The sequence below is a fragment of the Neomonachus schauinslandi genome, chromosome 5, assembly GCF_002201575.2.
Source record: "Neomonachus schauinslandi chromosome 5, ASM220157v2, whole genome shotgun sequence".
Lineage (NCBI taxonomy): Eukaryota > Metazoa > Chordata > Mammalia > Carnivora > Phocidae > Neomonachus > Neomonachus schauinslandi.
In genome coordinates this window covers 131,971,486-132,041,816 of record NC_058407.1, presented here as the reverse complement: position 1 = coordinate 132,041,816, position 70,331 = coordinate 131,971,486, and the positions used below count along the sequence as shown (strand labels likewise).

Genomic DNA, 70,331 nt, shown 5'->3' with positions numbered 1-70,331 from the left:
ACATTTTGGGAATCTTTTTTGCAATGACTTTCCTGGACTGCTGTTTGTGGTTGTTTTGAAGTGGTGGGGTTGGGGGAATGTGCCCTGGGGGCCCACCCTCTCGTTCTCTAATGAGGAGACCATGGATTTGCTTTCAAGCAGGAGAATCATGTTTACCGGCTACGAGGGCTCCAAAAATAGATGCTTACCCCAAGACAGGTGGCAGTGGCATGCGGAGAAGCAATTTAAAAATCTCTGTAGCTCTTGACTGTCACCTTATCTTGAGTGACTTGTCGCATTGTTTGGTGATCTAGAAATGAGAAAGAATACTAAATCCTTTAACGTAAAAAAAGAAATCCACCTGCCTGATTCCCTCCTCTTCCCCTCCACCCCTTGTTTATGTTTTCTTTCTTGCTCCTCCAACGAATGAAATGCAGAAAATACACATTTAAATGGGACTAGAAGCTTTCAGCCACAAAAATTCCTGCGGCTATTGATGATGGGAATGGGAAGATTAGGAACAGAAGTGGGGTATGGGGGGCACCATGCGTGGGGTGGGGTGAATGGAGTGTAAGGAGATGGTGGTCTCGAAGCTGGGGGGGGGGGGGGGGGGACAGAGGGGTAAGAACTTTCTGGAAAGAGGGGATGACCAATACGATTTCCATTAATCCAGGAGTCGGGACAGGCAGGGCACACCTCATGTCCTTCCTTGGCCCCCAAAAGATTACTTGGGTGCAGGAAGAAAATATGACAACTTCCCTTTCTGTTTATTTTAGTGCATCCTTTTTAATTTCTAATTTTTGCTTAAGTTTTATGATCGATACGGTATAACAGCACAGAAGCACATGTTTATGATTGACAACTAAAGAAACGCCTTTTTGGGAAGTAATAGTGTGTGGTCAAAGTTTGGCTGCTGCTCCTCAAAGAAATGATGACACAGCCTGGGGACGACGGGGAGGGGGTGCTTGAATGCGTGAGACTCATTGTTGATGTTATTACAGTGCAAACTTGTATTCACTGGGCTGGAGCCCCAAATTCTGCATTTGGAACTGACGCAGAAGGAGTGAGATGGTGTTTTCCTCTTCTTGCCGCAGTGTTGTTGCACCTGGTGTCTCAGACCTAGAGGGAAACCTGAAGCCACAGGGCGGTCAGGAACAGATGCTCTGGCATTTTCTTTCCTGGAATGCCTAGCCCTTACTCTTGCCGCGGCGAGGAAGTCCCGCACGCCCGCTGGATCAACCGCCGGCATCGGTTCCCATAAGGGATGTGTCACTGTCACATGTCTTGTGATGTTAATTTGCTTCTCAGTCCAGATGGTGTCTGTGGCCCACTTCACAGAGAGGGAAGGTGCTGGGTGCAGCCGGGTGGAAAGCCGATGGCTGGGGAGTGTGGAGAAGGAGATGCGCGGGCAGGTGCCCTGCTGTCCCTGCCCTCTGTTCTGTACCCGGCGGACTGCGGTACTTTCCTTAGCTTTCCTTGCCCTCCTCTGGGGCGCTGCTGACACAGGGGCACCACACCTCCTGCTTCGGATGTGAACCAACATTTGCCAAGCACATTTCAACCCTGCAGCTTCCAAGTGACAGGTCCGCGAGGCCACTCTTCTCTTTCACCACCTTGCAGATAAGGAAACTGAGGCCCCGAATAGTTAAGTCACGTGTCTGAGATCATAGGGCTTGTAAGCCGTGCGGCAGGGCACGTTCTGCCCGCTGCGTGCTCAGTGTTCTTTCTGTTCGAATAAAGTAAAAACCTCTGTCCTGGGAGCCAGGAGAGTTCAGAGGCTTGAGTTTTTGAGGACTGGACTTCTCATTTATTCATTTATTCATCGAGCAATATGATGTGTATGGTACCATGTGGTCAGGATTCAGAGATGAACAAAATACTCCGTGGCCTTAAGGAGCGAGAGAAGCGAAGATGCATTCACCAGATTATTGAGTGCTGTGATGGGGTCAGAGTCCCCTGGCCCACAGAGGGGGTGGCAGAGAAGGTTACCTGGCAGCAGTGTCCTGAAGGGTGAATAATCCTAGCAAGATACAGAAGGGGAGGATGCTACCAGCAGGGAAATCAGTATGCTGACATCAGAAAGTTTTCCTCAATATGACCCAAATAGAAATGATAATAATTAATACATTTGAAACTTAATAGAGATAATCCTAATGACATGCTTGTTAATTGCTGTGTCTTCTTGCCAGACCAGCTGCTTTAATCATTATGAAATGTCCCTCTTGAACCCCACAAATATTCTTTGTTTTGAAATTACTTTGCTCTTCATAGAGCGACTTCCTTTTCTGTTGATTAGTGTTTGCGTGGTGTATTTTACTCTTAAGTATCCACGTCTTTAGAGTGGGTCTCTTAGAGTTGGGCTTGCTTTTTCTTTTTATCCAATGTGACTGTGTCTTTTGATTAGTGTTTAGACCATTTACACTAAATGTAATTATCAGCCGTCTTCAAGCACAAGAACCAAAAGCTCCTTGTCCCTCATTCCTCTCAGGGGAGCAAAGATGGGGGACAGGAAGGGTTGTTCTTCCCAGCCTGTTCTGAGCCAGAGTCTGGATTTGGGTTTGGCCTGCTTGCTCTAAAGGAGATTTCCTCAGTCACGGGTCCCAGGATCAGTGGCCTTCTGGGTGTGGGCCTCAAGGGGCTCAGGTTTGGAGTGCTAGCTTGAGAAAGCAATGGCTGGTAGGTGTAGCCCGTTTAGAAACCACTCTCCCCGCCCTCACACCCACATCCTGCCATGCAAAGCATCCAGCTTTTCCCCTTGTGTCCCTTTCTGGCCTGAAAAAAGCTCACTGGCCTCATGATGATACCTTATAATGCCAAAGAGCTTACTGATTTGCAAAAGGGGTTTACTTCTGTAGGGCACACTAACTCAGTGTAAATCTTACGGTGCTCTGGGCTGTTGTGAGCAGCCCCCCCACGGCAGAAGAAAAATCCCTTCAAAAGCAGAATTTCTAAGTCCTTATCTCAAGCTTACAGTGTAACGGCCAGGGGTGATGTGACACGTCCTATAGCGAAGGGGACTGGCCCTCGTGTGGGAAGGGATGTCCACCTCTGTGTCTGTACCATCCAGATGGAGGGCCGTTCTCCAGGTAAACATCCAGATACCCTGTTGATGCACCCTGTCAGTGCCCAGTAATCTTGCAGTCCTACCACTAAGTTCTCAGATCCCTAACGGGACCAGGTCAGTGGGACCCAGCTCCTTCCTGGTTGGGAGGGAGCCACAAGAGGCCCAATTCCCAGTGCCTTAAATTGGAGCTGAAGACCCAGGGTCTGAGGGCCAGGGACACCTGGTAGGGTATGGGTCACTTCTTGAGGTGTGGTTTTCCTGAGGCACAGATGGATTCTTCGGGGTCATCCTGGTGGACGTTGGGAAGCAGGATGGAAATGTCCAATGAGGCACTGGGGACTGGAGCAACTTACAGCTTTGCCCAAGGCCAGAGGGCTTGACGGAGGGGAAGGAACAGAACTAGGGCTTCCCCTGTGGTGCTAGAACCCATCTGCCCTGTCCGTCCCTGGAGGAGGGCCTCTACTAATCCTCCGTGTCTTCCCCCTGTGAAGCCTCATTAAGGCTCAGATTATAATCCATTAGGCATCACCCGCTCGAGTCATTCAGGTCTTCCCGGTAGCCCCTCACACCGCGCCTCTGCCGCACTGCTCTTCTCTCTGGCCCCTGACCCCATAAACCCCCACTTGTCCACCTCAGAGCTCACCTCACACCCCTTCCTGCACGAAGCCTTCCTTTACGTCTTGTGGCAGGATTGAGCGTTTTTCTCGGCGCTTCCACCAGGCCCTTACGCACTTCATAGTGGAAGCTCTGTCATCGCTGTCCTTTCCTGTGCTTCCTCCCCCCCCCCCCCTGCATCCACCAGCAGCGCCCGCCCCCAAGGGGCGGAGGTGGTCCTCTGTAACCCTTCTGGTCCCAGCACCGGGCATGACTTCCCCAACCGGGGGGAGGGCTGGCTAAGAAGGCTGTCCGTACTGTCGGCTTTTGTGTGTCTTGTCAACCTGTATTTTCCCACCCATACTCTAGAGGGGTGGTGCCTCGTGCTGGGTTAGACACGGAGACGAATATTCCAGCTCTGAAGAGCTTAGCGTGTGGGTGGGAGCCCACACAGCAGATACCCAGTCCCATGCACAGGCTCGGGTCACCAGTCTTTGATGCAACGTGGGAAATCCAAGCGGATGGCCACAGCAAGAGGGAGATGCGAATAGTCATGCAGGACGGGTAGGAATTAGACAGGAGGAGGAGGGATTTCGGGTGGAGTGCTCGAGAAAAGCAGAAGTGTCCGGGAGGAGGGGCTGTTTGGGGGAAGAAGCAGGTCAGATGACCAGAGTGCAGAGAGGTTGCTTGAGAACCCGCAGTAGAGAATCTGCCACGAAGCCTGAGGGTTTGGAAGCGGTCCTAGAGGAAGCAGGGAGACAGTGATGGTTTCTGAGCAGGGGAAGAACAGAACCGAAGCATTGTGCTGGAAAACGAGTGTGTCGGTGGTGCGCTCGCTGGATTGGAATGCGAGAGGCTGGCGGAAGGGGTTGGGAATGGTGACCTGGGGTCTGGGTGAGGCTCTTCGGGTTTGATCGGAGTGGAGACAGTAGCAACAAGGAGAATACCGATCACGTATGTGAGCAGCACACGGAAGGTAGGACTCGGTGATGAATAAGCCCTGAAAGGACTCGAACCGGCAAGTTGTACAAAAGGAGGGATCAGTGCTGACCAGGTGGGCCTCACTCCAAAGCCCGTACGTTGTCTGCAAACCTCTGGGAGCCTCAGTTTCCTTGTGTGTAAAATGAGGGGATGAGATCCCTGTGACTCATTCTGATTTCATGCTAGACCTGGTCTCAAAGCACAGACCTGCTGTGTTCGTCATTTCGCCGACCCAGGCCTGTTTCCCAGAAGAACCTAGACTTCCCTGACCTCTTCCTGTCTGGCCACATAACCTGCTTTTTCAGTCCAGCGTAGGGACCCTCCGGAGAGCCACAGTGACCGCAGCAGTGGTCTGGCCCCGTCCCGCGGCCAGTGTGTTCTGGGAGTGGGGGTCCTCTTCACCTCCTCCTGCTACCGGAGGGTCTGCAGTCCGGGGCCGAGGAAGCCAAGGCCTCAGGCCCAGTTGTCAGGGGGATTTTTGTCTCTGGAGCCAGGCTTGCTGACACGGGACTGCCAAGCAGGGGCTAAAGCTGGGCAGGCTGGGGTGAGCCTTCATTTCATGGCCCCCTGGGCTGTGAGCGGCTCCTGAGGCGAGAGGAAGGGCGGCGGCCGAGCCTGCACTTGGCACTTGCTCAGGTGGCTAGCGGGCTCCTCGGCTGCACCCACTCAGTATCCCTCTTCCGCAGCCTTTGTGGGTGGTGCCCCGACGCGCGGTCCTCGTGTGTCCTCATGGACCACTTCTGTTTCGTTTCTTTTCAGTTGAGATGGATTGGCCCCAGCATCTCCACCAAACACCAGATTCACCTCTTTGGTTTCCATGCACGAGGGAAAGATCTCCTTTTAGTAGGGAGAAGTATGAAGTTGCTGTTCAGGTGGTGATACGTTACCGACAAATAGGGACATTTCATCTCCGTCTTGCTACGTGCCCTCCTTGTTCTTGGCAGTTTTGGGCATTTTAGGGACAGAATGCTAGGGATAACTGTAAAAATCCCACTATATTGAGCACTCAACGATGTGCCAAGATCGTTCTAGGTGTTTGCATGCATTCACTCACTCACACAGATGGGAGAAGGTCCTGATCTTACAGCCAGCATGGCTGGGGCCTGGAGAGGAACTGAGGAGCCCAGAATGACAGGCAGTCCCTGCTAGAGCCAGAACCCGACCAGGGAGTCTGGCTCCTCGGCCCTTATATGTATAGATCCACCAAAGTCACCGTGGGGAAAGGAGAACCACAAACCAAGCAAACCAAAAATAGCTAAACACGGAAACAGTTATACATTTTACGTTTATTCATAAAAGAAGATATATCCAAATGGCCAATAAGTAATGAAAAGCCACTGTACCTCCTTAATTATCTAGGAAATACAAATTAAAGCTACAGTGAGATACTGTCTACCTCTCTTATACTACTCCGTGCCAGAGTGGAGTAAAAGGAACTCTCACGTGGAGGGAAAATTGGTGTAATCACTTTGGAAAACCACTTGGCAGTAGTCCCTGGATGGAGGCAGGCACTATGACCCAGCAAGTCCACTGACCCAGCAATGCCATTGGCACAGTCCCCACAAAAATGCCTTCATGTGCGCACTGAGACATGTACAAGGATGTTGGCAGCAGCATCACTTGTGATAGCCCCAAAGGGGAAACAATTCAATGTACCATCAATGTGGATAAATACATTGTAGTATATCTGTGCAATGGAATGTATAGAACCATGGTAGCCAAGGAACCTTGGCGGTAAGAGGCAACATGAAAGAGCTTATGAGCAAAATGTTGAGTGAATAAAGCCAGACACAATAGAATACATACTGCCCTATTCCACTATACAGAGACAAACCATACAAACTAATCCGTGTTGCTGTAACTAATCCGGGGGCTGGCGGGGGGGGTGGTTGGACTGGCAAGGGGCTCGGGGGGCTTCTGAGGCTCTGGTAAATGACCTAGTTCTTGAGCTGAGCACTGCTTACTCAGGTGTGTTTGTTTTGAGCATTCATGGAACTTTGCGTGTTTATAGGTCTGTTATACTTCAGTAATATGTTTATTTAAAACATGACTTGGGTGACAGGAAGTCTGGGCCCTAGTCCTCACTCCTGTTAACTTTTGAGGGCCTCAAGCAAATAAACCTCTGTCTGGATCCGCTTTCTGCAAAATCGATGGCTTGGACCGGACCCCGGTTTGCAAATGTCATAGCCCAGAACCATCTCTGCAGACAAAGCCTTGCCTGAAATCTAAATATGAAACAGATCACGGGGGTTGGGATGACATTGGGAATGACAACAGCCGAGGAGCTGTGGCTGCCGTCTGGGTGGGGCTTGAGGAGGCAGGCAGGAGCACCCCGATTGCATGCTCTGGGAGGGCTGCTGGGCTGCCTTTCCTGCACTGGGAGGTGACTCAAGGCTTCTAGCACTCAGCCTATGTGGATCTACTTCAGCACTTTATTGTTCTGTGACGGCTTCCTATATGACAGATTTCCTAACTCTGCTGTAAACTCTAACAGGGTTGACTGACTCTTTGGTTTTCCTCCTAGTGGCTGGAGAAATTCAGAAGCTACCCGATGACTGAAATGTAGCCATTCACATTTTAGTATGAATTCCTCTTATCAGATGTTCCCCCCTCCTACACATCATAGAGTTCAGTGAACTGGAGTTAGTGGAAGTTTTTGATGCAGGGATGGGGTGGGGATGGTGAGAGGGAGACGGAGTAAGATGGGAGTAAGATGAGAGTAAGATGGGCAAGAGGAAGGGAGTGGGAAGGAAAAGTAGCCGGATGGGAGGGCAGTGCACAAGTGGAGCAGCATTGAATCCTAATGCCACTTTCTGGGAGAAGCAGGGCCTCCTAAATCACAGGCGCAGCCCCTTCCCCAGGATCTCCACAGGCCAGCTGTCTACACCCAGCTTGCTCTAAAGTGCAGCGGGACTGGCCCGAGAAGCAAGCTCCTGTCTGGTGGGCTGGAAATGGTAGTGCCGCAGGTCCCCTGCTCGGCACCCCCAGGCCCCCTTGGCACCTCTGCTTGGCTTCTGCCACAACAGGCTGGGACTAGGGAGCCTTGATTGTGGGGCCAGTGAAGGAAGGAGGTGAGGCCCCTTGTGCTCTCACTGTCTCAGCTGGACCGGGCCCAAATGTGGGTGAAGTTTGTCATCCAGTCTGGGTCCGGGGCCAGGAGGGCAGAGGGCCGAGTCCCTGCCAGGCGGCATACCGCATTTACCAATGCCCCGGGGGCCCTGCTTGCTCGGCAGTGGGGTCAGCCAGAGTGGCTCTCTGTCCCCATGAATCCATCCTGGGAACTTCAGGCTTAGGAAGCGGCCGTCGCCGAGCCCTGCAGGTTTTCGAGCCCCAGAGCCCCGAGCGCAGGTGTGTACCTGCGCATGCGCCCAGCGCCGTCCCAGCTGCCCCGGTCGGTAAGTGCCACACTTGCCGTGCTCATCGGGGACTTCCAGCCTGTCTCCTTGTGTGCTGCGGGAAGCACTGGGTGCCATAAGTGACCTCCCAGGGGACTTTTTAATCCTATGATAGCGAGCAGGAAGTCCTTTTCTCTGGAAACTACCTAGTAGTTGAGTATCCTAAGGGTTTATCTAGCTTCTTTGAGAAGGCCAAGCCAGTTCTTCATTCTCATAAGCAAAACAAACAAAAAAAGAGTTTTCAAGGCTGCTGAATGGCTGGTCATAAGCCGCATAGAAAAAAAAAATTGCAGATGCGGCAGGAACACCAACTCCAAAGTGTTCACTTGTTCTAGACTTGATTTCTTTTTTTTTTTTTTTGCTCAGAAATCTCTCCAAAATACCTCCAAACTCCACTATGATTTTATTTGCTGATTGCTTCCCATGCATCTTTCCCTTGCTTCCTCAGCAAGGTATAAAATCTTTGCAGTCAGGCGCCATATATGGCTCCCTCTTCCTGCAGCACCAGCCCGAGGCTCGGTGCATGCTGGTGCTGTGGCTAGGCGTGGTGCAACTGGAGCCTTTATTCAGCTAGCCACTAGACTCACCTGAGAAGCTTTTAAGAAATTGCACAGCCAGAACCCCACCCAGCAGTTCTGATCTCATTGGTCTAGCATGGGCTTTGCAGACTGGGTATTTTTTTAAAAGTTCTCTGGATGATTCTTACACATCACAGATGTTGAAAACCAGCGACCTGTTTCGTGGTTCAGACTAATCAGTGTTGTGTGTTCACTCTCTGCCACTCTCCCTCAATTATCCAGCATATCAGCCTGGCATCTCAGTTTATTGAAACCCAACACATAAAAAACCTGATTTAAATAGCCAGGAGGCCAAGTTCTGGCTTTGCATGCGGACTCCAGTGGAAGAAATATTTAGGTGACCAGACTGGGCCCCAGAGGGCTTCCTGGTGAAGTTGTGTCACATCTCCTATCTGCCCACAAGGCCTTCGAGCTCCTTCAGCGCATCCTCATTTGGCCCCCTCGTTGCTTTGGGAGGATTATAGAAACAGCGGCTGGGTTAGTGGGTAATCCATTTAGAAGGCATCCCATGATGGGCTGTTTCTGCAGGTAGCTAAGCTCATCCACTTTACACGGATGCCGTAGCATCCAGAGCCCACGTGTCCTGATCTTGGCTCCATATCTGGGGGTGCACGCTGTGGGGAGCCTCTGGCCCCTCTTTGCTGCGTAATACGTGTGTGATACCTAGTTTGAACCATGAATAACTGATTATCGTCTCCTGCTTGTGAGGCTCATCATTTTAGGTGGAGACATCCAACTTGTACAATGTCTTGAGGGTCCCAGAGGTCACGACATGATACGGGGCCGAGCGGTTCAGTTTTCTCGTTCGTACGGAAAGCGCTGAGCTGGTCCAAGTGGCCCTCTAATGAGGGCATGTAGCATCTCAGGGGCAACACACAGGGGTCTCTCAGTGATGGGACCCGGTGGAAGAACTGACTCTGCCCAGTTTCCAAAAGAAGACCTTCTTTCTTCTGGAAGAAACCAGCAGGAGCTCTTTCAGTATTCTGTGTCATCCCATTGAACACCTGCAGCCGTGTCAAAACTGCCTGTGCCTAGGCACAGCCATGCTCTGTCCCTGGCTGACCCTGGCGGTCCCCGGTCAACCCTGGCTGTCCCTGGCTGACCCAGGAATTTCTCCTTTCCATACCTTTGCCCCAACTTCTGGTGTGGGCCTCCCGAGTTCTCTTTCACAACTGTCCCCTCACCAAAAAAAAAAAAAAAAAGGGATCAGAAGAAGATACCCTCATTTATACTTGTTAACTGCTATTTGGTTAGTTGAGGGGCTGTGCTCCCGGGCAGCCCCCTCCTCTGGAATGACATGGGGGCTCCCGGGGGCCCCTCCTGCCTGAGGTTTCCTGGCAGACCTTCTTCTTTTCTTGCCCCCTTTCACCAGATGTATATATGCATTGCCCCCAAAAAAGGTTGCATTTCTGGAGGCCAGTAGGGTACAGATCTCATCTGCATTGGAATCCCTGTTATGTGACCTGGTTTAAGAGTTTTACCTCTCTCAGCCTGTGTGTCCTTCTCTGAAAAATACTGACACTTACTTACCAGCAAGTTGTTGGGAAAATGTTTGCAAAATTTGAACACAGGGTCTGGCCCAGAATCAGCGCTCAGTAGATGGTGGCTGTTTTAATAATGACTGCTGTTAGGATTATAAAGTAGTTACTATAATATTACCGTATTTTAATTACTATAAAATATACAGGAAGGCACACACACAAAACAAGAACAAAAGTTGCCTCTATTTCAGCCACCTGGATGTATCCTTTTTTTTTTTTTAAAGATTTTATTTATTTATTTGAGAGAGAGAGAATGAGATACAGAGAGCATGAGAGGGAGGAGGGTCAGAGGGAGAAGCAGACTCCCCGCCGAGCAGGGAGCCCGATGCGGGACTCGATCCCGGGACTCCAGGATCATGACCTGAGCTGAAGGCAGTCGCTTAACCGACTGAGCCACCCAGGCGCCCTGGATGTATCATTTTTGAGGTGTAGTAACACCCAATAAATTTTAGAAAATTGAGATTCCACTAGCATTACTTTTATGTGTAATTTCCTTGTCACCATGGTTTGCTGTTAGGAGTACACCTTCTGGATGGTGCCTTAGAGTTCTCAAAGAATTCGGTCACATTGACAATGCCACCATTTGTGTCCTGTGCCATCTGTGTGTACCGGCTTTTATCTTATTCCCTGGTGATGAGTTTCTGGTGACTCACGTTAGCACTGTGCCATCGGATAGGGTCCTCTTCATCTACGATGGCACTTTGACCTTGATTTAAGCGCACCGAAGGACGCCCCTGTAGACGGTGCTCTGCCTCTCCATCCCCTGAGAGTTCTCTCTCATTTGGAGTGAGGGCAGCCTTCCTCACACATCTTTGCCAGTCCAGCCTCATGCTTCTGCCTTGTTTGGGGTGTCTTTCCAACTCTTGGGGCGGCGATCTGGGGCATCCCTGGGCCAGGAGGACACTGAGTGACTCTGCCCAGTTTCCAAAAAACCAAAGCGAAGGGAGAACGCCTTCAGAAGGCAGACTATGATCCCTCCAGAAGAGACCAGTCCCTTGAAGCAGACATAAGCCAGGAAAGGCCATTCCCAAGCCGGCCCAGAGGCCAGTGCCCACTGCCCACCTCGTGCAAGGCCTTGGTGGTGGGTGCCTGACATGCTGTTCCTTCAGCTTCCTCCTTCTGCGGAAGGCCTGGATAAAAGTTAAAAGTCAAGCAGCATGGGAGGGGGTATGCTCTAAGCCATTTAGCAATCATAGGATCTAACTGGAATGGGGGGCAAATTCTTTTCTGAAAGCAAGTTTACTAAGGGTGGAGAGAACAGACCACAAAAACTATTCATTGATGGGGTGAGGAGGGTGTTGGAGGATCTCGTTTGTCTTCCGTCCGGTGTGGCTGGATCAGTACTCAGTCTGAAGGCGACTCCGTGGGGTTCTGAACTCACCTGTTCACAGTGATGTCGTCTTGCTGACTCTCCTGCAAGAGCAGGAGCCCTGGCCGAATTTTCTGGGGTGGCCCCAGTGAGGCTACTGGTGGCTTACCTTGCTTTCAGGGAGACAAGGTGGCCAAAATCAAAAGTTTTTGGTGGTGTTTTTTATGATATATAATAGAGAAATGATTTTAAGTAGAACTACTCTCGATTATATTATTAACGTTTTAATTACGAAGTTCATATTAGTAAAATTTTGATGAAATTCATGATACATTCACCAGTTAGGAATGCTTTTGGCTGTATAACTAACAGATTACCTGACCAACAGTAGCTTAAACCAGAGGAATGTCATTTATTCTTTACCATAAAGCACTGGTCACACTTTCTTACCCCATGCACAAAAATAAACTCAAAATGGATGAAAGACCTAAATGTGAGACAGGAATCCATCAAAATCCTAGAGGAGAACACAGGCAGCAACCTCTGTGACCTTGGCCGCAGCAACTTCTTGTTAGACACGTCTCTTGAGGCAAGGGAAACAAAAGCAAAATGAACTGTTGGGACTTCATCAGGATAAAAAGCTTCTGCACAGTGAAGGAAACAGTCGACAAAACTAAAAGGCAACCTGTGGAATGGGAGAAAATATTTGCAAATGTCTTATCAGATAAAGGGCTAGTATCCAAAATCTATGAAGAACTTATCAAATTCAGCACCCCAAAACCGAAAAATCCAGTCAAGAAATGGGCAGAAAACATTAACAGACACTTCTCCAAAGAAGACATTGACATGGCCAACAGACACATGAAAAGGTGCTCAACATCGCTCGGCATCAGGGAAATCCAAATCAAAACCTCAATGAGATACCACTTCACACCAGTCAGAATGGCTAAAATTAACAAGTCAGGAAACGACAGATGTTGGCGAGGATGCGGAGAAAGGGGAACCCTGCTACACTGTTGGTGGGAATGCAAGCTGGTGCAGCCACTCTGGAAAACAGTATGGAGGTTCCTCAAAAAGTTGAAAATAGAGCTACTGTACGATCCAGCAATTGCACTACTGGGTATTTACTCCAAATATACAAATGTGAAAAGAAGGGGCACCTGCACCCCAATGTTTATAGCAGCAATGTCCACAATAGCTAAACTATGGAAAGAGCTGAGATGTCCATTGACAGATGAATGGATAAAGATGTGGTGTATTTATACAATGGAATATTATGCAGCCATCAAAAAATGAAATCGTGCCATTTGCAATGATGTGGCTGGAACTAGAGCATATTAGGCTAAGTGAAATAAGTCAGTCAGAGAAAGACAAATACCATACGATTCCACTCATACGTGGAATGTAAGAAACTAAACGGATGAACATAGGGGAAGGGAAGGAAAAATAAGAGGAAAACAGGAAGACAAACCATAAGAAACTTAAAAAAAATTTTTTTTGTTATGTTAATCCCCATACATTACATCATTAGTTTTAGATGTAGTGTTCCATGATTCATTGTTTGTGCATAACACCCAGTGCTCCATGCAGAATGTGCCCTCCTCAATACCCATCACCAAGCTAACCAAGTTTGTTTTTCAGAGTCCATCGTCTCTCATGGTTCCTCTCCCCCTCCGATTTCCCCCCCTTCATTCTTCCCCTCCTGCTACATTCTTCTTCTTCTTCTTCTTCTTTTTTTCTTTCTTAACATATATTACATTATTTGAAGAAACTCTTAATCATAGGAAACAAACTGAGAGTTGCTGGAGGGGAGGTGGGTGGGGGGATGGGGTAACTGGGTGATGGGCATTAAGGAGGGCACTTGATGGAATGAGCACTGGGTGTTATATGCAACTGACGAATCACTGAATTCTACCTCTGAAACGAATACTACAGTATGTGTCAATTGAACTCAAATAAAAAATTTAAAAATACATTCTGGTTCAATGGGTTATCCAAATAAAAAAAAGGAAATAAAATTATATCACTACTTATATCATACACAAAGTAAATTCCAGTTGGATAAGCCTTCGGTGGGCTCCTTGCTGGGTGTGGAGTCTACTTAAAAATTTTTTGGGGGGGTCTTGATTTAGCTCTATTTTTAGAATGCGATCCACCGGGAGAAGGAAGAAGTGTCAGGGAAACAGAGAAGGGCAAGGATGCCCGTTGGGATGTGGCAATCCCAACGTTGCACGCACCACACCACGCAAGCAGGCCTTGCGACATAGCGCCAGTTTCTTCACCGCGGGCTCCCCTCGGCGCGTCCCCGTGGTGCACTTCGCCTACTCAGCAGAGGGTGGTCTGCTGGCCAGTTTCTGTTCTCACCAGAGTCCAGGGGCAGGAACCTCAGCTGTTTGAACCTGGGCTCTTCCCCTCATTTGGAATATGGGCTGGGGGGCATGTCGTCAGGGTGCGGTGGAAACCCAGGGATGGAGGCCACATCACAGCGCGGTCAGGCCCGGAGGAAGTGCATTCAGCCGTCTGAATCACCACTTTGGGGTGGGCTGGGACAGTTCAAAACTTCTGATCTTCGTACATTTGTGGAGTACTTCACAGTCTTTCCGAGAGCGTTTTCATCCATATCTGATCTGATCCTCATAAGCACGGTCCCTGGAGCAGTCCAGTTTCCAGTCCACGATGGGAGCCCCCCTGGGTCACTGTAATAGGACCACTCTTCATCACACAGACCTATACTGAACACCTCCCGTGTGCCCGAGGTTTTCGCAGGCTCTGGTGTCACCAGGATGAACAGCTGTCCCCGTTTTGAGCTGCTTAGAGTCTGGTAATTATTATTAAGTTTCTATTTATATTTCATCGCGAACAGTTTGGATCACTGGAGAGTGGAAGAGATGCTGAGAGACCATCTAGGCAGCTCATCAGTGGACGAGGGAACTGAGGTCCAGAAGCTCTGTGGCCTGGTGTAGCTGCCTCGGCGGCAGGGTCCAGGCTCCTCGCTCCCAGGCCGGGCCCCTTCCTCCCCCACTCCCACTGGCTAAGCTTGGAGATCAGACAAATCTGGTTCCCAGTAGTCGAGATACGAAACCTAGATCCTCCATAGGTTCCCGAGAACTGCTTTTTGTCATAGTAATTTCAAGTGCCTGGCTCATTTCGATATTTATTATAGGTCCAATGGCGTCACTCCATTAACTTCTCCCTAGAACCGGATGCTTTTAACATCACGAGACACTTTCACGCTTTTAGTGGGCTTTGCTGTGTGTGCTGTGTGAAGACCGTGTTACACTGTTTTCGAGCCCAGGAGTGAGCTGCTTAGCCCGAAGATTGTAGGTTTTCATGGGAACATGACAGTTGCTTACAGATACTGGAGAGCAATCCTCTCTTGCTGGAATGGGGTACAGGCTTGTTCTGTCCCCAGCAGCAAAATGAGAGCCCATGGGGGAGAGTTACGGGAAGAGGTGTTTGGCTCAGTGTAAGAAAGTCTGGCCAACAGCACTGTCTAAAAAGGGATCAAGCAGCCTGAAGCTGCAGGTTTGAGCTGAGGCTCTCCAGGAGGGCTGTCAGAGAGGGGTTTCTAGATTCAGGGGGGAAATGGCCTGAGGGACATCCGAGGTTTAGATGGAGCAAGGTGAGCTGGTTCATTGTTGGGAACACCTCCCAGTTGCTGCTCCTCATTTAGAGGCTATTCCAGCAGCAGCAGATGCCCAGGTGAGGGCAGGTGGAGCAGCTTGGAGCTTGAAAGTCCTTTGCTACCCCTGCCTTAGCCATTCAGCCACGTCTAACCTGCAAGTCTGAAAAATATCATTTAGCCAGGCAGCTAAAAACGGGCTCTGCTGTGAAGGAAGACGGGATGCATGATGGTTAATTTTATGTGTTGACCTGACTGGACCAAGGGATGCCCAGATCGCTGGTAAGACATTATTTCTGGGCACGGCCATGATGATGTTTCTAGAAGAGATTACATTTGATGTGAGGGGTAGAGTAAAGCAGATCACTCTCCCCACTGTGGTGGGGCATCATCCTATCCACTGAGATCCTGAATGGAACAAGAAGGTGGAGGAGGCGTAAATGTGCTCTGTCTGCTTGAGCCAACACATCCATCTCCTCCTGTCTTTGGACATTGATGCTCCTGGTTCTTAGGCTTTCAGACTCAGACTGAATTACACTGGCTTTCCTGGTGCTCCAGCTTGCAGGTGGCATATCGTGGGACTTCTTGGCCCCCAGAACCATATGAGCCAATTACTATAATATCTCTTCTCATACATACATGCTTTCAACCTTAAAAATAAAAATAACCAGGGGCGCCTGGGTGGCTCACTCAATTAAGCGACAGACTCTCAGTTTTGGCTTAAGTCATGATTTCAGGGTCGTGAGACTGAGCCCTGTGAAGGGCTCTGCACTCAGCGTGGAGTCTGCTTGAGCTTCTCTCTCTCCCTCTGCTTATGTGCTTGCTCTCTCTTTCTTGCAAATAAATAAATAAAATCTTAAAAAACAAAACAAAACCCAGGTAGTTTACCAGCAAAATGAGTTTATTTGGGAATAGCAGAGCAATTGCAATTTGGGACATGCACACTGTGGTAAATCACAAGCAAACCTGGAGAACAAGGGAGGGGAGCATTCTTTTATGGAGAAGAGAGGGGAGTTGGAAGGGCTGGTTTTGTCAAAAGCCCTATCCATGGAAGGAAACTGGGAGTTTGAAGTGTAGTGGCTTCTCATTGGCTAGGCTGTTGCTGGACAAGGAGAGAAAGCTCCCTTAGTCCTCTGGGGATGTAAAGTCCACCTCTTCTTGCCCAGGAATGTGGAATAAGCTGCCCAGGTGGTGCGTGCTCAAGAGCCCCCCCCTTCTGGGCTTCCTGACTCCATTTAAAATGTTTCCCTTCCTTAATTTTCACCCACCCTCCATCACTCCCTCCTTCTCTCTCTCTCCTTCCTTCAAGAGCCCTAACTAATACAGGAAGTAATGAAACCTCCCAAATATGTGATTGATTTCACTGCATGGGAAGGAATGAACAAGGAGGAGGAACCGGGAAACTGCCCATTTTCTAATGTCGGCGCCAGCACCTGGTGTAGGGTTCAGAGAGAGGCAGATTCTGTAGAAAGCTGAAGGCTCCATTTGCACAGAGCTCTTGGCCACCAGATACTGCGTGTACCACGGGCCAGGTCCTCTGCTCTGCACTGTGCATAACCCTCTGTTATAGGTGGTGGGCATTGTCCCTGATTTATAGCCGCATGAAGTCACTGCCGCCGTGCCTGGTGAACCCGCTTGGTGTGAAGTGATTTGTTGGAAGTCCTCAGACTCTGCCTCTCTACTGCCACCGCTCATGCTCTTGCTGCCCCGGGCCTTGGTGGGGAGCTCTGGGCCGACCATGGCTTCTCCAACTATCTCAAGTCTCTTGCATTTGCTTTTCCCTACTCTTCCTATCATGCTCTTCTCCTTGGTCTAGTTAACTACCCTGTTGTAACTTTAACAGGTTTCATAGCTTCATTTCTCAGCTTTCTGTCTCTCATCTAACTGTCATTGATTTTTTTTCTTTTTTTATTGAGTTAAAATCACATAATATAAAACCATTTTATTTTTAAAGTTTAATTTTACTTAAATTCAACTAATTAACATATACTATGTTATTAGTTTCAGAGGTAGAGGTCAGTGATTCATCAGTTGCATAGAGCACCCAGTGCTCATTACATCATGTGCCCTCCTTCATGCCCATCACCCAGTTACCCCATCACCCACCCACCTCCCCTCCAGCAACCCTGTTTGTTTCCTAGAGTTAAGAGTCTCTTAGTGTTTGTCTCCCTCTCTGATTTCGCCTTGTAAAACCAACCATGTTAAAGTGCACAATTGAGTAACATTTACACATTCACAGTGTTGAGCAACCATCACCTCTGTCTGGCTCCAAAATATTGTCATCACTCCAAAAGGAAGCCCCATCCCCATGAAGCAGGCCCTCCCCCTTCACCCCTTCCCCCAGGCACTGGCTGTCACAAATCTGCCTTCTGTCTCTATGGATTTACCAATCCTAGAGATTTTATGTCAGTGGACTCATGTGATACATGACTTTTTGTGTCTGCTTCCTTTCACTTAGCATAATCGTATGAGTTTGCTTGGGCTGCTCTAACAAACTATCATGGGGTCTTAAACCACAGAAATTTATTTTCTCACAGTTCTGGAGGCTGGAAGTCCAAGATGAGGTTTGGTGTTTCCTGAGGCCTCCCTCCTTGGCTTGTAGATGACCACTGGCTGGCCATGTCCCCGTATGGTCTTTCCTCTGTGTGCACACATGCCTGGAGTCTCTTTGTGTGCCCAAATTTCTGCTTCTCGCAGAGAAATTCATGAAGTTGGATTGGGGCCCCCCTAACCTCATTTAACTTAATGACTTCTTTAAAGACACTATGTCCAAATACAGCGACATTCTGAGGTGCTAGGGGTTAGGGGCCAACATAGGGGTTTTGGGAGAACACAGCTCTGGTCTATTGCCGTGATGTTTCAGGATTCATCCATGTTTCAGCATGCTTCAGTACTTCCTTCCTTTTCATGGCTGAAGAGTATTCCATTGTATGGATGGACCACGTTTTGTTTATCCATCCATCCGTTGCTGGACACTTGGGCTTTTGGCTCTTGTGAATAATGCTGTTATGCCCACTGTCTCTTTACACAAGGAGGTTCCTGGCATTGGGGGATGATGGGTGGGAGAGGAGAGCCAGGTAGCGTGTGTAATACTGTCCCAGACACTGGCTGGTAAGTGGCTGGGTGCACATTCAACGTCCAGCCTGCCATATCAGGGTACTGCGGTGCCACCATCCCCCTGAAGCTGGTGCACAGGTCTCTGGCGACGAGCTGTGTTGTTGTGAGCTTGCCGCGGGGACAGTGGAGGGCTGTCAGACTGCCTGCGTGTTTCGCAGGCTTAATCACTGTCCAGCTGGTTGCACACTATTCTTGGCAACTCTGATCCACGATGATGGATGAGTGATGGCTGAGTAATCATCTTCTTACTGACGAAGAAACAGCCTGAACTATCAAGAACAATAATGCCGGGGGTTGTCCAACTTATCCTCCTTGAACAGACCTGTGTACAATTTATCTAGTGATGCACTCTGAAAATCTTTCACCTTCTGAAAGTCACATAGTCTTTTTCTTAGCAAAGGTGAGTTTTCTCCTGTTTCTTTTTCACCTGTGATTGGAGAGAAAGTGTCATGAGGGTCATGGAAGACCCTTACGCAGGGAGACATCTGGGGTCAGTAGTAGCCATGGTTTCTCTCTACCCAGAGATGTTACATTGGTTGATCTGGGTCTTACCACACTCCTGGATGTTTTCTTCAATCTCTCTTTGTTTTGTATCTGTGTCTATAAAATATCGTCATTGAGAAACTACTCTGGCAAGAAACAAAGCCATGAGTGTTCCCAGGCATATCTCCATGCTGACAATGAAAAGAAGCAAGGTGGCGGCGGCAGAGAGAAACCTGGCTGACCCCTCAGCCGTGCCCTCTCAGATGGCTGGCTTGGTGTGGGTCTGGTCCTCAGATTTTTCTCTTTAGAATTGGATTTTAGCAGTGCGTCCAGAGATAGGCAAGCTTTGGGAGACTGAGTCACAAACCAAAGTGGTCAGAGAATGGCATGTAAATATAGATTGCCCACTTGATGCATTTCCAACTGTGGGTTGGAGTATACCATTGAAGGCAGCTCACCTGTGAGTTCTCTGTGAGAGAAGATAAATGGTAATTCTGCGAGAGGAGGTTAAGTGGTAGTTCTCTCTGCAAGAGAAGGGGAGTGATAATTAGAAGGCTGCTGTGCATGGTGGACCAGAGACAGGAGAAAGTGGGTTACTGTTTTGGCTATACTCAAATAGCTAAGGCAGCCTGATACATCGGTGTCTCAATGAATTGTCCATTAATTTATTCTCACTGCAGATGATAACTTTTTTTCATGATATGAGGGGCCCCTACTGCTTCATATAGCTCAGTTACGGGTTCCAACATCCAGCTCTTTTTCTGCCCCACCCCCCTCTTGTTTTCAAGCCTTCGAGAGAAATTTTCCAGAATAAAGCTTTCTGGTTCGCCTTCCTCTTTCAGTTTCACAGGGATAAACATTATTTGGGGGAGGTGTGGAGGAGAAATTGAGAGCCAAGTTGTTTGAAACACATCTCCATGCAGGAGCCTGTTTCTTGAGCTGTCATTCACCCCCTCTTCCTTATAAATCCAGATCAGAGGTTCTGGACCTTATGATTATTTCAGGGTCCCAAGATCATTGCCTGCATGTTATAACCTGTTCTTAACACAGCAACCAGAGGCCAGTCTTTAAACAAGTTCTCATTCGGTCAACCCATGAGAGCCTACCATGGGTGTGCCTCTGTTCCAGGCACTCAGGATGGAGACATCAGTGAACATGAATGTATCCATGAATATGGCCTCCCTGTCCTAGCGGGTCATTTGTTATATTGCTCAGTCTTCTTTTTTTATTTTTTTAAAAGATTTTATTTATTTATTCGACAGAGAGAGAGACAGAGAGAGAGGGAACACAAGCAGGGGGAGTAGGAGAGGGAGAAGCAGGCTTCCTGTGGAACAGGGAGCCCGACGTGGGGCTCGATCCCAGGACCCTGGGATCATGACATGAGCTGAAGGCAGGCGCTTAACCAACTGAGCCACCCAGGCGCCCAAATGTATTGCTCAGTCTTCTTATCGCCCTCCAGTGGCTTCCTAGCTTTCTCAGAAGAGGAACCAGCCTTCCAGATGGATCTATAAGGTGCTCCACCTATCTCCTCACGCTGAAGCCCTCCCTGTTCCACCCACCCTGGCTCTATCCCACATCAAGATCCCACTCCAGAGCCTTTGTTCCTATTTCCTCTCCTTGGACGGCTCTTACTCCAGATGTCTGGAAGGGAGATCGAAGACGGCTAACATATGGAACGTAAAAGAGCTCAGTGTGTAACAACGTAACGTGGAGATGACGATATTTTGGATTTATGACGTTAACTAAAATATATTACTGATGCTAGTTTCACCTGTTTCTTTCTACTACTACAAAATCTTAAGCTAAGATTGTAGCTCCTATGGTATGGCATAGAGATGTCAGGCTATTGACAACCTGGGTGAAGCAACCATTCTGTAAAAATGTATTGCTGAGAATAGAAATTTGAAATTTATCTAATAATTTGGATAATGTTGGAGACGTAGGAGTATTTCTTCTTTCTTTCTTTCCCTTTACTAATAAATTAGGACATTCTAAGACCTTTGGCAAGTACACAAAAGCCCAAGGTCTCCTTCACCTCTTTTTTCTTTTTTTTAATGCTGATGCAGTTTCCTTTCACAAAACTGTTACTTCTTTCTTTTTTAAAAAATTTAAATTCAATTAATTAACATACAGTGTATTATTAGTTTCAGAGGTAGAGTTTAGTGATTCATCAGTTGTATATAACACCCAGTGCTCATTCCATCGTGTGCCCTCCTTAATGCCCATCACCCAGTTACCCCACCCCCAACCCACCTAACTTCCAGGAACCCTCTTTGTTTCCTAGAGTTAAGAGTCTCTTATGGTTTGTCTCCCTCTCTATTTTCCTCCCTTCCCCTATCCTCTGTTTTGTTTCTTAAATTCCACATACGAGTGAAATCATATTATAATTGTCCTTCTCTGACTGACTTATATTAGTTACCATAATACCCTCTAGTTTTATCTTTGTCATTGCAAATGGCGAGATTTCATTTTTTTTGATGTCTGAGTAATATTCCATTGTATATATATACATACCTTCTTTATCCATTCATCTCTCGATGGACATCTGGGCTCTTTCCATATTTTGGCTCTTGTGGACATGGCGGCTATAAACTTTGGGCTATTTGTTCTCCTGCGCCATGAGCCTTTCCTACATCGTAAGGTGAAGGCTCTCCAGATGTGCCTGCTGGAGTACAAAGATGTGTGAATCTCTGCGGGCTGGCTTTGTTTTCATCTGTTAAGTAGCACCTTCCCTTGTAGGATCATGTGAAAGCTTTTAGGTATGAATCCTCACAGCAGTTTCTGAAGATGATTCTGCATCTTATTTCCATACCATAGCATTTCAAGACCGTCATCAAAAACCACTTGGATTCAAGATTTTGTTGTTAGCATTGTTATTGGGAAGGAAATTGCATGTCCCACTTGGAAGGCGATTGAAATGGGAGAGGCTTGAAAGACTACCAGGCTCGTTGAAGATCATGTTTTTTATTCCTTGGCTCATTAGCTATGTGATCACAAGCAAGGAATTGAATATTTCTGAGCCTCAGTTTCCTTAACTATAAGGAACAAAGGGAGGAGTGAGTGAGTGTGTGTGTGTGTGTGTGCGTGCATGCACGCACACTGGGGGGACACTATGAAATTCCAGAGTAATTCGTAATTCTGGCAAGGACCACATCTTACTTGTCCTTATCCTCCCTGGTACAGTGGTTCTCGGTGAATACTTGTTGAATGTGGGAAGAAATGAGAGATGTTAACTTCGTTCCATGTGTCCTCTTGGACTCAGAGAAAAACTGAAGAACCATGAGATGGATATGAAATTACCAGCTGATCTGCCCCCATTATGTGCAAATGTTTCTTACTGTTCCCAAGGGACCTCCCCACAGCCTGCATTTACCTACCACCTCTCTCTTCGTTCTGTTTTTATTCTCAGACATGGACATTTCCCCCTCTGGTCTTAAGTTACAAGCTCTTGGGCGTGGGAGCTTTTTTCTTTGTAATACTCAGCATGAGGCTGGGCACACAACACCATGATGACAAGCTATTTGCCCACCCACTTCTCTTCCCTGGCGGGACCCAAGATCATTGAGATCCCAGCACAGTTTGCTCCTTGCAGCAGCTGACACACAGTCGCTGCTGTGAGTATCTAATAAACGCTAGACACCAGAAGATGGGCAGTGAGCTTCTCAAATCGTCCCCCATCCTTGTGCTCCTTTCCCCTTAGGGAAAGACAGGATCACCGAGGACCTCTTGGAGCCCTCAACTGAACTCTGCATGATTGTCTTTCCCTTATTTTGTTTTAGGCGTGCACACTGGGGACAAACTACAAACCCATTGATATTTTCCCGAAGATCTATGCAAAGCCCAGAAATAGAATCCTTTCCCCCTAAATTAAAACACAGCTTGAGCTTGATTCTGTTTTTCCACAGGTACAGGATTCATGCAAATTCTGTTTGTGTATGTGTGTCATTTGCAAGAAGCTAAGATGTTAGGAACATATGCAAATCACCACAGAGTTCTTGACTACCTCTCTGCCAGTTCCCTTCTCCCTCAATGCCTGGATCGACACAATCTGGGTCTTTGTTTTATGCAGGATTTGAGGAAACTGAACTCTCACTGATTTTAAATATTTTGTTTTCTTAAAGTTTTTTGTTTGGAAATATAAGAAGTTACAAAATAGTTCATAGAGTCCCATGGACCCTTCACTCAGCTTCCTCTGTTGGGGACATCTTACGTGACTGCAAATATCAAAACCAGGAAATTAACATTGGTATGATCCCGTGAACTAGACTTTAGGGTATCTGGTTTTTAAAAAGCACAAATATTTTGAAGTCACAAAATAATACTTTTAAAACACAAATAGTTTATGTCCTGGTCTTGGGTGAGGAGGTCGACCAGGAGTATAAGATACTCTGAGAGCAGTAGCTAGGCTTGATGCTGGGTAAGAAACACCGACGGGCAGTTTTAAGAGACTGGTCCCAAGCTCAGGGGCGTGCCCTAAGGAAAATGGAGAAACACAGCCTGGGCGGAGGGAGATGGGAACTTGCTGTAGGGTTCAGTGGGACTTGGGCAGCCCACTTTTCATCTGTTCACCCAGACCCCCGGCTGTGGCCACTGAGAAACGTTGTCACAGCCTCATAATGAGACATGTAAGTCCACTTGATGGGAGACAAGTGTATGACACTGGCAGAAACAAAGCGATTTTTTTTTTTAATAGTTGCTTTTTTTTTAAGACTTTTTTTTTTTTTTTATTTGACAGAGAGAGACACAGCGAGAGAAGGAACACAAGCAGGGGGAGTGGGAGAGAGAGAAGCTGGCTTTCTGTGGAGCAGGGAGCCTGATGGGGGACTCGATCCCAGGACCCTGGGATCATGACCTGAGCCGAAGGCAGACGCTTAACGACTGAGCCACCCAGGTGCCCCACAAAGCGATTTTTTAAATAGACTTTATTTTTTGGAGTCTTTGGTTCGCAGCAAAGTTGCGAGGAGCATGGAGCGCTGTCGTATATCCCTGCCCCACATGTGCACAGCCTCCTGCATTGTCCACATTACTCGCCAGTGGCGCATTTTGACTAAGGATGAACGTGCGCTGACGCGTCATCATCTCCTAAAGTACCTAGTTTACCTGGGGGCTCACTTTTGGTGTTGTGCCTTCTAGGACTTTGGATAAATGTGTAATGACGCATATCCACCATTATAGTACCCGACAGAGTAGTTTCACTCCCTGCATCACCCCGTGTTTCTCCTGTTAACTGTTTCTCCCCCCTAGCCCTTGGCAAACCATTGATCATTTTACTGCCTCCATAGTTGTGCGTTTTCCAGCATGTCATGGAATCATACCATGTGGAGCCTTTTCAGACTCTGCATAATATGCACAGAGGTCTCCATATCTTTTCATGGCTCGATGGCTCATTTCTTTTTTAGTGCTGAATGATACCCCGCTGTCTGGATGGCCCACCGTTTATTTACCCATTCACCTCCAGAAGCACATCTTGGCTGCTTCCACTTTTTGGTGATTATCAATGGAGCTGCCGTAAACCTCCCTGGGCAGGTTCTGAGTTAGGTTTTCTACCCCCTGAGGTGGCATCGTGCGGGCATCTGTGTCTGTGTTCCCATTGACGTATGAGTGACAAACATAAAAAATTACCCTCTCTCTTGTTTTTGGATGGATGGTGAGGTAAGGCTTTATTTCAGTCTTTTATTTGGTGTCTCATTTCACTCTCTCAGACATGGGATTGTTAAAGGAGCAAATGACGACACGTTGTGTCTAATTAACAACTTCTGATGGCTCCCAGCCTGCTGCAGCTTGTCCTCTCATTCTCTCGCTGGGGAGGAGGTGGGTATGGCATGGTTTAAAGGTTGCAGTCTGGCTAGCTGGCACAAGATCTTGCAAGTGGGGTTCGCTTCTTGCTGTTGTTTAGCCCCGTCGGGGAACGGGGGTAAGGGTTAGGTGACGTTGGCCAAGAGGGAAGAGCGTGTCATGGAGAAAACCGTTTCCACCATCTTTCTCTGAGTCTCCGCCTCGCTAAAGAATTCTCTATAAGCACCTGCACCAGGCATTACTGTACAAGAAGGTCTTTCTCTGTTCTTTTCTGTCCGGCAGCTCAGAGGTTCTGGGCGAGAAGGTCTGAGGTACAGTGCAGTCTTCCCCTTCACCAGCCTCCACTCAGCACCCTGGGGTTAAACTGTGCCCATCGCGAGTCCCCTGGGGAACTATCAGATGTCTGTGTCAAGTCAGGGAAAAGATTTAATAACCAGCAGTCTTGACCTTTGACCTAGTTCCTTAATCCCTCTCATCTCTAAACTTCCCCTTCCTCCATTAAAACAAAGGGCTGACTCATCTGGAAGGTTCCATCTAGCCTTACTTGTGCCCTGGACCATGGAATCTTCCCCAGTACTTGGAGCTGACCTGTCTGCCAGATCTCACTTTATTACAGACATTTTTATATCCTCTGCAGCCGTTTCTGAAGGACTGCGCGTCTAATCCCCAGATTGGTGACAGGGGAGTTGGTAGAGGATGGACCCATTAGCAGAACTAGGGAAAGAGTTAGGAGGATGTCTAAATCAGTAAACTCTGAACTAGTACATTCTTGGAATTCAGTTGCAGTGGGGTTGTTTATAAACGGTTCTGCAGTGAGGCAATTTTGTCCTCATAAGCACACTACCCTAATGGACTTGAGGGTTGTGAATGCCACACCCGTTCTAGCTGTCCCCTTGCTTTATTCTCAAGCGTGAAGTCTTCCTTGAACCCCACCTATTCCCACATTGTTTGCACTTAGACCTCAGAAGCTAGGGGGTTAAGTGAACTTCCGTTTGCCTGTCCCCCCATCAGGTGCAGGCGGTGATGAGGAAGAATTTCCTCTTTACTCCGGAGCCATGGACACACAAGCCCAAGGCATTGTGGACACACAGGCAGGGCAAGTGAGGGGTCTGGTGGCTGGTGCCAGTGCTTACTGAGGGACTTCAACTGCCCCCTGCTCTCAGACCTGGACCCTGCCAGACACATTATCTAGGTCAGGATGTTAAAGACGGGCCTCCCTTAGGGAGGACCCCACTCTCCCTGAGCTGAAACCCACAGCTGTTTGCAAGCTTAGAGGTTGGAAGAGTGCCACCTCGCCCCGTGCCCTGGCTGTGTGCAAAACACCCGATGGGATAGTAGCAGGCACACAACCAGGCACTCCGATTCTTCCGATTCTTCCCGGAGAGGCAAGTGTGCAAGCATGGAGGGGTGCAGCCACTCGCACGCGCACAGCGGGCCCCCTCCCTGACCCCAGCGAACCCCAGCTAGCAACTTTCCCGAGGGCTCCAGCGCTCGTTCGCTGCTGTTTTTCTCTGGATCAGCCCACTCTTGTTTCAAGAGTGGAGGGGGACTCTCCCTGGGGCGTTATAGGGTGTCATCTCTGGCATTTGCTCCCACTGCAGAAAAACAAGTCCCATGCAATGCACTCGGGTTTCTGAACAGCTGCCCGAGCGCCGAAACCAGACAGTCAGCAAAGCTGTCAGAGGGAGAGCAGGGACTCCCGGGGAGGGCCGCGGCGGGGGGAGGGGGGCGACTGCCCGCAGCGCAGTCGCGACGCGGGGTGGGGGTGGGGTCCGGGGTACCCGCCCCGCGGGCTGTGTTGGGGCGCTCGCGGCCCCTGGGCCGGCTGGGGTGCGGAGAAGGGGGGGAGGGCCTGGCTGGGCGGGGGTGCCCGGAGTGGGGGTCGGGGACACCCGCGCAGTGGGCGACGCTCGATACTCCCGGCCCCTGGGCGGGCTGGGGTGCCGGGAAGGGAGGGAGGCCCGGGAGGGAGGCCCAGGAGGGGCGGGGCGGGAGCAGCTGTGCCTGCCGCCAGGGAGCGGGCGCGGTCCAGCGGAGCCGAGCGGGACGTGAGCGACGTGTGGCAGGCTCTGCGCAGACTGTTCTAGAGCAGTGTGGATTTCAGGGAGCGCCGCCTTCTTCCTTCCAATCACAGCACAACCTCAGAGTGAGCTAGGCACCTCTGCAAGGCAGGGCACCGCTTCGGTGCTGATGTACAGCGTGCTAAAGCCACATGCGTGGAAGACCACTATGCGGGCGGCAGTCCCCGCTAAAAGCACCCCGGATCTTCACAGGGTGGGCACTGGCCTGACCACACGACTGTCCCATGTCACTAGCTGGTGCAAAACTCCGAGGACCGTGGAGGCAGGAAACACACAGACACACCAAAAAAAAAAAAAAAAAAAAAAAAGGCGAGGAAGGGATGTGAGCTGTGCCGGATAAATGTCATTAATTTTAGGGGTTTGCCTAATTAAGGTGCCACCTCCCAATAGTTTCCCGGGGCTTACAGTCAGGTAATGAATTGCAGGTCGGAATAGGCTCTAGTTTTACTTACTCTTCTACTCAGAGAGATTAAGGTTTATTGAAAATACTGTAAATGGTGACAGCGAAGACCAAGATGACTCGGTCCATTTCAGTCCGGCCTCCGGGGCTTTCCTGTCCCCTTCTGGTGCCCAGCCCCTTGGGCCTCTCAGCAGCGACGCTGGGGTGGGGGGAGGGGGGAAGACCGGGTTCCAGGTCTTAGGCTGGGAGTTGGGGGAGCAATGTGCAGCACAAGTCAAGTTTTCTAAGGCATTTAGGAAAGTGGGCGCGGTGAGGAAGGACGACCAGGGAAGCCCCCTCCCCGTGGGTGGCAGGGGTCGTGCTGGATGAGACTCACAGGTATTATCAGGGAGCAGCTTTGGCAAGGGGTGACCCAGAGACCTATGCGACACAGGCGCTCTCGTCATCTCCCTTCTGGCTTCTCTCTAAGGTAGCAGAGACCCCCACCCCCGAATCCCCCAACCTCTCTCCAACCTGTAGCCCTAAGCCCGGGTCTTCAACTTGACTGTGCCTAACCTGGATCGCGTGTTAAGAATGTAGAGTGTTGGGGTCTCACGCCCAGAGAGGCCGAGTCAGTAGGATGCATCCAAGGTGATTCGGCTGCGGGAGTCCACGCACCACACTGGACGGCTCCGCTTCTTTCTTCCCAGCACCAGTGAGGTGATTATTCTGGGAAGCTGTGCCAGTCATCTTTAGAGGACGTAGGAGGAAGCTCAGAGAGTGGGACTTTTCAGCCAGAGCTGAGTTTAGGGCGTCATCAGAGGGATTGAAGGAGCAAGGCGCGCTGCTGTGGACGACCTGCAGGGGGCGCTAGCAGGTCCCCTCCTGGCTTGCCCACCCCCACGTGAAAGAGGGCTGGATCTCGGAGAATGCGTCCCCGCCCCGAGGCTGACGTCTGCGTAGCTGCCGGTCCCGACTCTTAAAAGCCCGGGCGCCGAGCGAGGCATCCTAGCAGAGCTGGAGAGGCGACGAGCGGGAGGCAAGGCTGTCGGACTCGAGCTGGCACCCGGGGACCGCGGCTGTCACTGCGCTCCGAGCATCCTGGTGGCTTCCCGAGTAGACGAGCCCGGCCCTGCGGCAGCTGCGGGTGCAGCCCTAGCACCCTGCCCTCTTGCCGCTCTCGTGGAGCCTCACACCCCGGACGAGCGTTCGTGATTTAGCACAAAGCACGTTTCCAAAAAGCGCACGGGAGAGCTCCCGCGCCGCGCTCCCGCGCACGCACCCCCCCTTCCCCTTTGTTTCGGGGGTCGACAGGCTGCTCTCCTCCCCAAGTCTGAATTCTTCGCGGGGGGGCGGAGGGCCGCCGAGTCTAGGCTGTGAAGATGCCCTTGGAGCTGACTCAGAGCCGAGTGCAGAAGATCTGGATCCCCATCGACCACCGCCCCTCGCTGCCCAGATGTGAGTGCAGATTCGCGCGGGGGCCGGGCTGCAGGGGAGCGGCGCGCCGCGTGGAGAGCCAGGCCATTGTGTGGCGGGCGCTGGCGGGGCGCTGTAGTGCCGACTCCGCTCCTCCGGCGCGCTCGTGCCGGGCCCGGCGCCGTCCTCGGCGGGTCCCTGCGGGCCGGGGCCGGGCGCTTCCCGCTCCTCCCCGCGGACGGGCGGGTCCCGTAGCTCTGGCCGCGGGGCGGAGACCGCGCGGGCTGGGGCGCGGGCGCTGCGCCTCCTCGGGCCGGCGTCGGGGGCGCTGTGGCCCGGCCCGCCGCCCCGCCGTGCTCCGCTCGGCTCGCCGCGGGAGCGCAGAGGCACTCGGAAACTCCGAGCGCGCCCCGGCCTCCGCTCCGGAGCGCCGGGGGCGGGACGCGCAGAACCCGGCGGGAAGCCTACGCTGCGCGGACGCTGGGCCAGGGACGCCCGCGTGTCCCGCAGCCGGAGCCGCTCGCCCGGGCGCCTACCGTGCCAAGTCCCGGCCGAGGGACGCGGCGAGTCTTTCCCCACCCTTTCTCTGCCTTCGCTCCCTCCCCTGCTCTCTGCCTTTCTCTCTCCCTCCTCTCCACCTCCGTTTCCGTCGCCCCTCTCTCTCGCTTTCCATAGTTCTATCCCTTCTCTAAATTTCTATCCCGTTTCTCTCTTCTGCGTAGTTTTAATCTCTTTATATTTCTGTCTGCTCCCTCTCTACCTCCCTATCTTCTCGCTCTCTCCTTTTTTCTTCAGTGTATTTTCTTTCTTCTTCTCCCGGCTTCCACCCCCAGTTCCTGTGCTGGGGGCGAGAAGAGAGCTGCCTGGAACCAAGCCTGTGCTCCTGGGGCTGGGGAGGGTCCGTGGATCAGTGACCGCACAGTTGGCAGCATTTTGCGCGCGGGTGAGCTACACACAGACACACAGACACACGCACACACAATCCACCGTGCTTGAAATTTGCTGGCAGTTCACCTTCCTGCCCTGTCATGGGCCATAAATGCTTTGGAAAGGTTTACCTTTCATCTTGGGCTCTGTCCCTAAGCTGCGGAGAGAGGCACCTATTAAAAGGGTGGTTCGAGTGGTTTGAAGGCAACACCTGCTCTCCAGGTAACGCACCCAGGAGTCTACCGGGTGGAGGGTGGATGGGGTGAGTCGAGTGCTGGGTGTTCTGCCTCAGCCAGGGTCAGGTTACCTGAGAGGTAAACATGGGATCCTGTGTCCAGATCCTCAAAGCATCTTCTAGGCAGTGACGGTCCCTGAGCGCCAGGCCCCCTGCTGGCCTTCTCTGCTGCCACGTTTCTCAGGGGATGGTCACTGAGGCCATGGTGACATCTTGCCACCTCAGGCTCTGCCCAGGTCTGAATCACCAACCAACAACCCCCCCCACCCCCCGTGTCCCAGACAGGAGGCAGGGAGAGCTGGCTGTGCGGTGCTCCTAGGTCATCCTGGTGATGGGGACCTGGCAAGGTGCTCTGGACACTGGGGGCCACTCCTCCACCAGCTTACCCCCTCTGCCGGACCTGGGGTTCTCGGGGTCCCAGAAGCCTTAAGAACTGGTTTCTTTGCAAGGTAGCCAAGGGCCGGGGCTTTGCAGGTCTGTTTCTTGCTTTCAGATACACTCTTAAATAGCTTTCTGCGCTGGGGCTGACCACAGTATTCCCCAATTGGTAGTGGGGAATGCAGTGCCCTAAATCGTGAGGGAGATGTGGCCGTGGCAAGACACAGAAACAACCCCACCCTTTTTGACTTTTGAATAAAACCAGTATTTCTGGAGCACTTTGTAAACTGTAATTGGTCATGCAAATAAAGGTTGGTTCTCTGTACGTACACACGTGTGTTTGTAGGTAAGTGTGTACACATGTGCACACATTTAGTAGTCCCCCAAGGTTCATGGTGGAGACGTGAGGTTCCATGTGGGGGCACTGAGATTGGCTGGCATTCGCTCAGTCGTGTGAATCGGAGACAGACAAGTGTGCAGCTATGCTTCCTTCCTCCGGGCCTCAGAGACCCATCCATTAGACGCTATCAGTCTGCACGTCTCGCACGCAGATGAGAGATTTGCCTAAAATCCCTGTGAGAACCATTAGAGCTTGGTGTGTGCCTGGGGGGGGGGGGGCGGGTGCTAAAGCTGATGGATTAAGTCTCTTGTCCCCGCCCACTCTTGGAATCCCTCTGTGTGGTTCTGGGGTGTAGTCTCAGACACATTCTTCCTTATAAAAATATCTGCAGCCTGGATATTTATTACATGATCTTATTTCAAGTAGTGGTGTCTTTTTGGGTTTATATAGTCATATTTGTTTCTCAGCAGAATGGGGAAAAGAGGGTATTTCTTCTTGGGGCATCTTTCCTGGTTCCCTTCCCTCCCCATCACCTTTCACCCCTTCTTTAATGGTATTTGGAAACTTGGAACGATTTTCTTCCTTCTAAACCTGTTGCCATCTTTCTAAGTGGTGTCCTAATTAAGGGTTTTGAGGCAGATTCCTCTGAGCTTTCTTAATTAAACGATGGCATGGTGAACATTACTGTTCATGTACAAAGAACAGTAAAACAACAACAGAAAGTTCTAGATGGGCTAGTTGGACGATATTTCTGTGTCTAACGCACATCAGTTGGGTGCCCTGTTGATACACCCATGTTGTGGCAAATTCTTACAAAACCTGCAGTGTCCTTCAATTGCAAACTGTATTAGGACTTACTGACCAGCATGCAATCGATAAGGAAGTAAATGACTGACTGGTAAGGGCCAGCTGTGCGTTTAGGACACTATCACTCAAAGTTGAGAGCCTCTGTGTGGGAGTCCTGACTTTTTTGGGTGAGGTATCTATCCACTCAAAACCTGAGTCTCTACAATCTAGCTCATAGGTTATGCCCCGTCTCCCGATAGACTTTCATCCTAGTGGGGACTCAAACCCATGGCGGGGGGAGGGGGCATTCCAACTTGAAGAAAGAAGGGAGGGGGGATGTTCAGGAGTCGTCCCAACCTTATCTTTGAGGGGCCACTACAGTTTGTAGCAGGGATTCTCAGCCCTGGCTGCATGTTAGGGTTATTTGGGGGAGATCTGGGGGGAAGGAAATCCATAGTGGTGAGCCCAAGCCAAGTTGGAAGTGCTACAGATGGGGTTTTGGGTTCAGCCACTGGTTGAGAACCACCAGTTCAGTTTCAGGTGAAGGATTTCAGATGAGAAAGACCTAGGTGAGCCCCAGTTCTGTCCCTCACTCCGTGTGCAGTGGGACCCATCTTCACCTGTGGGTCTTGCTTCCTCGTGTCTAGAATGATGGAAACCATAACGACTCCTGCTGATGGAGGCTGCTACAGGAAGCATTTTTTACACCCATCCCGTTGTAGTTCATCCTCCTGAGAACCTTGATGAAGCATCCCTCCATTTCATGGGCAAGGAGGCTAAGACGCGGAGAGCTCAAGTAGCTTGGCCAAGGTCCAAGGAAGTGGTGGGGCCCTGCCTCGAACACTGTTTATTTGACTCTGTGCTCTGTCCTCTCAGCTGTGTGGTATTGCTTGCCTCCCAGCGTTGTCAGATGATTCACTCAAATGCCCAGTTCCTCCCTATTGCCGGCAGAGACCGTGTCAGATTAGGAGAGCCATTCGTTGGACAAGGGTTAGTTAGGCATGAGTTACAGCATGCATGCAAAGTAATGGATGATTTGGTATCCAGCAGTGGGACAGAAGAGCTTTCTGGACCTCCCTTCTCTTACCCCAGGGCCAAGTAGGTGAAACCTTCCCAGCGAACCCTTCTGAGGTGGGGGGTGGGGGTGGGGTCACAGAGGCCTTTGTGGGCAGTGCTCGGTTTGCTCTTGCAAACGTTCCTGTAGATACATGGCAGGGGGGACTCCTGCCGGAACCGTCTGGGAATTGACCCCATCCGCATCCGCAGCTTGCCCTCTGTCTGAAACACCCCTTCCACTCGTTTCCCGGGAACTTTGCATTGAAGCATGATTACCTGCTTGCAGAGAAGAACACCAGTGACTTAGCATCTTTTGCAGTTGGCATTTTGGTGGGGTGCCTTTGGGTGGAATGAGGCATGGGAGCAACAAAAAGTGTCTTTCAACGGTTTCTTTTCTGAGCATGGGTTGTGGGCGTTGGTGTGGTGGGTGAGGACAACTGCTGAGTGCCTGTTGGTGTCCGTGCGTTACACGCTCCCCGAGAGGCAAGTCACTGAATCTGGGGAGTAGGGCCGGAACTGGAGCCCTCGAAGGCAGCCTCTGTGCAGGGCGAGGGGCTTTACCCTGGCCCATCCAGCTGACCATTTTTAGGACCGGCCACTCAGGTCGCCCCATCGTCTGCTGCTCACTGCCCTCAGCAGCCGGCCTCTTGGTTCTCACTTGCTTTGCCGTATCCGCCGGTACAGCGGTGCGCCTGGCTGTGGACAGTTAGCCCTTAGCTCAGGTGCTCCCCAGGGACGCTGACTCTGACTGCCCAGTTCACACTCACCCCGTGGCCATGCCCAGCCCCAACGCCAGGGCTCCACGCGGACGTGTGCGCTGCTTCCTCATGGCGTTCAGCACGCTCCGAAATGACTGTGCCTCTGTGTGCTGTCCTTTGTCTCCTCCCCACGCCACCCCAGACCAGGGGCTTATCCGCGCAGCGCCTGGGCCACATAATGCTCAGCGCTCACAGGGCACCCGGCACATGTGTCTGTTGCGTGAATGAATGAATGCAATGACAGGAGTTGAGGGTGGGCTCCCAGAACTTGGTGACTTTCTGTGAGCTCTTGCACAAGTGTCAGCCTTAACCCTGGATGAGGCTTTTAAAAAAAATTTTTATTTATTTATTTATTTATTTATTTATTTATTTATTTATTTATTTATTCTTTAAAGATTTTATTTATTTATTCATGAGAGGCAGAGGCAGAGGAGAAGCAGGCTCCCCGTGGAGCAGAGAGCCTGAATGCAGGACTCGATCCCAGGACCTGGGATCATGACCTGAGCCGAAGGCAGACGCTTAATTGACTGAGCCACCCAGGCGTCCCTGGAGGAGGCTTTTAGCTTGAGCTCCATCCCCCTCCCCCCCACAAACCCCAGTGAAGGTGTTTACAGTCTGTGAACCCAGCGGTCTTTAAACAACTGCTTCTTTCACCCTTCAGCATAGCAAACATATGTGTATCCTCTTAAACATGCTTACGTGGACATCTGAATACATCCGAGTATAAAAATTTTGGGGGGGTGGGGGTCAAAAAGAAGTTAAAATGTTAAACATTTATGTAAGGTGAAATGAAACACATATGAACTTCTGGGAAAATTTTGTTTTAAACTCCACACACATCTTCCCTAGCCCTTGTGCTGTTGGGGGAGAAGAGGAGAGAGCAGAGTGCCAGGGAACGTGGTAGGAGAGGTGGAAGGAGGCGCTCGTCTTCCGTGGGTTAAAAAGGTCGGCAGAGAAGAAGAAACTGAGAGTCTAGGGGGAACTGAGGCAGGGGCAGGTGATGATAGCATTAAGGCACTTGAGCTCACCTGTGGGTTTAAAAAAAGGGCAGGGAGGGGTGAAGGAGAGTAAGACTCAAAATTTAGTCAAAAGGTTTCCCTGCTCTGAGACCCGGCCCCTCTCGCAGCTCCACCGAATCTTGTGCGAGAAGCCAAAGGAATAGGGAGAATGGCTTCTGCTTTGCCGAATAAGAGAGGGATGATTTATTCAGGTTTGAGGTTCAACCTGAATTCTTGGCTTAAGATATTTACTCTGCCATGTCCTTATGGTTTTTTTCCTCCCAGAGCATCGACTGCCAGGGATTTGTGCATATGATTACTTGGTAGTAGAACTAATTCCCTATTTATAAATCGGTCAGCCTTTGTCTCCACTTACTTGGCATGAGTCCATCAAAAGTATTCCATGCGTGTGCACAGCTGGTGGGGGGGGCACAGAGAGAGAGAAGAGAGAGAGTGTGTGTGTATGTGTCCATCGGTCCTGGCATATTTGGATGCTCTTGGGAGCAGTGGCATGGTGGAGACAGATCCAACCGGTGGAGAGCCAGAGTGGCTTGCGGGAAGGATTAGAGTAAAGGTTGTTTCCAGGCATAAGCGAGAAGACTTTGCTCTTGAGTCACCTGCACCCGCCACAATGCAAACAGTAGGGTGTGTCTTACGTCCTCGCTGGTTTTCGGGAAGGCCATCACTTTTCTCTTCTTGCCCCTCGGACTCAAGAAAGCCCATTGGTGCTTCTTTGCTCTATTTGCGTACTTCTGCTGGGCAGGGAAATGCCTGTGTTCTACAGACTTGTTTGTCCCCAGCTCCTGGGAGCTGGGGAATCCCAGCCAAGCGCTTTTGTGACTCCTGAATGTCTCCTGGCCCCTGATGGCCTTTCTTCCTCCTCACTCTGCATGGAGAAGGTCGCTGATGGTCTAAAACATGAAAGAAGAAACAGCCCCCTCTATGCTTTGTTTCCTTCCTCCTTGCCCCCAGCCCACAGGTCCAGGGGGCAGATCCTAGAATAAGATGGTGGGTGTTTGGACGTGTCATCTCAGTTTGGTCACAGGCTGAGCATGGGACCGTGTTAGGGCGTCCAGCTTAGGGGAGGTGTCCTTCTTCAAGCCTGTGCCTGTCAATGGCCTGGTGGCTCTCCTTCCTTCCCCATCTGGCACTCGCTTGCTCAGGAAGACACAGAGCCCCTGTCTAAACCTGACGTCTGCCTAGATCTGTGGTGTGATCACAGTAGCTTTGCCTGCATCCCTGTGGCCGGTGCCCAGGAAGCAATGCCACGTAGTTGCCCGGGAGACCTAGCTTGACTGTGGCAGCCGGCGAGCACCAGGCAGTGTTCTGGGCTGGGGGTGGGCAGGTGGCTGGTCTCTTGCTCCCAGTGGGCGGCCCCTGGCACTCTTGTCACCAGGATGCTGGAGTCACCTTAGAGTCTCAAGGGCAAGACACCAGCCCAGGAAATACTGCACCTTAAGTGTCCAGACCAGGGTTCTTTGGGTTCCTTTCTTAAAACCCAGTGAAAATCTCTCTCCCTGGTGTTTTTTTCTTTTTGAAACACCTCTCCTACTGTACCTCACCCCCACTGGTGTTGGGCAGTCCCTTCCTTAGGCCCCCCCATAGTGCTTCTGCTCTGGGGTTAGTAATGGGGTTCCTGGCTGGGTTTAGGGGCCTCAGGGATCGGGTTGGTATTTGGGGTCAGCCCCTGCCATGCATGACCTCAAAGCAGGATGGAGACATATAACTCGGGGGCTGGGGTCTCTGGCCAACAGGGGGTCTTGGCCTCGCTGGACTGTAAAATGCCCAGGGCTTTGAGGTGAGAATGAAATAGGAATTTTTGCAGAATTCCTGAACGTTCACCCGGGTACAGGATTTTGTTCATCAGCGTGCACTGCTTCATCTCTCACACCTTTCTTTGTTCTCCCCCTAGCCTGTGGGCCGAAGCTGACCAACTCCCCCACTGTGATTGTCATGGTGGGCCTCCCAGCCCGGGGAAAGACTTACATCTCAAAGAAGCTGACTCGCTACCTCAACTGGATTGGCGTCCCCACGAAAGGTGAGGCCATGGGCCAGGGCCGGGCTGGTCACGTTGATTGCTGCGGTCTTGCTCGCCGACCCCTGAGACTGGGAGAAATGGCTGCCGGGACCTGCCTTGCAGGGCCACTCTGGGGCTGGCCTGTCCCCCGTGGCTGTGGGGGACCCTTTCGGGCTGTGTCACTCACCGCGCTGTGTACGTACCCTAACTTTGTGTTGGGGTGTTTTCCCACCTGCTGCTGTGTCATCCCCACTGCCCCCCCCCACGTGCCGAGCTCAGCTCTCCCCTCCTTCAAGAAGCCTTCTCTGGCTGCATAGTCTGTGGGGAGCCGTGCCCCTCGAGTTCCAATAGCACTTCGTTGTGACATCCTTCTGACTGTCATAAAGTGCTCCATACCATCAGTTACCTTTTTATGACTGGTCTTCGCAACGACCCAGGGAAGGTCGTGAGGTCGGCCGAACTCCTTTGGGCATGTGCTGTCCCCCATGGTGCCCAGCGCCGCGTGTCACACAGTGAGTGCCCCGCCAGCGCCTGGTGCTTCCGCCGGGCGCGGGCTGCTGGGTCAGCAGGAGAACGGCCGGTCTGGACCCCGGGGGGGGCCGTGCGCAGAAATCCTTGCTCCTGTCGCCGCGTCACGCGGTCTCCCGAAGCTGGACTGCACCGGGGCGGCGGGAAAGCAGGCCACCATGAGCAGCGTTGGGCCTGGGGATGCTGGGCTGCCTTCCCGGCTCACGGCCCTGCACGGGGGTCCACTTGCTGGTGTCCGTGTCTTAGCGCCATCTCGTTCAGGTCGTTCGGGAGAGTTGCGGATGTGTGTGGCTCCTTCCTCCCCGGGGGTCAGCTGATTGCCCTTGTCTTTGCCTCCGCAGTGTTCAATGTCGGGGAGTACCGCCGGGAGGCCGTGAAGCAGTACAGCTCCTACAGCTTCTTCCGCCCCGACAACGAGGAAGCCATGAAAGTCCGCAAGTAAGGCCCGGGCAGCTGCGGGGGCCTGGACTTCAGTTCGCTTTGCTTCCTGAGGGCAGGTTCTGTAAGAGAAAGAGGAAGTGGGCCTGTGGGAGGAGGTCCGGCCCCGCCTCCGAGTGTATTAGGGTCACAGGTCTCAGCCTCTGTGGGACTCACTCCTTCATCTGCTCCCAGGGGGTCCGGTTCAGCTGACGGTTGACAGAGATCAACAGCCATGTCTCACTGAGAATGAACGAAACCATTTTTGCGGAAAATCTTCTGTTGACATTTGGAAAGGATTTTTTTTTTTTAAGCCCAGGGGGGTCATGAAACCCAAGTGCCGTGGTGCCCAGCCCTGACAGCTTTTTAGACTCACCTGGGAGCTTGGGGCGATCCTGAAGCCAGCCCTACCCTACCTAGTGCCGTGGGAATCTCTGGGCAGGACCTGGGCCTCAGTTCTGTAAAAGCTCCCTGTGAGATTTCGGTGTGCAGCCAGCCACGAGCACCGTCTCCCGAGGGTGACTAGCCCCCCATGTGAGGCCTGTGGGTCTGTGCAGGCCGGGCCTGGCAGTTTAATGGTAGGCTTGCTGGTCGCTCTATTCATCGCGAGGACTGGGGGGCTGCTTGGGCGTCCCCCGTGGGCTGGGCTGGTCTGAGGCATGCATTCTCTTTCTGTGTTGCAGGCAGTGCGCTCTAGCCGCCCTGAGAGACGTCAGAAGTTACCTGACAAAGGAAGGGGGCCAAATTGCAGTGAGTCTGGGGACTTGGCCCGTTCTGCTGCAGCACCATAGCAGGATGGTGCTCTGGAGAGAGGAAGATGTAGACGCGGGCCAGAGCAGTGCCGAGAGCCTTTGCAGGGACACCTCCAATAGGGACAGGTGCCCCGGGCCTGAGAGTTCGGGGGGGCAAGGGGCTAGAGCAGCACAGGACCCAGGAAGGTGGTTAACCAGGAGCGGACTCGGAGCACAGCCGGTTGGTGTGCTCTGCCCGCCCTCCTCTGTGAGGGCCCCAGCCTCCGAGGCAGGCTGGACCTGGGGTGGCTCCGCCATGGTAGCCAGGGTCCCTCCCCCGTACCTTGCTGTTGTTCATTTGCTTTAAGTTCTCTTCCCACCCGCCCGTCTGTCCCTGAGTGCCTGAGGCAGTGGGAGGGGCGGGAGGGGCGGGAGGGGCAGGGCGTGGTCTCTCCTGGAACCACATTTTTGGCTTACACCCAGAGGTGACAACTAGGCTGGCCTACTTGTGGTTTGGTAAATACTGTTCATCTCAAACTTGGGCTCTCTTCACTGCCCTTCTTTCTCTCTATTAGGTTTTCGATGCCACCAATACTACCAGAGAGAGGAGACACATGATCCTTCATTTTGCCAAAGAAAATGATTTCAAGGTGAGCCAGACTTCTTGTCTTGCTCTGGAGTATGCAGGAGCAGGGAAAACAAGCACCTCAGGGATTGCTTGATACCCGTGTCTGGGGCACCTCTGCTCCATGCCTGGTTCTTTACCTCCCACTGCCCTTGTTTTGCAGCCTACAGATTGGGCCTTACTGGTGGGGGCTCTGAGGGGTGACCGTGACTAGGAAGCAGGGAGGGTGAAGGACTCGGGATTGAGCAAGTGGTTCATTTTATGTGTTTGGGTATTTATAAATGGGGTACTTCCTCCTCAAATGTGGTGATGACATCACAGTGACACCAAAGTCAGCCCTTTGTGTTAATCACATTTGTTGTTTCCTAACTTTTCGCTTTGCTTTCTTCCAGGTGTTTTTCATTGAGTCTGTGTGCGATGACCCTATGGTTGTGGCCTCCAACATAATGGTAAGACTACACAGGACCCCACTCTGGGGTGGCAGTGAGAGAAAAGTGGGGAACCAGATCAGGCCCAGAGCAATAACTAGACGCTGAGAGCGAGCTGACTATCCCAGCTTGTTGGTTTTGTCTGAGAGGTGGGATCCAGGAAGGCGGGAAGTGCAGAGTGGTATTTAATTTAGAAGCATGTTCTGTGACCTGGACTGGCTTTATCTGGGGTCCTTGCAGACATTTGGCAGAAAGCAGTCTTTACGGGACATAAGAGATAAAGCAGGGGACTGGGAACAGTTTCTGTGAGTGGCAGTAGCTTGGCAGCCGGGTGGGGACAGGGCTGCTTGGGACAAAGGGCAACTCACCCCTCCAGATGGGAAAGGAGACAGCGCGGGCTGGACTCTTCAGCTGTGGAAGGTCCTTAATCAGTAAGAATGATCGAGTGTCGATAAAACTCCGTAGGACGCAGCCAGAGTAAAAGGCAGAACCCCCAAGAGTGGGAAGAATGGAGGTAGTAAAACAGTCTTCCTGCCTTTGCATCTGCAACATTCCCTTCTCCTCTCCCAGTGCCGAGGGGGAGGTTTACCCAGATCGGTTGAGGATAATTGGCAGCTTAATTTAATTAATTCTTAAATTTTGCCACTCGAGAGCAATATATCATAAATGGAAACAGTTACCATGAAGACTTTATCATAGGTCACCTTCTCAAGGAGATAATTTTCTCTCCAGCTTAAATACATGAGAGCAAGATGTGTCTCTAATGAGAAGCAGGTCTGATGCTTGCACAGGGAAGGCTCTGATTTGCTGTACACAGCGTGCGTCTTTAGAGGGTTGCTGAAGATTCACTGGCTTCTGGTATTGGAACTTTTCTCCAAGGTAGTGGGAATATTTACAGGCATTTCTAAGAAATGAGTTCGTATTGGGTGCCTGGGTGGCTCAGATGGTTAAGCATCTGCCTTCGGCTCAGGTCATGATCCTAGGGTCCTGGGATCGAGTCCCGCATCGGGCTCCCTGCTCAGCGGGGAGCCTGCCTCTCTCTCTCTGTCTCTTATGAATAAATAAATAAAATCTTTAAAAAAAAAAAAAAATGAGTTCGTATTTCAGGAAGGGCTATTCAAATTGTGGAAAATCAGTCCGGGTTAGTTTCAGTGCATCCAAAGGGGGAGGTTCAAACTACGGGGACATAGGACAGAAGTTGTGATCTGAACAGAGGGTTTTGCTGTGTTTCTCAGGTTTGGTTCTCCTAGTCCCACTTGGTAGCGAGGCACAGCGCAGGTGCACAATTAAATTTTCCACAGCGAGCAGTCCCCACGTGCTCAGTTGGGAGTTCACCACTTACCTCGTGCTCTGTTAACACATCTGGTCATTTGCCCCATTTCAGAAATCCGTGGCTCTGCTTAAGCCCGGAGGCAGCTCTGGAGCTTAGGCCTTCCCACTGCGCTCTTTGTGGCGGCCGTGCTAGGGAGAAAGGGGTTTGGGAACTTAGGTTGTTTTTCACTGTGGTAAAATATACGTAAGACCAGATTTGCCGTCTGACCCGTGTAAGTGTTCCAACCGTGGCATTCAGCACGCTCACATCTCCGATGCAGCGGTCACCCCCCCCGATGGGCAGAACGTTTTCATCTCCCCAGACTGAGACTCTGCACCGTGAAGCACCTAACTCCCTACTGAACTCGGGTTTTTGAAGAGTGTCGGCCTCTCTCGCGGTACTAGTTGTTGTAGAGGAAAAGAACACCTGCATTAACAAATTCTGAGTTTCCCTCAAATCTGCCCCATTGCTCAGACCTATCACTTATAGGAGATGGCAGGTCCGAGGGTTGTTTCTGCTTCACCTCCTTCCCAGGAGAGCAAACCTTCGAAAGGACAGGACGTGTGGGCCAGGTGGAGAAGTACTAATTGGGGACCAGTGACAAGCATGTGCTGCCCCATACGGGTGGTGGCAGGAAGAATGGTGCCTGGTGCGTAGGGCAGGGCCTCGCTAGCTTCTCCAGAGCGTGCCTTTGCTAACCGGCCGCCTACTGTGCTTATCCAAAACTCGAGTTCAGGGTTGGCGGTCTGGTGGCGACCTGGCTACTGGGTTGATCCCGAATCGTGGCCCATTCAGTTGTGTTCATTAGAATCCTTGTGGGTTTCCTGTCTCCATCCTTCCAGGGAGCGATCCTCTGTCTCCCGTGGGTGCTTTCCCAGTGTAATCATCCGGCTCTGACTCAACCCCTGGTATATTTCTTTTTTTCCTCTTAAATGCCGGGTAGGATCATCATTATTCTGAGCTGCTCTGTACTTTCCCTGTTTGCAAGCCCCAAATCCTGCTTCGTCTAAGCAGAAAGCCTTCACAGCGTGATTCATCAGCTGCCTCTTTGTGGTGTTACAGGAAGTTAAAATCTCCAGCCCGGATTACAAAGATTGCAACTCAGCAGAAGCCATGGACGACTTCATGAAGAGAATCAGTTGCTATGAAGCCAGCTATCAGCCCCTCGACCCCGACAAATGTGACAGGTAATTCCTAAGAGATGACCGTTCTGAGTCCACCACTTTAGTGTTTTCTTGCTGTCCCCACAAAGCACTTGCTCCTGGATACTTTCATCAGTTCTCTTTTAAAACATCTTTTGAAAAAATCCTTGGGCGCCTGGGTGGCTCAGTTGGTTAAGCGACTGCCTTCAGCTCAGGTCATGATCCCAGGGTTCTGGGATCGAGTCCCACGTCGGGCTCCCTGCTCACCAGGGAGCCTGCTTCTCCCTCTCCCTCTACCCCTCCCCCTGCTCATTCTCTTTCTCTTTCAAATAAATAAATAAAATATTTTTAAAAATAATTAAAAAAATCTTTGCATATTCAGTGTCAGTGTTTCAGGTGCTCACTGTGTCGAGGTGTGGAAGGTGCACGTCGAGCCCCATCTTCCTCTTGTCCCTTTGCTGTGTCCTTTCTTTTCTGTTCTGTTCTCTTGCTTTGCTGTCCCCCTCTTCTGGGAAGCATCGGCCTCTTGACCACGCCCTGCACACTTATTCTCTGTCTCTGAGACCGCAGACTCCCATCTGCGCCCTCACAGAGCTCACAGCCAGACGTGGTGGTTTTGTTGGCACTGAGTCTCTGCAACGGGCCTGGGGCCCCGGGGTTCACACGCGGGCCGGCTGGGCTGTGCGGTCCGGGGACTGCGGGTCAGCTGCTTGCCTTCCTGTGCAGGGACCTATCCCTGATCAAGGTGATCGACGTGGGCCGGCGGTTCTTGGTGAACAGAGTTCAGGACCACATTCAGAGCCGCATCGTGTACTACCTGATGAACATCCACGTGCAGCCCCGCACCATCTACCTGTGTCGGCATGGCGAGAGCGAGCACAACCTCCAGGGGAAGATCGGAGGGGACTCGGGTCTGTCCAGCAGGGGCAGGAAGGTAGGGGGGAGCAGGGGACAGAGCGGGCTGCTGAGGGATGGGTGTGTCCCCGGGTGTGTAGTGCACGTGTGGCGGGCAGGGGTGGGGTCCCTGGGTCTTCGGGGAGGATGTGCCTGCAGGGGCTGCTCCTCAGTGGCTCCCGGGCTCCTCCTCACTGATCTGATGACAGCAGAGCAATGTCCCTGCCGTGGAGTGGGACGAGTCCTGCACTGCTTCTTGGGGGGGGGGGGGGCAGGAGCCTGAGTCCAGCGCGTGTCCCTCTTGTCCCGTGCCCTCTCAGTTTGCAAACGCCCTGAGCAAATTTGTGGAGGAGCAGAACCTGAAGGACCTCAAGGTGTGGACAAGCCAGCTGAAAAGTACCATCCAGACCGCAGAAGCCCTTCATCTTCCCTACGAGCAGTGGAAGGCGCTCAACGAGATCGATGCTGTGAGTGCCGGGACCCGACCTCGGCCGTGGGAGGTGGGGCGCGGGCGCGAGAGGGCAAAGAGGAGGTCTCTTCCCACTGAATCTGCCCGAGATGAGGGCCCTTGCAGATGTGCACGTGCTGTGTTGAGCGACGCGCGGTGACGTCTGGGTGTCCCCACCAGGGTGTTTGCGAGGAGATGACATATGAGGAGATCAAGGACACCTACCCCGAGGAGTATGCTCTGCGGGAGCAGGACAAGTACTACTACCGCTACCCCACTGGGGAGGTACGTGCGCTGGCGGGGCCCTGTGCCTGCTCTCTGCGTGTGACAGCCGGGCCCAGTCGGCCCCCTTCCTGGCGACGGGGCGCAGTAGCCGAGGGGCAGAAGGGCTCTGCATCCAACCTCCTGCGTACCCCTTCCGATGCTCGTTCCTGGTGCTCTCAGCTCCCATCCAGTCTTCCTAAACTGATCCTTGTAAACAGCTCCAGGCAGTACAGTTGTATTTCCCCGTGAGCAGTCGCCAGATGCGTTTCTCTGAAGGTTATGTAGTGATGTGGGAGACAACGTCAGTCAGGGCGATCATTCGCTCAGCACGAGGGACCCCCCCTCCCCCCGGCTACAGGCGAGGTGGCAGACATGTGTCATCTCAGGTCATGTGTACTCACTGAGTTGTGGCCACGTGTGGCCCTGTCTGGCCGAACGAGCAGGGGACGGAGCCTCTGCAATGCGGGGTGCTCTGGGGGTCTGCTGCAGGGCGCCAGGGACACTAGTGGGTCCTTGCTGTCTGCAGGCTCTCGGTCTTTGTCCTGCTCCATTCCCTTGTGCTCAGGGCACTGACCTCCTCTGTGGCCCTGGCCCCCCCGTTCTTGGAAGCTGATGAGTAAGAGAAAGCGGGGGAACCATGGAGGGAGAGGCGTGAGTGGGAGCCGTGGTGGTCCTTTTTATTTTTATTTATTTATTTTTCTTAAAGATTCTATTTATTTATTTGAGAGAGAGAGAATGAGAGACAGAGAGCATGAGAGGGAAGAGAAGCAGAGGGAGAAGCAGACCCCCCGCTGAGCAGGGAGCCCGATGCGGGACTCGATCCCAGGACTCCAGGATCATGACCTGAGCTGAAGGCAGTCGCTTAACCAACTGAGCCACCCAGGCGCCCTGTGGTGGTCCTTTTTAAAAGCCACCCGTCAGCCCCTTCTTTTTCAGTTTCTTTTTATTGAGAGGAAATTCACACAATATAAACTTCCCCATTTTAAAGTAGACGATTCAGTTGTGGTTAGTGCACTCACAATACTGTGCAGCTGTTACCACTAATTCTAGAACGTTCTATCACTCCCAAAAGAACCGGCAGCCTGTGACCCCCACCCCCAGGCCCTGGCAACCACGGATCTACTCTGTGTGTCTGTGGGCATGTCTCTTCTGCATAGTTCATAGAAATGGGGTTGTATATAACACGTGGCCTTTTGTGTCTGGCGTCTTTCGCTTAGTGTAACGTGTTCAAGGGTCCTCCACGTCGTAAGCGTGTGTCGGGACGTCATTCCCTCCCCCATGTGGAGGATCAGGGAGCAGCCGTGAGAGAGGATGGTTTACGGTCCTCTCGGAGGACTGCTTTTCCACATCCTCACCCACAGGGGGACGGTCTCCCTTTTCTAGGAAGCCAGCGGAGGTGGGTCCCCCGGCGCCCAGGAGGGATGCGCCACGGAAACACCACCGGCTGTAGATCGATTCTCAGTTGATTCTGTGTCCCCTGGTTTCTGACCACAGGAAGGCGTGGCCCCCACCCTTCCCTGCGTGCACCTCTATTCCAACGCAGCATCCCTGTCTGTCTGTCTTGCAGTCCTACCAGGACCTGGTCCAGCGCCTGGAGCCGGTGATCATGGAGCTGGAGCGCCAGGAGAACGTGCTGGTCATCTGCCATCAGGCCGTCCTGCGTTGCCTCTTGGCCTACTTCCTGGATAAGAGTGCAGGTGCTGCCGTCCTCCCAAGCCTCCTCGGGATGGTGGGGGCGATTAGGAGCCAGTCGGGCTCCCCCAGAGGGAGGAGGGAGACTGGCCTTGGAGTGTGGGGTTGCTGCAGACCAAGGCCTTCCCCACCCAGGCCACACGGGTCATCTGCTGTGCTGCTCAGTGTTGGGGCAGGCCTCCTGGCCCAGGGCTTCCCAGCCAGCCCTCGGGAAGGCCTTCAGAGCACAGTTGATGCACAGTCTGGTGGGCTTAAGGGCTTCGCGAAACAGCCTCCTGAAAGTCCTCAGCTCCTCACATCTCAGGGGCTTTGAGCGCTTCAGCCCACCTCTAAAGAACAAAGCACCCAGAAAATTCATGAGACTTAAGAGACTTAAAATTTAAGCCTGTGTCTACCCAAGCTTCACCTAAATCCCCACGCACCTAAACTGGGGAATGACTTTTAAACTCTAACACACGGCATGAGGGCAGGTTTGGGGTTGGTTTTGATCGTGTTCTTTTGGCTAGGGGTTTCTCCTAGGGCCGCCTGCCTTGAGCAGGAGGGGCCTGTGTGTGGGGTGGGGGGCACGGAGACATGCTCGGCCAGGACCCCGAGGGCACCGACGCCGTGGCCGAAGCTCTCCCTGGGGACCTGCAAGTGTCCGTCCTCAAGGCTTGTGTCTCATCGTGAGGCCCTTTCTCTTCTTTTCAGAGGAGATGCCTTATCTGAAATGCCCCCTTCACACCGTCCTCAAACTGACACCTGTTGCTTACGGTGAGTGTGGTGACGCAGCCCCTGCCACGCCCTGCTTCCCTGGGACAGTGGCTCCTGGTGGCTCTCGAGTGGACGTGGCCTGTCCCCTTGAACTGGAAGCCAACCTCTGTCCCCACCCTCATGCAGGCTGCCGTGTAGAGTCCATCTACCTGCATGTGGAGTCTGTGAGCACGCACCGGGAGAGGTCAGAGGTGAGTGCACTTAGGCTTCCCCCTCCGTCCTCCATCCTGGGAGGGACTCTGGAGTGACAGGGCCAGAGGTGTGCGAGCCCCGGGGAGGCCCCCACGTCACATTACCTGTAACCGCGCACCTGTGTCCTTCAGCACCGGGTTCTCGCTGAGGGAGTTTGTTGGAAATCAGCCGGTCTTTGTGACTTTCTCCCCTGCCTTTCCTTTTCATTTGTGTGTTCCTGCCCTGCCTCTGTATGTGGCTTCTTGGCATCTTTTTCTTACTTTCCATATTTCTCCCCCACCCCCCATTTCGTTGTAACCCAGGAAATGGGTATTAAAGCGGAAGACACATTCCGCTCTTGCAAGCATAACTGTAGCACAGCCAATGTCTTCCTTTGGGGTGACTGAGACGCCTTTCACGTTTAGAGTGGTGCAAACGGGATTAGCAAATGCGCTCAGTTGTCTGCGGACGCTTAGGTGCAGAATTAGCAAGAAGACGAAAGTTGTGGCAAGGGGGTGGTGGGACTGGAGAGGCGGTGTGGTTTGCGAAGTAGGGACTCCAGGGACCACTCGGTGAGTGGAAGGTTTCTTCAGGAGACCCCAGGCCTGGTGGCATCTGATTTCCCCTGGGGAGGCCTCACCCTTGGGGGGCAGCCAGGTCGGAGCCCCCACGGGCACAGCAGTCCGCTGCCCGGGCGTGGTTGGGAAGGAACGTTGGACTTACTTTCCACCGACTATCTGTCAAACCACAACGCTTCGCCAGTTGACCCTTTTCTCTTCCACGGAGTGTGATGTTCCTGTCCGTGCAGGACACCTACCTCCCTGTTCCCAAGGAGCTTGGCCACAAGATTTTGGCCTGAAAGTCCCAGCTTCCACCAGCCGTTGACTGGCTGGTTGACCAAAGGGGAAGGAGGATGGACAGCCAGGCTTGGCCCTGTGGCGGCCCCTGCTTCTGAACGTGGGTGGTGGGGTGAGGAGCGGCTTCCCAGCCTGACTCCGCCAGCGAGGCTGGGCCTCCACTGGGCTCCGATGGTCCCTGAGCACCTCGCTGTGTGGAACTGGGGCAGCGTCTTGAGGGAGACTGACCTCTGCTCAGGCTCCTGGGCTGCAGGCTGCAGAGTCCCAGGGCCTTGGGACAGAAGTCCTCGCTCCTGTTGCATTGTCACTCGATCGGAAGGCTAGTGTTTGGCCCTGGCTTGCCGTTTCTGCCCACCTCCGATTTTCTGCCTCTTTGCTCTCCTGGCGGGGGTTGAAGCTTGCATTTCTTGTCCTAAGCCGGGGTGAAGTAATGGGGAGCAGGAACCATCTCGTATCTGCTGTGCGCACCCTGGCTCGCGGTCGGTGGGGGGAGACCAGCCCTGGCTCCTTCCCTCTCCCCCTCCTTGCTCTCCCCTCCGTGGTGACCTGAGCCTCACACTCAGGCCTCCGTTCCCCTTTCTCGGCTCTCTCAGAGGCTGGCAACAAGGTTCTTTCCTCCGATCTCATTATCTGCTTTCCCTGAATGACTGTCCACAGAGCTGGTCTTGCTGTCCGTCCCTCACCTGCTTTGTGAACGTTGCGTTTGTCCGAGTGGGCGTCTTGGAATGTTTCGGGAAAGGGGCTCAGCACATCCTCCCTCGTTCTTGCCAACTGGGAGTCACAGGACAGAATTGCAACCCCGTGGTCCCAGGGTCAGTCACCGTGGTCAGTCTCGAATCTGTAAAATCCAGAAGCAGAGAAATGTGTTTTGTTTGGTTTTGGGGTTGTTTTGTTTTGTTTGGGGTTTTTTTTTTTTTTTTTTTTTGGCTTATTTACCTCCCCACTCCTTGTAACTGTCGCCTTCTCTCTTTTGTCTTTGTCTCGCTTAGGATGCAAAGAAGGGACCTAACCCGCTCATGAGACGCAATAGTGTCACCCCACTAGCCAGCCCCGAGCCCACCAAAAAGCCTCGCATCAACAGCTTTGAGGAGCATGTGGCTTCTACCTCCGCTGCCCTGCCCAACTGCCTGCCCCCGGAGGTGCCCACGCAGCTGCCCGGACAAGTGCGTTGACCCCTTTCCTTTCTCACAGTCAGTGTGGGGCGGGAGGAGAGCCCCCCTGGGGGCAGCGGTGGCCTCAGACCCAGGCCTACGTGTGCGGGTGGGGGAGGGAGAGAACATGGGGATCCCCCCCACCACCGAGGTTCGTGGCACCCTGGGGTCCTTCCTTGCTGACCACGGCTGCGCGCGTGCACGCCTCCTTTCTGAGCAGCTGTTCTTCCCAGGGCAAAACGGGGCAGAACAGGAGAAATGGCCAAGTGTCTGGGTCCCACTCACATTCCCAAATACTTTTTTTCTCAAACAAAATTGAAGACAGAGGCCTAGTTCAGAAGTCTCCCTTCGGCTCTGGGTTGTCGGCCACACGTGGCCCGAGGACGTCTTTTCTGTCCTAGGCCGATGGCTGAGGATCTTCCTTCCGTGCTTCCTTGTGCAGTCCCCGTTGTAGAAAAGCATTTTCCCCTCCAGAGCTGGGGCAGAGCCTGGGCAGCCAGCCTCGCAGGACGGCCTGGGAAGAGCGACTTTCTCACACAACACAGATGCCACATAATCCCACGTAGTAAAGATGCTAAAAAGCAAAAACCCAGCTAGATTTCACTAGTTTAATTTGCTGTGAAGATGAAAAGCTGACAGATGTTGGCTCTTGGGCATTAAGACTTATTTTCAGAAGAGCATCTTTTTCTCAGTGGCAGCCAGGACTCTTTGCCAATACGGGAGACCTAGAAATTCCCAGGCACAGATTTGGGGGCCACCTCGAGATGGCCCCCCACCTCCACCCACCACATCTGGGCTCTTCACAAATACGTCACAGGCTGAATCTCAAATCGGATTTGAGAGCTCAGTGCCGAGGCCCCCGAACTCTTGCTGCGTTTCCCCTGAAGCTCATTTAAATCTCGTGGTGTCTGGACTTGGCGTTGTGGGGCAGAGTGCCGGGCAGCCTCAGGCAGGCTACCGAACCTCTGCAGGCCTCAGTTTCCCCGTCTGTGGAAAGGGGAAATAGCACCTACTGCAAAAGGCAGGTCAGACGAGGTCGTTTGCGCGGAGTGTCTTAACACGGTGGTGGCCGCCCCGGCACCAGCTGTAAGATGTTATCGTGTCCTTTTATGAAAACCGAGAACTGAAGTGGTTTGTGGGTGACATTCAGTTTAGGTGTAAATTGTGGGGTCACGGTTGGAAGTGGAGGTTGCTGCTGCAGATACTTGGGGGCACTGGCCTGGGCCGGGGTTGGGTGGCCTGCCGGTCACGGAGGACGCGCGGCTGGGGTGCCCCCGACTCTGACAGGACAGTCCTTGGAGGCTGCCAGGCCGGATCCTCAGGAAGTCTGGAAGCCATTGGGTGGGGCCAGGCTGGTCCCAGCAGAGGATGTCCTGGTTTCAGATGACTCCGGGCCTGTACCCTGTCCCTCTACTGACTTCTCTCTCTCTCTCTCCACTTTTTCTCTCTGCAGCCTTTGCTAGGGAAAGCCTGTTTGTAAGTATTTTTCTCTGAATAATTTTGCTCCTCGCACCTCTTTCTCCTTGCTTGCCAGTTTGGCCTCCCGCCTGATAAAATGTGGAGGACGATGACAGTTTTGGTCATACGTGACAGAGAAAGACGGCCTTGGGGGAGGGGGAAGGGGATTCATGAATTTTTAGAAAAAGATGCAAGAAGCAATGTGGCCCCGCTGTCTCCTGCGCGTCCTGCTGCCCCGCTTGCCACAGCTGCCTTCCTGCACGTCCCTCGGGGGTCCTCGTTACTGTTAGTACTTGCAGTGGGCCTGGCTTGACATAAACCTACCTTTTTCCCTCAAGTCTGATTTTGGCGCCAGGCTAGGTCTTAATGCCCGATGCATCGTCTTTTAAGTTCTGTGCTGCCTCTAGGAGAGGCCTTTCATGTTGAAAGGAAAAGTAACCCAGGGCCTCGTCTGCAAAACAGAGGACAGGCTCTGGGGGTGGGGGGGTGGGGGGGCGTGGTGGGCCTGCAACCCTGCAGGCTCTCCCTTCTGTCCGAGCAGAGACCCACTCCCCTGGGGCTCCAGGACCCTGGCTCTCTGGGGAGGTCTGTTTGGGAACCATTGCTGTGGATCTGGTTGTCCTGTACCAGCATCTGCTTAGCCTTAATGGTCACAACCAGCATTGGGTGCAGCGCTGGAATCAGACCCATTGGTTTCCCCTGTCCTTCAGCCGGAGTTCTGCAGGAAGTTTCTGGTTAAGTGTCAGCCGGAACAGAGCAGCTGCTAGATAATTCAGTGTGTTCACTGCTCCGGCGGCCCCCGCCACGGAAGGAGCCGAGGCCTTCCATCTTGGAGTTCCATTAACAGCTGCCGTGATATACCCCCTGCCCCAACCCTTCCGGTCACTACCTGCCCATCCTCCCTTTTGCTGATTGGGTGACCTTGACTAATTGATGCAGAAATGGAATTGGCTTGAGGAGTCCAGCCTGTGAGCTTGAAAGCGTGGCTTGTTCTTGGAAAGTGGTCGTTTAGCATCATGCTGGGATTAGGTGGCCCCAGCTGCAGCGAAATCTATTTTGCGATGCTTTACAGCTCGCGGAGAATGGGCTTGCTTGCATATATTCCGTGTCTTTCGGCCTTAAAATAACTCCAGGAGGTCTGTAGGGCAGTTCTGTCCTTTTTTACCAGATGAATGAGGGTAAGGCCCTTGCCTCCAGCCGTCCAGCTAGTCAGTAGCAGAACTGGGACTTGAGTGGGTCTGTCTCCCTCTCCTGAAGGCTGCCTGCCTTCTCTCTGCTGGCTTCTGGGAACGGTCAAGGCACTGTTCACCTACCGCTCACCGGGGCACCTGACGTTTGAGGCCTGTGGGGCACTGCCCAGAGCTGCTTGGATGTCCTTTCTAGCTCTTGCAGCTTCTCCCATGCACCTGCTCTCTGCAGCTAGCGTGTGTTTACTTACTGGTGGGCCTGTCCATGAAACTCAGTCTTAAAGACAATCTGTCCCCTGTCTGGTACCTCCTTGAAGCCAGGCATTGTAACCGAGTGCTTCTAGAGCAAGAGTTCTCCTGGCGTGAAAACTAGCTTTTGGATTTGGAGGCTTCTACTTTTGCATCTGTGCACATCCTGTTCCTTTTGAGCCATGGCCTGATGTTGCCAGGAAAGACACCTTCCTGCTGGGAGGGTGCCCCTCGGGCACATCCTCCCCACCTTCTAAGGTTGAACTTGCCTGTCTCCGTGGCTCATAGTGCCTTTGGCTAGAATCCCTCCAGTTCAGCAAAAGTGTATCCTCTGGACCCGTCACACCTGCACCAGCGTCCAGCCCCACCTGGGAGTGTGAGGCCACGTCTGAGATCGCAGATACCCACTTTTACTACTCAAGTCAAACTGAGCCCGGTTTGGATCTTGGTTTTTATCACCCTCCATCTTTCGACTTCTGGACAGTTCTAGCACTTCTGCTTCCTCGTCTGTAACATGGAGACAGGAACAGTACAAGGTGTTTTGATCATGAGAATATAGATGTGGAGCTTAGCAGAACGTCCAGCACATAGTCCGTGCCCGGCGGACGCTAGCCGTTATCACGGGACAGACGGTGCCCTGTGCTTTGCTGGGATGCCCAAGGTGCTCAGGTTTGCGCTCCCTCTGCATTTGGATGCCCCCCTGTTCCTTCTGCACGGGCCAGTGGGGTTTCTTCTCATGAGCAGCAGGAGCACCAGGAGACTGGGGAGTGGGGAGAACCCCTGGGGGCTTACGGGTTGTGGCCTGAGGACACCAGCGAGATTGTGAGATCGTGGTTTCCTGGTTAAACGGGCCTGCCTGCCGGGTCGGATGCCGCGTCCTGCCGTCCTCCCCTGCGGGCGGCGCTAGTGCTCTGGGCAGCAGACCATCGGGCATCCTTGATTTTTAAATTTCAAATGCACACGAGAAAGAAAATACTACTAAAGATGTTTTGTTCTGTTCTTCTTTTCCAACATGTTCTTCCCTTCCCCCCACTATGCTTGAAAGACGAACTGTTTGTCACATTTTCTCAAAGTTTTCTCCTTACTAACCTTGGAAAGGTAAATGGCTCTGTGCATGCCCCTCTCTGTCCCCTCCACCTCTCCCTGAGGCATGGCATCTCAGCCTGTCCAGGCATCTCGGTTTGTGTGGAGACTGGCCATTGTCAAGTCTGTGACTCATACGCCCCGTGCCGGAGAACACGTGTTTTTTTAAGAGCAGCACCATTGTCTCGAGGTCCTCTCTCTCGTTTCCTCGTTTCCCTCCATATGGCCTGAGCCAGGGCACCATGTGTGAGTGATGTGACGTGGCCCGTGCCTGCACTCCCCAGTATCATTGTTGCATTCGTCATCATCCGTGGGCGTGCGAGGTCGGAGGGCCGGGTGGAGCCAGCAGCTGCAGTGGGGCCGGGCGGCGCCTCGAGCTCCCTAAGTGGCGGGCTGCAAGGCGGCGAGGTCCTCCCGGGGAGACCCCCACCCACAGACACCACCTCACGTACCTGTGACCTGAGGCGGAGGTGGCCTGGGCTGAGCGGGGGCTGCGGGTCCTGCGAGTCTCTTCTGTCCAGGCGTCCCGACCGTGGGCCCTTGGTTCTGCACGGGAGCAGGGGGGGCTGCCAGGATCCCTGCACCCCTGTGTGCCCGCCTCCGCTCCCCTCTTCCCTCGCCCCCTTCACATGGCCTGGGCAGAGACAGGAGGGGAAAGAGCACTTGGACCAACTGTTTCCTTTCTTGGCGGGGCAGCTGGAGGTGAGGCGAGGAGCGCGCCGTGTGCCCTGGCAGCTGCCGTCTGGCCCCAGCTGACTGAGAAACAGGTTTTTAAGGGGGTTTTGATCCTGGTCAGCGTCGTAGGTAGGGGTGGGACTTCCGGCGAGGACTGCTTTTGTTAGAACAGGAAGAGAGCTTTAGTGACATGCGTCCTTCCCTGCCTGGCGTCCTTGCCTGGCTCCTCCCCGGTGCCATCCATCCGGCCAGTGGCACCCATATTCTGGGCGCCCGGCCCGTTCCTAGAATCTGGGGTCCAAGGGCCGGACGCGCGGTCTACTTGAGCAAGTTGGGAGGAGAGTCCTTATGCTTCGTTGGAGGGCCCCTGGCCCATCTCCTGCCCCGCTTTGGGCGGCTGGAGTCCCCTGGGGGCGGGCGGGCCGGTCTCCAGGCTCTAAAGGGCCGAGGGCTGGAGGGCTCCTTAAGTGCGGGCGCTTGGTGTTGCCCGGAGCTCCGACCCACGAGAGCTGCCTGTTCTCCCACGCCTCCTAGAAGTAGGTGCCAGGCCTCTGCCCCGAGGGCCCTCGCCCGGCCTTGCCCAGGCCCTTCTGTGGGGTGACGCTGGGCTTAACTTCCACCACGGCCCTGGAGCCCACCTGGGCCTTCTTCCACCCGTTTGGCGATGACGCTCTTCTGGGGTCGTGCTCTTTGTCTGAGGGACGTGGTCTCCATCGCATGGCTTTAGTCTTTTTGGCTTTAGGAAGCCTCGTGGACAGGAAATAATAATTCCCTTTCCTTGCCCCTCTCTTCTCCTGGAAACAGAACATGAAAGGCACCCAGAGCAGCATCGACTCCAGGACACACTGAGGCCGGACCCAGCGGTTCCATTCCAGTTCCATTCCTGCAGCTTAGTTAGTGCTTTTCCCATCTACCCGAGGCCAGCGATTCCCCAGGACTTCTTCCGGAACGGGGTGGGTGGGATCGAAGAGGGGCCTGCTGGTCAGAAAGAACTGGGCCGCCGACCGCGGCGGGGCAGCCGAGACCCCAGGAGGCCTCTCCCGGGGGCGTGCGTGGGGTCCGTGCCCTCTCCCTGGCCTCCCTGACCCTCCACACGGCTCAGAAAGGATGATGAGCCGTCGAAGAGGAGCTGGGAGAAGGCCCCGAGGAGGGGATGTTGGCCTCCACGCTGTTTTGTTTTGTTTAGTTTCTATGATCCTGACCTGGTATGTTCCCAGCTTGGGGAGATGACACTCGGCCCCAGAATCCTAAAGTTAAAGGGGGGCCTAGATCTCAGTTGCTGAAGAGGAAGGGATGGTGACAACCTTGGTGAAAACTTTTACAAGGCTCTTCTGTGCCTCGTGGCTCAGACGTTGCCTCGTGAAGGAAGGATTCAGGCCTGCACCGGGCTGGGGCCAGAGGTGCAGGGAGAAGGCTCTGAGCCAGATGCGCCTGTCTGATCGGCAGCCACCTGCCGCGGGGCCACACGCCTTCCTTCCTGGGTCTGCCTTCTGCCTCTGGAGACGCTCAAGGACAGTCTGGCTGTGTTGGCAAAAGGAAATATTGTTCCAGAAGAGCCCCAGGGCCTCCCCCATCCCCCTCCCCCCCAAGCTGCTTGCTCTTGCACTTTTTTAACTGGCAGAAGGCGGGATGGGAAAGTTGCACCTTCTCTTCAGGAACCTCGATGTTTGGGGTTCGTGCCCTTGGAGACTGGAGCTTGGAAAGCATGTGGGGAACGGGGCATGCCCATGAGATGGGGAGCTCAGAGGGACCCCAGTCAACCAGCGAGCAGCAAGTTGTTCGGATCCTTGCAAGACTGACCCAGGAGATGGAGCAGAGATGATCACGGCGCTGGCCTCCTTCCTTCAGGATGTTCATCGTCTCCCTGTGCTTCCCACGTGGGGACGGTGGCCCAGCCGAGACGTCCCCTGCGGCTGCGTCCTCCAAGAGGCTGTCTGTGGTCTCCTGACGGGACTGAGCTCAATCCTGCATATTTTTGTGGAGCATCTGCTATACACCCAGCACGGTGCTGGCTTGCTTTATTCCGAAGAAGAGAATGTTCTCGCTTGCCTTTGGCTCCTGTGGCCTTTATGGGGGTGGATCAGACCAGGGCTTGTGGGACATGTGGTTCTGAATACCTGTAGTTTCTGCCTACTGGTTTCTCCTTGCTGCCTCCATGGACTGGGGATGAGCAGGTGTCTTGAGGCCCAGAAGAAATGATTTGGAGACTCCGTGGTAGAATTTCCCCAAATGACCCTTTGGGGAATCTTCGAAGAATCTCTAAAAGCTGGTGCCAAAGGTCACTTCCCTTGCTTGCCCTCTGCTTTCAAGTCTGACAGTCTCGCCCCTCTAAGCTGACGAGACATGTACCAGGAGTGGGGTCGGGGTGTGGGGGTGGGGGACTCGGACATCCAGAGCGGGGACTGGACAACACGTGTTTTTCTGGTTGGGGTTCAGTGGGACATTGGGGCATGCTTCCGATACCATACAATCAAGTTCGTGGGTTTCACACTGAAACATTCAGGTCCTCCCCCATTCTTCCCCAGTTGGGCACTTTGCCCAAAACAATGTCTGTGTATCTTTGTTCCTGTGTGACCGAAGATGGGTTATTTTCCCTTTCCTGCCATCTTGAGTCTCGTCAGACGGCAAGTGTGTGCGCACAAGCATGTGCTTGTAGGTTGGTCGTATTTTTAGACAGAGGGGCCTGCAGCTCTGCTCTTGAGAACAGCTTTCTTAAGTCCCTCTTTCTGGACAAGGCCCTCTTTCTGGCCTCCTTGTCATGCTGGCTGTCAGAGCCGACTCTGAGTTTTGACCCTTCCTACCGATCCACCTGGGGCTGTGTGTGGGTGCCCTCCCCCGGCCGCCAACTGCTGAGGTCAGTACCTACGGAAGTGAACATCCTGAACACTCATTTGTGAGGGCCCAGATGGGGCGAGAGGACATAAACACAGAAGAGGAGAGAGACCCCAGAGAGGTCAGAATGCTTCCCGACTGAAAGCCGGGATCTGACTCGAGGCGCTGGACGGAGCGTGTGTTTGAGCTGTGGTCATGGGGCTACTGATACTCTATCACCTCTCCCCCCTTACTCCCCCCAAAATATCTGGGACCAATTTTGTTAACTCGGCATAGTTGTTTTTGGGTGGGCTTACCCCCTGTCCTTACTCTGTCCTGAGACCACGGGCGAAGCCCGTCATTCGCGGGGAGAAGAGAAACAACCACACCAATGATGTTTTTGTTTGTAATACTTGAAATTTATTTTTTTATTATTTTGATAGCAGATGTGCTATTTATTTATTTAATATGTATAAGGGAGCCTGAAAATAGAATGCTGTATAGATCGGGTTTAGTTGTTCGTTGGTTGGTTTGGGGGCCTTTTACGTGTGACTTACGACTTTCTCTGTGTTCTGTATATTGTCAGAATTAATGACCTGGGATGAGGGTGTGCCAGCTTTTCAAACGGGATGCTTTTCAGAAATTTGTATATTTTGCAGTCGCCAGAACAATAAAATACCTGGTTGAAATACACTGATGAAGTGCACCTCTGATCCTTTTCTGGGGGGGTTGGTGGCGGGGGGGCTCGTGGGCAGAGGAAAGCGTTTAGTTGACCCTTGTGGTCAGTGCACCAAGTGTCTACCACTGGGCTCTTGACCGACCTATCACCCATCCTCGTCCTTTAAACAGGACGCCCGGGTACGGATTGCCGACGTTGATCCGTACGATACGGACGTCCCTTCCCCGCGCACAGACCGGCCCGTGTGTGCGCCCTTGATCCTGAGCCCCTTCAGCAGAAGCGTGCTCACACAAGCATGGTCACACGTGATGGCCCCGGGCAGAGTCACAGGAAGGCCTTTGGTGTTAGGTTCTGGGGTCCTTTCACGTCCCTGCCCTTCCCCCCACCCCATTGTCGCCCCTGTCGTTTCTACAGGGAAAAAAAGCTCAGTCGAACTTCTCGGGCCACTCTGCCATGCCTGAAGCGAGGTGTTTGACTTGAGTACCTTCATCTCTATAGATGAGACCCTCTAATGCAGGCAGGGCTGGGGGCTGAATGAGAAGACCCGTGGCCCCCGCTGTTACACGCCGGAAACAGACCTTGCTCTCAAGTTAGTCTTTCTGCCTCGCTGACACTTTCTCCCATCTTAGCTGCCAAGAGACCAGGAGTCAGCGGTTCGGCACCTCCATTTTGAAATGACTTCCGAGGTTCTCTGCAGCCGGCATGGTGGACAGAGCATTTTGGTCAAGGGCCTCGCCTGGCACTCGGAGCACAAACACCCACCGAGGGCTGGGCCTGACCCACACATCAGGCCAGCCTCTCAACTTCAGAACCCACGGTGGAGCGCTCGTGACGTGTTGGGTGTGGGGCTCAGGGGAGCGGCCTTCACAGATGTGGGTCTCTGCCCCTAGATTGGGGCCGATCTCTCAGGTCATCTACCAAGGAAATTAGAAGGGGGTCCTGGAAGAGGTTGTATGCAACTTCAAAGCCCTGGGCCTACCAGGTGGTGGGAATCTGCAAGTATCATGACCTTCTGGGCAAGCTCTGAGATGCATGTGTGACCTTGGGTTAGGGCTATAATGACAGAATAAATATTGACGAAAGGGTGACCAGGTAGGCAAGTGGGGGGAGAAGAGGGGCAGAAAGCTGCAGGAAGGTGAATGCCAGAAGGAAATTGATGCACTACTGAGGTCCTAAATACGAGCCAGACACGCTGTGGCTCTTTGTACCTTGAAAACCACAGTAGGAATTCCCCTGTAGCAGATAAAGTCATTATGCCAAATATTAACTGCTGCAGTGCTGACGATTTAGTTAACCGTGTTCAGTGATCCTTAGGGGCCCCCCCAAGAGGTCAGCCTGTTACTGTCATGCCCGTTTTAGGGATGCGGAATTCGAGACTCAGTGAAGGTAACTTAGCCCTTATCTTGGCAGGTAAATTTTAGTGATTCTAATCCAGGTGTCTGGGACTCTAAAGTTGGCGGCCTTAACCATTATAGAATGTCCCCTCCACGTCTCCTCGGTCTTTCCCCAGTAATGTGAGTTAGCAGCGTTAAGCTGCTTGCCTGTCGGCTGGGAGGCATGGGCTAATACCTCCCAGCTGGTGGTCAGGTGGTCAGGTGGTCAGGGTCTTTAGAGAAGTCATCAGCAGCCCATCAGGAGAAGATGGGAGCCCTGGCCCAGTTTGTGGAAATCCCCAGGTAATCTCCAAAATCTATCTGCAGGAGTTCCTCCCAAGAATTTTACTGGCACTTCCAAGAAGCAGCAGATGCACTGTGCCATAGAGGGTGGGAAGCCACGGAGGGGTGGGGAGTGGGCAAATGGGAGCTTAGGAGGGGTTTACCTCTGAGTAAACAGAGCTGGTGGCCTCGCTCTTGGCAGGGCAGGGCGGTACCTGCATTCCTGAGGCTAGACGCTCCCCACCCGCGGTCCAGACCTGCTGGTGGGGGCAGCCAGCCAGCCTGACTCTCGTCGCACTTTGCCCTTGGCTCATTTAACATTTTTCTCACCAGCAGTGTTGGGAATATTTAATTGGGGATTATTTAATAAGCAGAACTGGGAAAAATAGTCCACTATTTGAGAAGAAGAAGCTAATTAGACCATAGCATTGCACCATCCATTTGACCTAAGTGTTAAAAAATACCAAACTGTTAAAAAGGAGCAGAAAATATTGGGTGGACAAAAATCAAGCTTATAAGCAGTAAAAGAAACCACAAAGGAAATACTGATTCCACTATGTAAATATTTTAACTTCAAAGTCATTAACAACCATTGTGAGGAAAAGGAAAGCAACATGCTGATGAGAAATTTTACAATAAATCTGACCCCCCCAAATTATCCTAAAATACAAATTGGAAACATATCCAGAGTGATAAGGAAAACACAAGAGACTCTTCTAGATTCCTAAAGGCTTTTATTTCATCTCTACCGTAAACCTCTACAATCTTTTAGACTAAAGACAGGGCAACTGAAGTCTGGTGGAGTTAAGTTCTGAAGGTTGTTTTACAAACTTCTACTTGAGCTCACATTTTTCCACACAGCATGAGTGGGCTTAGATCGGGATTTTCTCAGCCCGTGAGCAGGTCTTTACGGTCAATGCATTGATGGTTTGGGTAATCTTTTCAAGGCACTGGTTTCACCTATAGGTTCTGACATACTTCTAAGACCATTTCTAAAAGAGAACCCCCATGAAGACAACAGAAGCACCTCAAAACGTGGTACTTCTGCCACTTAGGACTAAAGAGGATTGCTTGCACACTCCTGGAGAGAAGTCTTTGGAGATATTCAATAGCTCGTGTGCCAATGGCAGAAGCCTTATGTCTTTTGTGCGCAGGGATCGTTAGCCAAATAAGATTCAATGCACAGGGGAAAGTGCAGATTGGGGTGGGCTGGGTGGGGCGACTATAAGAAAGAAACCTAATGGTGGTGGGGAGGAGGGTGGGCTCCGCGGAGAGGTGTTCCCCATATACAACATGCTTCATGACGTTGCATTGTCAATGAATCCTCGATGCTGGGGTTGGATGGGGGTTATGGGTAAGCTGTCCCTTTTCAGTTCCTCGAGGCCTAAACTAAGCTGCAGGCATCAGAGTGACTCTACCTCCAACATGTTGGATTAACTGGATAAAAGATGCCTCACCTGGATATTCTGGCAACTGCATTTGGTGAGTAAAGGGGCAGAGAGGATACTTAAGGCCTGGGTGGGACTCAGTTCATTTCCAAGTCCTGACTGTGTGGTAGAGTGGGGGGCTGGGGCGAGGGGAGGCAGGCAGCCTGGTGCGATGAATTGACCAGGCAACCCCAGGCTTTGGAGACAGACGGTCTTGTGTTTATCTCTGTCCCACCACATTCCAGATGTGTGGTCTTGGACAAGTTACTTCATGTTTTTAACCTGTTTCACATTCATAAAGTGGAGAAGTTCATACATTTTTTATTATAAGATTCACCATTGATTTGTTAACTTCTCATGCGAAGTAGAACAAACCATATGCACATCCAATGCAAGACAAAATTCAATTTTTGGATGTGTTAAATGTAGACAAAATTTCTCCTTAGAAGTGAAGAAATACCATAATTACTTTTCAGTCTTTTCACGAGGACCAAATCGTATAAATGAAGAGAACTTGACAGTTCCTGGCAGGAGTGAGCACCAAAGTGGTAGCTATTAATTTAATAATGTGCACTGGGTGCTTTATTTATTTATTTATTTTTAAAGATTTTTATTTATTTATTTGAGAGAGAGAATGAGATAGAGAGCATGAGAGGGGGGAGGGTCAGAGAGAGAAGCAGACTCCCTGCTGAGCAGGGAGCCCGACGTGGGACTCGATCCAGGGACTCCAGGATCATGACCTGAGCCAAAGGCAGTCAGTCGCTTAACCAACTGAGCCACCCAGGCGCCCTGCACTGGGTGCTTTAAATGCAAAGTAGATATTGTTATTCCCACTTTACAGTTGTGGAACTGAGGCCAGGAGAACTTAAGGATCCTGCTTGGGTTTGCTCAGCCACAACTGGGGGTAAGCCCTAGGTTTGTCAGATTGCCAAATCATGTAGCCTAAGAACCACACAGCTGAGCCAGGCCCTGCTGGATGAATCACCAACCACAGGACTGAGATTGAGTCCCAGGTTAATTAGTGAGCAGGCTTTTGTGTCCTGGGGCTGTGGAAAGGTCTGTGTGCGTCCAAATGAAGAGCAGATTTTCTTTAAAGGGCTGTGATTCAGGATGCTTGCAGAGCCTTGAAGACCAGATGTCCAGTGTCCAGGGTTCTGTGTTTTGCCCTTCCTACCTCTACAGAGAGTGTAGACCAGCATCTTTGGGGGTACCCTATTCCTGGGTGTCCATGAAGACTTTCCCAGCGGTATACATGCATACGTAGTTTTAGGGGAATAGGGTTCCAGATCCTCAGCTTCCATATTCACTCTTTCTAAAACAGCCTGAGAAGTTTGCTTACCTTCACAATTGCAATGGCCTTTCTCTGCTTTGCAAACAGAAGGCAAACCCCTCATCTGCCCCAAAAACAGTTACTATAGTGCATTGCCAGGGCACCTAGCAGAGGGAAGCTTCCTTTAATGATCAACCCCAGCACTGTGAACCCCCAGGGATTTCTTTCCTACCCTGGCTGTCTATTAAAGGTAGAGTTCAGCTACTACTGGAATGTTCGGAATTGAGAACAGGTAAAGTACTATAAATTAGTGCAGCCAATCCTCAACTTTCTGATCTCAAGACTCTTTTACACTCTTAAAAATTATTAAAGACTCCAAAGAGCCCTTGTTTATATGGGTTACTTCTACCCATATATAGTGTATTTGAAATGAAAACCATGAAGTTTTAAAAAAGTACATGTATTTAATAATTTATTTTGAAATAACAAACTCATTACAGGTGATAAATAACATTGTATGCAAAACAACTGATTTTCAAAATAGGAAATACGTAGTGAGAAGAATGGCATTTATATTCTTGTAAATCTCTTTCATGGCAAATTCTCATATCTGATTTGGTATTCCATCTGTTGTGATACATTTATTGCTTGTGTTGAAGTATATAATGAAAATCTGGCCTCACACAGATATGTAGATGAAAATGGGCAGAGTATATTAATTCCCTTTTCGGATAATCATGAGTATTCTTTGATCCTACACCTAAAGTGGACAGATTATAGTTTTTTAAAGTTTTGTTGGGGCGTTAGATCTGAAATGGTATCAGTGAACTTTTCATTCTCTGTTACATTAAAATTCATTTGGTTGATCTTGCTCTTTGAATTGATTTTTCATCCATGCATGATTATGTAACATCCAACATAGGTCATTTGGAAAATATTGGTTCACTGAGTTATGGAGATCTTCTAAATGTTGACACATTTCAAAATGTAATATTAAAAAATCATATTGATTTAATATCCCTCTGATCTCATCAGAATAGTCTTAAAGCATTGAAAAACTATCAGTCTTGTAATGATAGATATGTTTTCTACAGTTCCTGATCTTTATGTGAAAACTTGAAATTTCCAACAAATACTGTCAGTTGTTTTCCATAGTGATAACTCATTGCATTTTTGAGAAACTCTAGGTATTATTTTTATAATTTAAACCCTTCCTTTTTTTTTGTAAAGTGGAAATCTGATAATTCCTATGCATAAATCCTTTCAATGGCTACCCATTCATTTCCCACAAAAAAAGGACAGGATGTTAGCATGACAACAAAGTCCCCAAGCCAAGGACCCTTCTGCTTACCTCTTAATCCCTCTCTCATGACCTCCAGGCATTGTGATCCCAACTGCCACCATCCTGAGCCTTGCACTCCATTCTTGAACCTCTTCATTTTCTCCTCTCTCTGCCTGGATCAATCAGAGAAAGACAATTATCATATAGTTTCACTCGTAGGTGGACTATAAGAAACAGGACAGAAGATCATAGGGGAAGGGAGGGAAAACTGAATGGGAAGTCATCAGAGAGGGAGAAAAAACATGGGAGACTCTTAATTGTAGGAAACAAACTGAGGGTTGCTGGAGGGGAGGTGGTTGGGGGGGACAGGGTAACTGGGGGATGGGCATGAAGGAGGGCACGTGATGTGATGAGCACTGGGTGTTATATGCAACTGATGAATTACTGAACACTACATCTGAAACTAATGATGTACTATATGTTGGCTAATTGAATTTACATTAAAAAAAAAGATACATCCATTCTGTTGAATAAATCATTGAGCAGTTTAATGGCAGACATAATGGATGGATCTTTCCTCTCTTTTTTGGTATATACATCTACCTCTATCGCTACCCAACACTTCAATAAATATATGACTCTAAGGAGGGACTCCAAAAAAAAATAAAGATAAAAACGAAACTTAAAAAAAATTACGATCCTTACTTTACAGAGTCATTGTTTGTTTGGACTTGCCCAGGATGCCTGGGTTCTGGGGGCAACTGTTTGGTCACTAGCTATTAGAATAAAATCCATAAATTAAGGGAATATTCATCAAGCACTTCCCATGTGCTTGCTGCTAGGGAGCTGGGCATTTGCCAGCTAGGACCCCTAGATTTCTTATACATAAAATGAAGAGCTTAGACCAGTGTTTTAAAAAACTTTTTAAAAGAGATTTATTTCTTTTTTTGAGAGAGAAAGAGAATCTTAAGCAGAGTCCCTGCTGAGTGTGGAGCCCAATGCAGGGCTTGATCTCACGACCCTGAGATCATGCACTGAAATCAAGAGTGAGATGCTTAAATGACTGAGCCACCCAGGTGCCCCTAAAACATTTTTATTTTTAAAAATTTTAGATTTACAGAAGTGTTGCAAAGATAGTACAGAGAATTGCCGTACACCCCTTATTCATCTTCCCTAATGTTAACATCTTACAAAAATATGGTACCGTCATCAAAACTAAGAATTAACATTAGCACAATACTATTAACAAAACTACAGACTTTATTTGAATTTTCCCCAGTTTTTCCTAGACGAGCTTTTAAGTTTCTTGCCAGCTTTGCAGTTCTTCAATTTCCATGAACGACACGCCTTTCATTACCCGGAATATTAAGCCCCTAATATTCCTGCCTGGGTGGGAGGTGGTTCTCTCAGTTTCCACCTGACCTGTAGGCCAGCATCATCCCGGCTCACATCTTCCTCATATGCCTTAACTACTGGGGGAAGATTTCACTTGGTTCTTTGGGTGAAGCCTGCAGGTTGAAAATATTCTCACTGTAATGCGCTGAAAGAGTTTTTTGAATAGCACATTAGGTGACTGCCCAGCCTGGAGGGGTTCAGTTTTCGTTGTTCCAGGGAGGCTTTCCGATATGACTTGGGAGGGGGTTACCTCCACTGTGTGTCTGCGGAATGGCTGTTATAGGCAAGACAAAGGGTTGTACGTATCAGAGCTAGAGAACATTTTCAGACTTGGTGGCTCCTTTCAGAGCTAGTCATCTAATGGCTTTGCTAAGGATGCTCAGGGCCGTAAAGTTCCAAAACAGATAAGGTAGCTGTGTAGAGAAGAAAGCAAGAGCTTCTGAGAAAGAAAAAGAAAAAGGGAGAGAGAGATTCCTTTAAAAACCACATTGTAAAAAATAAAAAAATAAAAACCACATTGTGATGTTTGGAAATGGAGCAGCCACTGGTCCCAGGACGACAAATTCAGCATCTTTTGTCCAGCTCCAAGAGTCAAGGGAAACTTGGTCCAAGACTTCTTTACTTTGTTATTAAACCCCAGAAGGCATCAGTGGGTGCAATTTCTGAGGAATGACAAGTATAGAGAGAGCAAGAAGGGAGAGGTAAACCCCCTGTGACAGCTTCAGAGAAACCCTCCCTTCCCTCTGAAAGGAAGCAAGGACATGGCCCCTCTGAGCAGGCTGCACTTTGGGTCCTGTCATTCAGATGTCCTTTGCACATGGGAGCCATAGAAGCTGGGACATTTTCCTACTGGGGCCTATTCTCTCTTTCTAATTCACTTTGCATTTCCTCACACGGGGCGGGGGCGGGGGGGGATGGGGGGGAAGAGGGTGTGACATACATTGTTATTCGTCATTTCATAACTTCAGGGCTTGGGAGTTAAAGTGTTGGCTCATTGTTTCCTCTGCTCATCAGGGGACAATGTGACCTCAGCTCAGCTCTTTGGGCCTTTCTGGGCCTCAGGTGCCACACGAAGAGCATGACACCAGGTCCCTTACTGGGACTAACAAAGCACCAGACACAGGGAGGCTAAGTGAAGCACATTTAATGACCACCAAACTCGGTTCTCCAAGGTAGCTGGACCCCCAGAGGCCACAGGAGGATGGGCTTGGTCAGAGGGGAAGGGAATTTCTAGAGACACTATGGTCTCCCTGGAGCAATCTGCTTGCTCACTCCGTTTCAGAAAGACATGAACTATATTCCAATTGAGACCATGCCCAAGAGTGTGGGCACAGTACCTGGGAAAAGCTGTCCTCAGCTGGTGCTCTGGGTCAGTTGGACCCAATACACCTTAGCCCCAGTCAAGAATCTGGGCTTTCTTACCCAAGAACAGCAAGCAGATTATGTGTGGATAAGTAATTCTTGGTCTTTTAAATCCACAGCTCACAAATGATTAGGGCGGAACGAGAAGCTGCAAAGGGCAGTTAAGGACAAAGGCCTATTACACTACTGTCTGGGGCCCCAGTCTCTCCGGGATGGCGCTATGCAGAAGTGCGAAGAGCAGGGTTAAATTGGGTTCCTTCATTCGTTCGTTCATTCATTCATTCATTCACTCACTCAGAATTCATGGAGTTCCTATTATGGTCCAACACTGCTACGTGCGAGGAGGAACTGTTATAGGAGATGCAGGAGAAAGGCATTAGTTCCTATCAGAGAGAAGGGTAAACACATTGTAATATGAGCTTTTTCTTCTTAGAAGCTTAGATTCTTCGAGGGCTGGGAGCTTCGAGGTGCTCTCGTTCAACTCCATGACTTACCAGATGTAGAAACGGAGGGAAAGTAATTTCCAGCATAGGAGCAACTGGGACGAAACCAACTTGACCCCCGATCTAGCTCTTTTTTCAGGTGAGTGTCACCTCCCCAGAAAGAGAGAGAAACCAGTGCCAGATACAGAGAAGCCAGATACAGCTGCTCCCACAGCTGCTGAGTTTCCTTCCCCGCCTGGAAGCTGACTCTTCTCGCTCTTCTCCAAGACTCTCCTCGAGATCCTGCAGCCTCCTGCTTCCCGAGCTCGGCCTCAGCATCCTCCTTGAGTGCTTCGTGATGCTAGCTGTTTACCCTGCCAGACCCAAGCTCCTGAGTCTCCTGTTTAAAGGGTAGATTTGCCGTGTGACTTGCACCACGAAACTTGGGCAGTATTTCCCAAAGAAAAGCCTGAAGGAGTTTACGCTCAGATTAAAACCACGGAACATGACCCTTTAATCTCAGAGCAGACAAGCCCTTAAAAGAATGGCAATGAGAAGTTCTCAGAGGCTCTAGAAGGCTAGAAAAAAATACATCCGTTTTGCAAAGTTGGGTGCCAAAAAGACCTCTTGGGATGGCAACCCAGTGGCTGGCGAGGTTACCTCTCCCTATGAGTCTGAAATTCGAAAAGTCCCAAACAAGGGAAGAGAGGTCTGAGGCCATTATATAGACAAACCAGAGGCAATCTGCTTGTCTTCATTCATTGGAAGTAGACACAAGGTGTCTAAATGGTTGTCTTCATGCTCTGCTGGGCTAGCAGCGGGTCTTACCTCTTGGTATAATGTCATGGCGGGACCAGTGTTTCTGTGGGGCAGAAAAGTCCAGTTCAGTCTCTGAGGGAGAAAACATGGTCAGCTCAATAAAAAAGAGGCAACATTTCTTTGACTTTGGGGTCCAAACCTTGCTCTAACACGGAAGGGCTTTGCATCTCAGACAGCCTGATTTAATTGCTGAACAAAGCTCTCTTCTTTGTGGGGAAGAAGGAAGAGGGCTCCAACAATTAGCCCTCTCAAAATGTAGGTCTATAAAAACAACCGGGAGGAAATAGGCAATGACATCCATCCGCCTACTGCTTTGGGCTAGTCCAGGGGAAGGCAAAACAAAGGAAAACACATCTAGTTGGTTTAAGAGTTCAGCTCTCCATTAAGAGAAAAAAACTCTCTCTCTTTTCCTGGCCAGTCCAGTGCTCTGTCCCCATTCCACTGCTGTGATGTTTTGTCTTCCAGATCTTTCCGAATTGAACCTTTCTAGTTTTGACAGGGCTATCTCACATCTCTTCAGCTGTCAGTTTGGATGCTCAGATGGTCTGGGAATCACTAGAAGCAAGAACTTGATGTTCTTACCAGAGAATGTATGAGAAATGGTCCCAAAGAACAAATAGAAGTACTATCTGAATGCCTACTATGAGTTAGATGTTTAATCCTAGAACATTGTGCTGCATCTTCTCCACAGCTTTATGAGCTAGTTCTATGTTCGTTTTTCCATTTTCCATTGTTGGAAACAAGACAGCAGACCCTAAATGGAATCACTTGTGCTAAGGCCCACGTCACCAAACCAAGACTTAACTTAAATACAGTTTGGGCTCTCCCAGAAATGGAATCCTAAGTTAGTCGATCAGGAATCTCCTGATCAGCACTAGCTAGGTCATGTGCCTGATAGACCCCTTCCCCCTCCTAAGGAAAGTGACTTTGCAATAAACAGCATGTTTTTTGCCTAGTATAACCTTGTTCCCACTCCATTTTCCTATAAAAGTCTTTCATTTTGCACAGCAACTCGGAGTTCCTGTCTATCTTCTAGATTGGATGTTGTCCTATTTGAGTGGATTTTTGCGCAAACTCTCAAAAATTGTAATAGGCCTCAGTTTATCTTTTAACAACTTACATGAGAAAAGTCTGGCTCAAAGTTAAATAATTTGAGAGGTTGAATAATTTGCCATAGAATGCACAGACTGTCATGGGTAGAGGGTGAATCAAACCAGGTAACCACGGTTACCATGTGGCCATAAAGCCAATGTCTTTGTTGTTTTGCTGGATCTGACTTGATTAGAGAAAAGTCAGTGAGTTTACAGAAACAGGAGAAACCCTGTGGGAACAATCTTGCGAGATGGGAAAATGGACCTTTTCTTTCATTTCTGTTCATGTGATTTCCCTGGAAATGTAGTCACTTCCATTCTCCTGGGCCAGTAGTGTAAGGTATGAATTTTTCTGGCTTGGAAATGCCATTTTCTCTCCTTTATTTGAAGTATTATATTTGTAATTTAAAAAAAATGCATTTTGTTCTTAATGTTGAGTTCTGAAAGACTAACTCTCTCAGGAATGTGTTTAATCAATCACCTTGAGAACATTTATTGAATCCCTACTACATGTAAAGCACTGTCTTTATTTATTTATTTACCAACCACTTTAACAGTTTTTTTAAAATTTGAGTATAATTAACACACAATGTTATATTAGTTTCAGGTGTACAATATAATGATTCAACAATTCTATACATTCCTCAGTGCCCATCAAGTGCTCATCATTAATTCCCTTTATCTATTTCACCCCATCCCCCCACCCACCTCCCTTCTGGTAACCACCAGTTTGTTCTCTGTATTTAATAGTCTTTTATGTTTGTCTCTTTATTTTTCTTTATGTGTTTTGTTGCTCAAATTCCACATACAAATGAAATCATTTGTATTTGTCTTTCTCTGAGTGACTTATTTCACTTAGCATTGTACTCTCTAGCTCCATCCATGTTGTTGCAAAGGCAAGATTTCATTCTTTTTTATGGCTAGTAATATTCCATTGGGTATATATACCATGTCTTTTTCATCCATTCATCTATTGATGGGCACGTGGGCTGCTTCCTCATCTTGGCTATTATAAATAATGCTGCAATAAACATAGGAGTGCACATATCTTTTTGATCTTGTGTTTCATTTCCAGTAGTGGAATTACTGGATCATATGATAATTCTATTTTTATTTTTTTGTAGAACCACAGTGGCTGCACCAATTTCCATTCCCACCAACACTACATGAGGGTTTCTTTTTTTTTAATTTTTAGATTTTATTTTATTATATTAGTCACCATATATTACATCATTAGTTTTTGATGTAGTGTTCCATGATTCATTGTTTGCGTATAACACCCAGTGCTCCATGCAATACGTGCCCTCCTTAATAGCCATCACCGGGCTAGCCCATCCCCCCACCTCCCTCCCCTCTAAAACCCTTAGTTTGTTTCTCAGAGTCCATAGTCTCTCATGGTTCGTTGTCCCCTCCGATTCCCCCCTCTTCATTTTCCCCTTCCTACTATCTTCTTATTATTTTTTAAATATATAATGTAGCATTTGTTTCAGAGGTACAGGTCTGTGATTCATCAGTCTTACACACTTCACAGCGCTCACCATAGCCCATACCCTCCCCACTGTCCATCACCCAGCTACCCCATCCCTCCCACCCCCCCTCCACTCCAGCAACCCTCAGTTTGTTTCCTGAGATTAAGAGTCTCTTTGGTTTGTCTCCCTCTCTGGTTTCACCTTGTTTCATTTTTCCCTCTCTCCCCCTATGATCCTCTGTCTTGTTTCTCAAATTCATGAGGGTTTCTTTTTGTCCACATCCTTGCCAACACTTGTTATTTCAAATTTTTCAATTTCTTTCTGATTCCTATTGGAAGGTTGTATGTTTCTAGGAATTTATCCATGTCTTCTAGGTTGGCCAATTTGCTGGCATATATTTTTTCATAGTATTCTCTTACAATTCTTTGTATTCCTGTGGTATTGGTACTTATTTCTCCTTCATTTCAGATTTTGAGTCCTCTCTCTTCTTTTTTTAATGAGTCTGACTGAAAGTTTATTAATTGTGTTGCTCTTTTCAAAGAATGAGTGCCTGGTTTCGTTGATGTGTTCTATTTTTTTTTTTTTTTAAGTCTCTATTTCATTTATCTCTGCTCTAATTTTTATTATTTCCTTCTTCTACTGGCTTTGGGTAAAGCACTATGTTGAATGCTGTGAGAGATACAAAGATGATCTATACATCCCCTGAGCCCTCAAAAGTGGGAAGGAGATAAAATAGTTTAACCCATAAAAATCTAACCTAAACCATAAGAGATCATATGAGCATGTTGACTAAACCAGTGCTTCTTAATTTTGGCAGCACATCAGAATCACTTGTGAACTTTACCAAGTGCTGAGGTCTGGGCCTTACCCACAGAGGTTTTGTTTTAACTGGCCTGGATGCCCCTTTCCCCCTGCCTCCCCATGGTTGTTCTTTCAAGTTTCCTAGGTGATTCTAACATGCAGCCAAGGTTGAGAACCATTGAACTGCAATAACCCAAACCATCTTTTCCAATTCTCAGACTGCATGTCTAAATTGATGTGAGGAAACCTTGGCTGAAACCACCAAATTCAGTATTTTTATCTCAGTGAATCTTCACAGCAATTATTCATCACCTTCCCTCCATCTACTACGGCAGACTCATCCATCCACCCACCCATCCCCTTTGCCTCCAGAATGAGGTGCCATCTGCATTCACAGGGAGGAGACCCTTGCCCCCTCTACAATTTAGTTGGTAGACTAGTTTGAATCCATAGTTCCCAATCGCTTTTTCACAAATATGTGTTTGTGAGTTTATCCAGTTTTCTTTTTCTTCTTCCTCTTTTCCAGGTATTAGGGTGGGTGGGTGTCATGGTCTCTTCTACATTCCCCTAGGAAGTGGAATTCTCTTAGGTACTGGGAAGCCCTGCAAAGGGAGGCATGCAAATTACCATATGGGAAGATTCATCTGGGGGCAAAGGCAGGATGAGTTAAATTTAGGATAGCCCGGATATGGGCACGAGGGAGGATGTTGTAAGAATGGAACGGAAGTTGACAAATGAGAGAGATATTATGAGAGAAAAAGCTTCAAGTTGTAGGGAAAGATTCAAACTCTTTCTAACGCCAACGCCTGAACTATTTAGTCTGTAACCTTTGTGTAATTTGCCACAGGAAGCTACTCCCCCTGCCGAATGGCTAATATAGAAATAATGCTCTTTGGCTTCAGCTGTTATCCTGGTGTATTTGTAGAATATACTCTGGTGTATTTGTAGGATATACTTTTGGCTCTTGGGACTCCTACATTGAACTTCGTTTTATCTGAGAATGAATGAGATCGTTCAGAGCACTTATGCCAAAACTCATGGTATAATTGGTAACAGCTACCCAGAACATCCTCTATAAAAGTCTCCTTTGTGACTTTTTTGGTGTTGTTTGTGGTTAACAGTAGTGAATGCTTTCTGCTTGGTAATTGGATAAGTAAGCATGTATGACCTTTGTTTTAAAAAGTTTGTCTCTTCCAATTCAGTGATTCAGCTCCTAGGAATTGGTCCTAAGACATAAATGCAGACAAAGATTTATATAGAAAGTTATTTATAATATGGATAAATTTAGAAATGATTATCTTACATTAAGGAATGATATACACATATGTAAAATCATGTATATATGATTATAACAATATCTGAAACAACTAAATAGCCATCAATATGGAATTGGTTACAAAACTATGATATGGTCATACAATGGAAAGCAGCAACAATTAAAAATAATCAGATAAACATACATGTGCAGATTTGAAAAGATCTCTAGTACATATTATTGTGTTGTATGGTGTCATTTATGTCCTATATATGCTATTTGTATATGTTATGTGCTAATGCATAGAAAAAACCTTATACATAGAGAAGGATATATATCAAACTGTTAATGAAGGTAAGTTAGTTTTGGAGGTAAAGTGGGTGGAGATGATAAAGCAGGACCTTTATGTTTTACTTCATAAACTTCTATATTTGGATCTCTTACAAGGAGAACAATTACATCCATTACATATATAATTAAAAATGGTAAAATCTTGGGGTGCCTGGGTGGCTCGGTCTACTTTCGGCTCAAGTGATGATCTCGGGGTCCTGGGATTGAGCCCCACCTTGGGCTCCCTGCTCAGTGGGGAGTCTGCTTCTCCCTCTGCCTCTGCCCTCCCCCTGCTCATGCTCTCTCTCTTGCGCGCTCTCTCAAATAAATAAATAAAAAATAAATAGTAAAATCTTAAAAAGTCTTGA

General features: G+C 50.4%; 1 protein-coding gene across 3 annotated transcripts; it reads left to right on the top strand.

Moving 5' to 3' along the window:
* The first annotated feature begins 27,895 nt into the window (after positions 1–27,895).
* PFKFB3 (6-phosphofructo-2-kinase/fructose-2,6-biphosphatase 3) lies at positions 27,896–55,397 on the top strand. Of its 3 annotated transcripts, none has more exons than XM_021696767.2 (16): positions 27,896–28,377; positions 35,726–35,851; positions 36,700–36,796; positions 37,459–37,525; positions 38,082–38,156; positions 38,524–38,580; positions 40,934–41,058; positions 41,740–41,947; positions 42,228–42,374; positions 42,536–42,640; positions 44,187–44,316; positions 45,002–45,064; positions 45,191–45,255; positions 47,082–47,255; positions 48,697–48,719; positions 52,700–55,397. In XM_021696767.2, exons 1-16 carry the CDS (start codon positions 28,302–28,304, stop codon positions 52,704–52,706), a joined length of 1,545 nt encoding a protein of 514 aa, XP_021552442.1. In that variant the 5' UTR covers positions 27,896–28,301; the 3' UTR covers positions 52,707–55,397. The 3 variants fall into 3 exon arrangements, with proteins under 3 accessions (XP_021552442.1, XP_021552441.1, XP_044771484.1); XM_044915549.1 differs by lacking the exon at positions 52,700–55,397 and adding an exon at positions 51,183–51,225 and having other exon boundaries at positions 28,257–28,377; XM_021696766.2 differs by lacking the exon at positions 48,697–48,719.
* Positions 55,398–70,331: the final 14,934 nt, after the last annotated feature.

What these genes read in the sequence shown, in the direction of transcription:
- PFKFB3 (XM_044915549.1), top strand. Translation starts at nt 28,302, where the DNA reads ATGCCCTTGGAGCTGACTCAGAGCCGAGTGCAGAAGATCTGGATCCCC. An exon ending in GACCCCGACAAATGTGACAG is followed by an intron (nt 41,059 to 41,739) that starts GTAATTCCTAAG and finishes CTTCCTGTGCAG; the next exon opens with GGACCTATCCCTGATCAAGG. An exon ending in ACCGCTACCCCACTGGGGAG is followed by an intron (nt 42,641 to 44,186) that starts GTACGTGCGCTG and finishes TCTGTCTTGCAG; the next exon opens with TCCTACCAGGACCTGGTCCA.